This window comes from Pholcus phalangioides, unplaced genomic scaffold, assembly GCF_987345545.1.
Source record: "Pholcus phalangioides strain wild (caught in Gottingen) unplaced genomic scaffold, Ppha-v1.0 ptg000015l_1, whole genome shotgun sequence".
NCBI lineage: Eukaryota > Metazoa > Arthropoda > Arachnida > Araneae > Pholcidae > Pholcus > Pholcus phalangioides.
In genome coordinates, this window is record NW_028301608.1 from 52,066,926 (window position 1) to 52,130,735 (window position 63,810).

The 63,810-nt window shown below is 37.9% G+C and overlaps 1 protein-coding gene across 2 annotated transcripts; it reads right to left on the reverse strand.

Annotated features, from left to right (window-relative positions):
- Positions 1 to 2,963: 2,963 nt before the first annotated feature.
- Positions 2,964 to 60,101, reverse strand: LOC149076185 (neprilysin-1-like). Of its 2 annotated transcripts, none has more exons than XM_089243733.1 (21): positions 59,803 to 60,101; positions 51,091 to 51,184; positions 41,459 to 41,601; positions 41,273 to 41,344; positions 37,487 to 37,648; positions 35,779 to 35,862; positions 35,430 to 35,632; positions 34,691 to 34,864; positions 34,446 to 34,532; positions 30,890 to 31,014; positions 27,663 to 27,885; positions 25,487 to 25,585; positions 25,133 to 25,210; positions 23,275 to 23,378; positions 21,884 to 21,942; positions 20,821 to 20,872; positions 20,669 to 20,736; positions 19,156 to 19,286; positions 11,686 to 11,751; positions 5,910 to 6,082; positions 2,964 to 3,403 (listed from the first exon to the last, which is right to left on the reverse strand). In XM_089243733.1, the coding sequence occupies exons 2-21, from the start codon at positions 51,120 to 51,122 to the stop codon at positions 3,304 to 3,306; spliced, it is 2,235 nt and encodes a 744-aa protein (XP_089099859.1). In that variant the 5' UTR covers positions 51,123 to 51,184; positions 59,803 to 60,101; the 3' UTR covers positions 2,964 to 3,303. The 2 variants fall into 2 exon arrangements, with proteins under 2 accessions (XP_089099859.1, XP_089099858.1); XM_089243732.1 differs by having other exon boundaries at positions 34,446 to 34,535.
- Between the last annotated feature and the right edge of the window lie 3,709 nt (positions 60,102 to 63,810).

The window sequence follows — 63,810 nt, forward strand, 5'->3', positions numbered from 1 at the left end:
TCGGCACGGGAGGTCTCGGATCGACGCTCGTCGTATTCTTGAGGATCGACTTCAACTGGTTCTCCCGTTTGGTGGTGGCGGCGACGGCACTGGACGAGACGTCTTTGCCGTCCTTCCATTTGAACGAATTCGCGTACTCTCTCCACTCGTTCTCGCCGTCGCTGTCACTGAAGAAAGCCTGCGGCATCGACGAGAAGTCGAACGTCTTCGGCTGGTTCGCGGTCAGCTTTATAGAGATCGGAGCGACCTCCCGAACTGCCGTCGCGTTGCCGCCGTTTTCACGGGTGCTCGGGACGTTCGGAGATGCGAAACTCGGGTTCGATAGATAGTGCTGTTCGGGACTGCCGGTGTCGGTCGCCGCGGGTCCGGATCCTTCTGGAACACAGTCGTCTTGGGGAAGTTGAGCTCCGTCATCGTCGATGATTATGACCTCGTAAACTAAATCAGGAGGGTTCTCTTCTCTGACTCCTGGCGTGACGTCAGTGGTTCCAGATTCCGCCGATTTCTTTTTCGCCAAAGCCTCGCGGACCTTGGCTACCACGGATGACGGCAATGATAATTTCGGGTTCGGTGGGTTCTCGGTTGCGGTCTCCTGGCCCAACAAATTCGAACTTATAGAAGTTAAGAAACCGAAGTCATCGCAACCGTTATTACCTTTCACGCGCTCCTCAGTGATGATGACGTCAGGTTCACCATCTTGCTTCGAGGGGGCGTCATCCCCGTACAGAAAATCATCTTCGTCGTCCAAACTTTTAAAATCGGGGATGACCTTCGCCGGAACTTCGAACGGAGACGCCATCTTCCACGGGGAAACACTCCAGAAGAAAACAAACCGTCTGCGCTGCGCGAAAAAAAACCGATGTTGTCACCAAACGAAAATTATACAGGACGATCTGGCGAGCTAGGGCTTATTTTTTAAAGTGGTCTTTTAGCTTTCTTTTCTATTTGTTATTTGTTTCAGTGAAGTAGCTGGGGTGCGGGGAGGCGTGGAATGTTGAAACAAGCCCAATATGATCATGTTTATTTGCGAGATCAGTGCTTTTATTTTGCTCACTCTCCCCCCCCCCCCCTACACGTGTCAGTTTGTGTAAAATCTGGCAAGCTTCCAAGGTTATAAAGCCATATGGCGCTGGATTGAGTGAGGCGCAACCAAGGATGATATTGCATCGAACCGTCATCTATTAAAACGTTTAAAAAACTTTTCACGTTGAATAAGAATAGAAAAGTTAACCTAACTTTAGTACAGGGGTTCTTGGCCTACTGGTCACGACCCGAACTTGGGTCACGGGGGTGCTTAGATTGGGTCGTACACTAAGAACTAGGGATTCTTCAGCTTTTGTCCAAGTTAGAAACGTGACTCGTAGGCTTGCGTAATGGGTCGTACAAATCCATTTACAGCCAGGGATTCTTGAACTATGGGTCAGATTCAAGCTTCATTTGCTGGGGTTTCCGCGACGAGTCATACAAATCCACTCCCATCCAGGGATTCTTTAGAATTGGGTCTCAACCCCAACTTGATTCGCATGGGTTTCTGAGGTGGTTCGTACAGATCCACTTATAGCCGAGGACTCTGGTCATGACCCGAACTTGATTCGCAAGGACTAATGAAGGGACTTCTGTTGCGCCTCTAGAATTTTGTACAGCGAAGGCTGTGGCGCTGCAATCACAACTGGTTTGGGTGGGACGGGGGGAGGGGAGAGAGGAAAAGCAAAAGTCGTGCGTAATTATTCATTTCCCCACGGTAAAATCTAGTAAGCATAGAATAGAGAGATATTTCCACCCAACAGAGTCGCATCAGAAAGTATGAAAAGATGAGAAAGAATAAAGATAATGTACAAGTTTATCTCTCTTTTATTCCTGGGGAAGGAACATTACCCCATTATTATCTGAAATGCTACCAAAGGTACACAAATAAAATTGCCAATAGTTGTTAATATTCATGGAGCTATCTATGAATGTAGTTTTTTTAACCTAAATATCGTCGATAAATCGCCAATAAATGCAAAAAACGGTGTCAAAGGTAAGTAAAATTGCGAATTATCGTTTAAATCGCCAATGGCGAGAAATGAAAACTTGCGGGAAAAATCCCTCTTTATTGTTATGCTGAAATATGTAAAAAAATGCTCCAAAATATGAAAATATGCCTTAACCCACCCTCCCCCTTCTCCCTTTGCTTAGAAGCTATTGACAAGAAATTCGGATGATCTCTATTTGACGAATGGGTGATAAATAAAACAAATGGAAGGAAAACAGTACAATAGATAAGGTACCAGATAAGAGAGGATAGAGTAGGCATGCGAAGTAGATTCCTCTTTTCACCCTCACCTTACCTGTCTATTCTCTTTCACTCTTATACGTATATTGTCGAAATCATACATCATATGAGGGGGAAAAAATCACTACTAATTGCCCAGAAATAAAAGGAGGGGAAAAAAAGACCAACTTTGTGTAGGGTTTCAACAAAGTCTCGCGGTGATGGGGAGGGAGAGAGAGGAAAGAAAGCAGAAAGAACTTGTTCGAATTTTTATTCCACAGGCGTTTGGATATAATATTACGTCCTTGATCGTAAAGTGATTAAATTCTGAAGATCATGAAAATGTCCTAAAGTTAATGAAAATCATGACGAAAATGCTCTATTATTACTAAAAACCATGAAAAAATTCTTCCATTATTACCGAAAATCATGAAAGAATACTCTATCGCATAAAAATAGCGAAATATGGAAAATGCTTACAAAATATGCGAAGTCGTGGAATTCCTAGTCATTGGTCTTGACACGAATTGCTGACGTAAGTCGGGGTACCACTGTATGGAGAAACAATGGGCCCGTATCGCGAGTCTATAGTGTTCGATCATTGCCGTAACCACGGATCAGTCGTAACGTAATGACGTCACCGGTGTCGTACATAATGTGGTAATTATAATGGACTCCAACAAATTATAAACAAGAAAGAAAGCATTTATTAGCTTCATTAAATAAAACACAGGCTCCATTAAAATCAAAACATTTTTCTTTTGTTCTTCAAATGCAACATCAATTGCTAATCCACAGAAGGCGCCAAAATAAGAGCTACGCGTTTTACATTGAATGCATTTTTTTTTTTTTTTTTTGATATATTCCATTTGACACTTTTTTTTTTCATTCTGAAATATACATCAACTGAGAAAAATAATGCAAAAATACATTTTAGCAAATGTCCAGCTCCATGTGAGCTTTTTTTCTTTCTTTTTTGGAAGAAGAAGGAGGAGGAGGAGGTCCTTTCGAAATGTACCGGGAATTGCTTTGTTTTCCCCCCACATGTACTACCAGACGTCACATTTGTGTATTGGATTCATTGGCGAACCCAGAGGGCAGCTATACGCTTCACTGAAATCCTTGGAATTGGAGAGTGCTCCAATAACCCTATAGAGAAGGAAAAAAAAAAACCCATAAAATATATTACTCAACCTTTTAACGACCAGAAACGAGATATCTCGGCCTTCTGTGAATGAAAGAAATACAGTTAGTCCTCTCGTTAGTTGGTCGCTCGGGTACTGATTGCCCTCTATGGCGTTCTTATGTGATTAAACCTGATAATGCGAGATAAACAAAAGGAGCTCACTCACTTTTGTGAATATAAGCATTCACCAATTTCCCTAAAAATCTGAAACTCTTCATACAATGTGCTTGATTATTGATGGTTTTCCTGCCGTTCGACAGAGGGTCCCACATGGAGAGGCTGGTAGGCCTTCAGTCTGGCTCTAACATAAGAAGCAGCCCTACTCGACAGAAAAATCCAAATTTTTATGTCCACGCACTTCTACTAAACTAATAAGCCCCCTACTAAGACTAATTATTGATCATCGATAATTGAGAAAAAATTATTAAAATTTTTATACGAATCCTTATACGCACCTGGCCTCTAGGACATACCCAGGCAATAAGTCATTAAGGTACCAGGTATTAAGGCCGCATGCATTTACATCAAAAAAAAAAATTTCTTGGCATATTTTTCTTTCAATTTCGTGGCTTCTCATAATTTTGAAGATTCTACAATTGTTTTTTTTTTTTCGATGTGGAAGTCATTAAAATGATATTTTTCATATTATATTAAATGTTTCGGTGGGTATTGCAATTTATAATACATTTCATCATCGAAAAATGTATTAATTCGGAAAAATTTGAGAAATTAACGTAAATTAGTCTCTGAACTTACGTGTGTTTTTTAGTGAGCCTAGTCACTTGTTTCAATTGTAATTTAAATTAACAACTACTACTACTACTCCACCGAACATGCATCTCGTACACATTCCTCTGAGGAATTTCTAACGAATCGGAACATGTCGGTACGTGTTGTGTGAGTATATGCATGGCATCCCCTAACCTATTTATGTTGTTCGAGCTGTGCTTGTGTTTGGTGCCTTTGCTAGTGCTGCCATTTATGTTCCATATTTTGAAGTAAAAATGCTATATGCTTGGATTTTCATGTTATGTAGTATCATACTGGAGTCCAAGTATCTCTCATATTGGATGTCTGCCTGCTCTCTGCGGAGAGACTTTTACAAATGGGAGACCTGCTAGAGAGAGAGCATTCACGCCTTGAAGTTCGAAAACCGCAGAAAAGCAACTTAAGCCGACCACCACTGCGTGTCTACGGGGTTCGAACTTAGATCCTCAAGCTGAGAGTCCAGCGCGATGACCACACGATCGCACAGCGTCTGATTGATAAATTACGAATAAACGTAATTTTTATTCAATGCATTTTGATGGCCTTGAAATATTTTCTTTTCCATGGTTACTGGGCGTAGTTTTCAGCAAGTTCACGGCAGTCAAAAAATTGCCCCACCTCGGTCTTTTGCAAAATTTCCCGATCTTGGGATGAAAGAAAAAACTGAGGTAAATTAATATATAGTTAACTTAAATTAATTAATTTCCAAGACTGAACTCATTTCAATGATGAAAAGTTGATTTTATGTGGAGTGCTCCAATAGAAGGACGGCAAGTGTCGAGGCCATGGCTCACTTCATCTATCGGGTCACTCCGTTTACAGGGTCATATTTTCGCTCTCACAAGAGTGATCTCTTAACGAGGTTTCCCGGTATACAGGGTGTCTGTCCTGTAAGTGCTAATGCGGCTTTTACCTCATCAATCGTTTGTCCCAGAAGTGTGGTTTCGATTTAATAAATGATCAGATTGAACTCAGGAATAACTCTGTACTAGTTTTTCGAGAGTGAAAATGTGGTCTACGGTTGATGAGGAAAAGGCCGCATTAACATTTACAGGAAACCCTGTATATATTCCAGCTCTCTCTCCCGCTTCCTTCAGGACTCTTCGTTTAGTAAACCTGCAATAAAAAAACATTTTCTTTCTCTCCCCCCATTACCTCAGCGCACATTATCTTTCTTTTCTAGTTACTCTTTCTCTACCGCTTAAAGGTTTGATGATTACAAAAGATGTACTGTATTAAATACATATGGAAAGGATGCCTGTGTGAAACCTGCTCTCCCCTCATCTTTTTTCCTTTAATTTCCAAGTGTAAACAATGATACCAGCTTTTTTGAGATTTATCTTCGCTAGTTCAACTGCGCGTGATCCAAATTTGTTGCCGGAGTCTGTACGTAAGAGGGGTGGGGGTTCAAACCAGCTGTTATCACAGTAGCGCAGGGCGTTGTAGGGCTCGGAGCAGTCTCATTGAGCAAAAAATATTGGTATGCGTGTACTGCGATTGATAGTCGCGAGCATGATTAGTGCCCAGCAGCACCAGAATAAGAAGAGAGCTCCCGTAATAAAAATATATCTCTAACAATATTAATTCTTGAATTGGGATGTTTTGCCCTGGGGACGCCCTCTCAAGTCGATGTCGGGCATTGAGTATAATTTATATTCAAGTTTATATTTTTGGTGAGGTACGGTAGCTGAAAATACGTACCTGAATCTCCCAGGGCTGTGCGCTCCAGCTCTGATTATGTTGATGGCAGCTTCGGGTCTCATGACTCCACACCAAATCTGAGCGTAGTTGAGGAAGAACAGTTGGTGATGAGTGAGGTTCAGGCCCGGAAGTAGAGGCTCTTCACCATTCCTCCTTTCCCAGGTCTTAAAAGCCTGTGATTATGGGGCGAAAAACATAATGTTCGATTAAAACGTGCAATTTATACAGTGTGTCCGGGTATCCTGTAATTGCTAGCACGGCCTTTACCTCATCAACCGTCCGTCGTAGAGGTATAATTTAAGTTTTAAAAGTGCTCAAAAGGCATCTAAAAATTACCCTGTACCAATTTTGAGTGCGAAAATACAGTGTGTAACAAAATAAAAAAAAATCTAATTTTTTATACTGTCCCCTAACTTTCAAGTATAGAGTTGTTCACCTGTATATCGTGAGGCCGAACAAAAAATATTCCGAGTATTAAAGTGTAATATTCGCTAATGTATTCGAGTTCAGAAATGAGGGAAAGGGTCATTGTTTGTGTGTGTCCGTCAGTGTTTGATGTTATTTCATAACTTCTCTCCGATTTTTGAATTCGAATATCTTAGTGAGGACTGCACCCAGAGGACACATGGAAATTTTTTCGGTTGGCCTCAGGAGAGATAGGTCAACAACTTTCTAATTGGAAGTTAGAGTACAGAGTGACCGTATAATAATTTTGATATTTTTATTTTGTGACACACTGTAATTTACTCTCAAAACTGGTGAAGGATAATTTTCGAGAACGAATCTTGAGCATCTTTTAAACTGGAATCATACCTCTACGACGGACGGTTGATGAGATAAAGGTCGCATTAGCACTTACAGGACACCCTGTATTATTAGGGAGATCATTCCGACCATAATTTTCACATTTATAGATACAGCAATGATAGATGGCCGTTTAGTCAGAGCCGTCTCTGATACGGGCGCAGCTATGGAACCTCAGATGCATAGAGGAAAGCATGACAATGAGATCTGGTACGTAACTATATATATATATACTGTATATAGACTGGTAGAGGTATTTTAGGTAGAGTCATCCAAAAAATCACTCCGCCTGGTTGCCCATGATTCTGATGACGGTCGTATTAAGCCTAGAAATCTCGCTAAAAGAATCTGAAAGGTCCCCTCCCCCACCCCAAGAAATCACTTTTTCCCGTGTCCCATGATTCTGTTCAGACGGTCGCATTCAGCCTAGCGGGCCAACTAAAATAATCAGGGGAATCCTCTGAATAAGACAATCGTTTTCTTTGTGGCACATGATTCTGATGAAATGGTCGTATTCAGCCTAGGCACCCCCCCCCCCACTAAAAAAATTAAAGGGGTCCCTGAATGAACTTCATTTCATCCCCAAAAAATAACTTTGCCCGGTGGTCCACGATTTTGTTGAGGTGGTATTTGTACCCCCCGTTCTCTTAGTGAGTCTGTCGGTCTCGCATCTACTTTTCGAACTACAAATAAAGTGAAATGATTGAATATCTGTACCTGTGTATAGTCGACCTGTGGCGAGATTTTTTAACGGAAATTTTTGAGCTATATTATATGGGTTACGACTGAGACTCGATTCGCATGGGCTTCCGAGATGGGTCTTCCGAATCCAGTAACAGTCATGAACTCTTCAGCTATTGGTTACGACCCAAGCTTGACTCGCTGCGGATTCCGAGATGGGTCGTTAAAATCCACTCAGAGTCCTGTTATAAATGTACTTATTGAGTTACTGTTTTCACTAATTTCGAGTCTAAAAGGTCCCATGGGTGGTCTTGTTGTTGGTTTTGGACCGCTGCTTAAAAGTTTAAGAACCCCCTGCTCTAAAACATATACACAACAGTTAACGCCGCTTATTAAAAAATAACGAAGAATGTTATCATTCAGGTATTGTTATCACTTTTCCAAAGAACGGAACGGACCAATATCACAACATGGGAAAAAAATTCGTTCGTAGTTATTGGAACTTCGGACGTTTTTTTCCCCCCCTGTAAAGCCATCGTTATCAGGGCTGCAAGACTGTGTAAGCTGTTCTGTGTGAGGCTAGAAGCTGTTCTCTTCTCCCTTCCTTGTAGGCAAACATTTCCGTGCGTAGATGTCGCAATCAGTCCGTAGTATTCCCTGTGATCCATGTACGTGTGGAGAAAACTGCTTTTGCAATGGCCTTCCAAAGCACAAATGTATGACAAAAAAAAAATTCTTTCCTTCAGTTCTTGATCAGTTTTTTTCAGTTGAACAGATTAAAGAAAAAATCCCAAGAGGCTTTATCAAGGGATTTATGAAACGCACTATACATTAAAAAAGGTAATTCATAATGATATATATTTGACAGTTTTATTCCAACGCCTCAGAATGGCTGAATAAAAAAACGCAAGGATTTTACTTTAAAGGGGGGAGAGGAAAGAGGTTCCGTTTCAGAATGAAGAAAAACGGAACGATTGAACATTTTGAAAGCAATTATAAGGGATATAAGCAATTACAAGTTGTCACTTTCAAACAATACACGTTTGCCATACATCCCGTTTGATCAAACGGGATGTATGGTCACCAAACTTGTACAAACGGGACTTCTTTTTTTTTTTTCGAATATAGTTATCAGAGACCCCGATTCCCGATGTGATCACATTAAAGGTATCCGACTATCTTTCTTGTCACTTTTCTTTAAAATTGTGCTAGAGGGGAAACTTCAATAACACTTTTTATTATAAAGTGTCCCCTTTTTGACATAAAGTGTACCAAAATGATGGAAACAATAATAAATTTTGGACTACCTCTTATGTCATTTTCTATGAAAAAAAATCATTTTTATGTCAAATTTTAAGCAAAATTCATGTAATATTCGGAACGCGATTGCAAAACATTTTATGAATGGAATATTTTGTTATTTTCACAGTGCATTCAACTAGTGATGGTGCAGGTTTATGAGCCAAAAGTAAAAGGATTGTATATGATACACTCATTAAGTGCACTCAAATCTGTAAATGTACGTGTGAGTTTTTTAAAGCTTTCCTTTGATATATCGTGTATAAAACACTGTAATTAGACACATATATGTAATAAAACTTAGATTTTGGTCCATAACCTCAAGTATATATATCAAAATATCATATTAAAATTTCGTAACGATACAATGAATCGATTTTTTAGAAATCACGTTTCAAGTTCATGTAAAGTGTCAAAAAAATAGCATTCTTTCGTAAAACACGTTTAAAGTTTTTATTCACGTATTACTTGTATGTAAAAACGCAGCACACTAACGTGAACGCAACTTCGTTTCTAAGCAAACAAACAAGGCCTGTTTTGAAATCAAAACGAACAGGGCTTTCATAAAAACTAAATAAAAATCGATATTTTCTTCCAAAATTACTTTTTCAACGTAGTCGGATACCTTAAGCGGCGTGGACTGTATAAATGAAATTTTGTCGTAGAACTATGTGAACTATGGAATTTTACATTTTAATGGTGGGGAAGGGCAAAATCGAATTCGCCCCCTTCTGGCAAAAATCCCAGTTACTGCCCTTAAAATACCACGTCAATTTCTTTTCTTTTTCAAATTTTTATACAAGCCTAAATCCTCTTCATATTCATAGAATTTATTAAAATAAGAAAACGTCAGCAATACCCGGATGGGAATTAAATTTTAAATAAGAAGTTTCTTTTTGAAAAAGGGGCAAAATATATTTTTGAAAAAAAAATTCCCCGAATTTTTATCCCTCTTTGAAGACTTTCTCAGAGATTAAGAACCATCTTCCCTTTTTCCCCCTTCAAATATTAGAAAAATATTATTTGGCGTTTTCTTATTCACCTCCCATTCAAGATGTACTTCAAGAAAAATGTGAAGGAGAGAGGGGGGGGGAGAAGTATACACTGCCGTGTGTGCATATATTCATTCTAAAACTATCGAATATACTTCTTACAAGGAGGTGGTGGCGATAGGAATATTTGGAGTGTGTATGAGAGAAGAGGAAAAACGATATCACACAAGAAAGAGCAAAATTTCGTTCCTCCATTTTAGAAATTCATTGATCCGGAATTATGATTTCTTCGAATTGGAAATTCTATGACTTTCTTGGGATGGATCTGGGAACGTTTTTCCTTAAAAAAGAAATAAAAAGAATCTGATACTTTTATATACGATATGTGTGTGTATGTGTTTGAGAGCTTTTGTTCATGCTCTTAATGGCTTTATATAGCGTCGAATCCCTCTCGAAATAGGCGTCGTGCTTTCCAATTTTATTTCAAAACCGTAACTGGATATCTGAGTTTGAAACTTTGTGATTTGAATTTCAAAATTTATAGAAAAATGCCATAATAATAAATGTGTAATCAAAAATTTCTAGTTTCCCCATAATGCGAGTTTCATGGAAAAGGTCACTTTCTTGTCTATAGGCTTGATTTCCGAGTGGGAAAGGTCCTCATGGGCAAAATGAAGAGTTCCAAACCTATGGGACTCGACCAAAACTTGGGTTTCAGGGGCTACTGAGATGGGTCGCAAAAATTCGTTTAGTCTGGTTGTAAATCCATTTGTTTTTTTCAGGGACATCTTAACATTCCTTCAAGTTTTGGAAAAATATTATTTGGCGTTTTCTTATTCATCTCCCATTCGATATGTACCAAATGTAAAGGAGAAGGTGGAGTACATTGCATGTGTGCATATATTATTCATTCTAAAACTATCGAATGTACTTCTTACAAGTAGGTGGTGGTGATAGAAATATTTCTAGTGTGTATATATATGAGAGAGAAAACACGAGATATCACACAGGATAGGGCAAAGAATCGTGACAATCCATTTAAGAAATTCATTGATCCGGAATTATGATTTCTTCGGACTGGAAATTCTATGACTTTTTTTTCGGGATGAATCTGGGAACATTTTCTCTTGAAAAGTGAAAAAAAACCCAAAGAATCTGATAATTTTTGTACGATGGGGTGTGTGTGTTTGAGTGCTTTTGTTCATGCTCTTAATGACTTTATATATACATACTATATATTATATATAGCGTCGAATCCCTCTCGAAATATTTTTAAAATTTTAATTTATGTGTCAAGAATTAAATTATGATGGATTGAAGATACAATAGCAATAAATAATCGATTATTTCCAAGACAGGTTGTGGGAGAGAGCAAAGCTTCTGTATGTTTTGATAAAACCGCATGAGTAAAAACAGCAATACATTTTTTTTTATTTATCAGTTACTGAAATTATTACTTGCAAATACATTTTTGCGAAGCTTATGTAGTGACTTGCAGATAAAATAGCAGTTGATATAGTTACCCGTGACCAACCTCGTCCCATCGTAATTGGTCATACCGGGGTAATAACTTGTTATAATACCTTGTATATAGCATTATCCAATCGTAAATACTGTAGTTCATTCTCAATGTCACGCTAGTATAATTTATTGCTCAATAGTTGTTTTTTCCTCTTCGACCGCTCTTTCAATAAAAACCCACGCGTAACATTAACAGTGTCGTTGAGTCATCGAATGGAAATTGTTTCTGGTCTGCATCAAGACTGAATTTACTGCTTCGGTATAAATTTGTTTCTGACATGTAACAGTAAACAATAAAAATGTTGCTTGAACTCAGATAAAGCGCTTTGAAAATTGATCGTTGGACGGTAATAACATTGGAATAATTCCTGTAAGAAGCGGACAAGAGAAATCGGTATTATTCTGGAATTCATCGTTCATTAAAATTTGATAATTTTCCATTAACAGAGCAATTTGAAACGAATGAACGTCGTACTTACCTTAAAAGCTTGTTTAACACCTCCATTATCCGCTATATTTTCCCCTTGAGTGTTAATTCCATTTATCTTTGGATAAAAGAAAAATATTTTGTCCATTTATCTTTGTATAAGAAATTTATGTCAAATTATAAGAGGGGAAAAAAACTAATACCGCCATCCCTCTACTTACGAACAGGTTCCGTTTTCCGAGGGTATGTCCCGATTCCTCCTTTTCCATTTCATCCTCTTGCTGAAATAGTGCCATTTAGTCTTCAGGTGATAGATATCGTATGGGGCATTTAAAAATGGGGAAATGGAGTGGACTTCAATTTTGTTTGTCAAGAACACCGGTGTATGCCCACTATTAGAATGAGAGCACCTATGTCAAGGGTGCTCAACCCTTTGCAAAGGGGTTTAGGAGAGTGCGGGCTATTTAACTGGTTTGAAAACGTGCCGTGGGCGACTCAAACTGCGACTGAAACTGCGTCGCAGGTTTCTCGATTCTTGTGGAAATGGGGTGTTTGCCACTTGAATGATGTGGAACTGCATCGCGGAGCGCTGAAGTTCTCTGGAACTGCACCGCATGCTACTTAAACGATCTGCAAATGTGCTCCCTAGTTCATTTTTACAAAATCAGATTTTGAGGGCACGGGCTACATCAGATGACTCCTAGGGTGTCATTTTAAGCTTGTATGATCTATGTATTCATATGCTTAATCTACGACCAGCAAAAATGAATTCTTGAATGTTTACAACGGGTATCGATCTCGCCAGGATAGAATCAGGCATATTGAGGGCACTCTTAATACCTTTAGAGTCCAACGGTGCTCTTGAATTGTCATCAGCATGCAACTGTGGAGCAGACTCTGCCGCAGAAATATCTAAATTTCAAAGGCTGAAGTCCTTTTTCTTCGGCTTGAAGGATGGACGGGGAAAAAAAGGGCTGAAGAAAATAGAAGGAACAAAATCTAGAATGAATATTATGAAACTCGGGATGAAACAGTTCTATTTAGACAAGAGGATGAAACATTCATGGCCCGTTCCGAGCATCGCACGTATGAAATCGCGCTGATTCGGCGAGAATTCACCAATATTCCACTTTTTTTTCCAATATCTTCAATTCACTGGTCTTTGGAGAGCTTCCAAAATTGTTTATGGTTTCCTATTTTCTCTGCAATGTGGAGAGCATACATTACGCATGAAACGGGGTCTGCCAAAGATCTCTGTTTAAGAGCCCCATCTCACTTCGTCTCATCCAGATGATGTGTAACGAATGGCATGCCTAAACTCATAGGAATCGCAGCAAAAGCTCAGTCAACGTATATTCAGCATACATTTTTTTCCACCCGTGGATCTCCTGTTTTGACCATGTTTTATGTCTCTGTGGTCACCACATAAGAGCGAGCCCCATTTCAGACTAAATTGATTTCTTTCAGTGGCTTTCCTCAGAATTCCTACCCCCCACACGATTGAATATAGCACAGAATGAATACGAAACAGCGAATAGGACCACGAGATGCATGTAGAAGAGGGACCACGAGAACCACACTATCTATTGCGAAATGTACCTAGCAGAAGGACCACGGGAATCTCACTCTATATATCACGAGATCGACATACAGCAGGACCACGTGAACCACATTCTATCGCGAAATGTTTAAATCAAGACAACGGGAGCCTCACTTTATATATCGCGAGATCTACATACAGGAGCAACACGTGATCCACACTCTATCGCGAAATGTTTAAATCAGAAGGACCACGGGAACCAAACTTCATTTATCACGAATGTATAGAGTGGATCACGGGATATATAGATATACACATTTGAGAAGGATCACGAATAAAACCTATTTATCGCAAAATGTACATATCAAAAGGACCACGGGAACCTCACTCTATCGCGAGATGTGCATAGCAGAAGGACCAAGGGAACTACACTCTATCCATCGGAAGATGTACATACAGGAGGACCACGGAAACCACGCTCTATCTATCGCAGAATGTTTAAATTAGAAGGACCACGGAAACCACGCTCTATCTATCGCGAGATTTAATAGCAGGAGCACCACGGGAACCACACTCTATCGCGCAGAATGCTTAAATCAGAAGGACCACGGAAACCACGCTCTATCTATCGCGAGATTTACATAGCAGGAGCACCACGGGAACCACACTCTATCGCAAAATGTTCAAATCAGAAGGACCACGGGAACCACACTATCGCAGAATGTTTAAATCAGAAGGACCACGGAAATCACATTCTAACGCAGAATGTTTAAATCAGAAGGACCACGGAAACCACGGTCTACCTATCGCGAGATTTACATAGCAGGAGCACCACGGGAACCACACTCTATCGCAGAATGTTCAAATCAGAAGGACCACGGAAATCACATTCTATCGCAGAATGTTTAAATCAGAAGGACCACGGGAACCACATTTTATCACAATGTTTAAATCAGAAGGACCACGGAAACCACGCTCTATCTATCGCGAGATTTACATAGCAGGAGCACCACGGGAACCACACTATCGCAGAATGTTCAAATCAGAAGGACCACGGAAACCACACTATCGCAGAATGTTTAAATCAGAAGGACAACGGAAATCACATTCTAACGCAGAATGTTTAAAACAGAAGGACCACGGAAACCACGGTCTACCTATCGCGAGATTTACATAGCAGGAGCACCACGGGAACCACACTCTATCGCAGAATGTTCAAATCAGAAGGACCACGGAAATCACATTCTATCGCAGAATGTTTAAATCAGAAGGACCACGGGAACCACATTTTATCACAGAATGTTTAAATCAGAAGGACCACGGAAACCACGCTCTATCTATCGCGAGATTTACATAGCAGGAGCACCACGGGAACCACACTCTATCGCAAAATGTTCAAATCAGAAGGACCACGGGAACCACACTATCGCAGAATGTTCAAATCAGAAGGACCACGGGAACCACATTTTATCACAGAATGTTCAAATCAGAAGGACAACGGAAATCACATTCTAACGCAGAATGTTTAAATCAGAAGGACCACGGAAACCACGCTCTATCTATCGCGAGATTTACATAGCAGGAGCACCACGGGAACCACACTCTATCGCAAAATGTTCAAATCAGAAGGACCACGGGAACCACACTATCGCAGAATGTTTAAATCAGAAGGACAACGGAAATCACATTCTAACGCAGAATGTTTAAAACAGAAGGACCACGGAAACCACGGTCTACCTATCGCGAGATTTACATAGCAGGAGCACCACGGGAACCACACTCTATCGCAGAATGTTCAAATCAGAAGGACCACGGAAACCACGCTCTATCTATCGCGAGATTTACATAGCAGGAGCACCACGGGAACCACACTCTATCGCAAAATGTTCAAATCAGAAGGACCACGGGAACCACACTATCGCAGAATGTTCAAATCAGAAGGACCACGGAAACCACACTATCGCAGAATGTTTAAATCAGGACAACGGAAATCACATTCTAACGCAGAATGTTTAAAACAGAAGGACCACGGAAACCACGGTCTACCTATCGCGAGATTTACATAGCAGGAGCACCACGGGAACCACACTCTATCGCAGAATGTTTAAATCAGTAGGACCACGGGAACCACATTTTATCACAGAATGTTTAAATCAGAAGGACCACGGAAACCACGCTCTATCTATCGCGAGATTTACATAGCAGGAGCACCACGGGAACCACACTCTATCGCAAAATGTTCAAATCAGAAGGACCACGGGAACCACACTATCGCAGAATGTTCAAATCAGAAGGACCACGGGAACCACATTTTATCACAGAATGTTCAAATCAGAAGGACAACGGAAATCACATTCTAACGCAGAATGTTTAAATCAGAAGGACCACGGAAACCACGCTCTATCTATCGCGAGATTTACATAGCAGGAGCACCACGGGAACCACACTCTATCGCAAAATGTTCAAATCAGAAGGACCACGGGAACCACACTATCGCAGAATGTTTAAATCAGAAGGACAACGGAAATCACATTCTAACGCAGAATGTTTAAAACAGAAGGACCACGGAAACCACGGTCTACCTATCGCGAGATTTACATAGCAGGAGCACCACGGGAACCACACTCTATCGCAGAATGTTCAAATCAGAAGGACCACGGAAACCACGCTCTATCTATCGCGAGATTTACATAGCAGGAGCACCACGGGAACCACACTCTATCGCAAAATGTTCAAATCAGAAGGACCACGGGAACCACACTATCGCAGAATGTTCAAATCAGAAGGACCACGGAAACCACACTATCGCAGAATGTTTAAATCAGGACAACGGAAATCACATTCTAACGCAGAATGTTTAAAACAGAAGGACCACGGAAACCACGGTCTACCTATCGCGAGATTTACATAGCAGGAGCACCACGGGAACCACACTCTATCGCAGAATGTTTAAATCAGTAGGACCACGGGAACCACATTTTATCACAGAATGTTTAAATCAGAAGGACCACGGAAACCACGCTCTATCTATCGCGAGATTTACATAGCAGGAGCACCACGGGAACCACACTCTATCGCAGAATGTTTAAATCAGAAGGACCACGGGAACCACACTCTATCGCAGAATGTTCAAATCAGAAGGACCACGTGAACCACACTCTATCGCAGAATGTTCAAATCAGAAGGACCACGGAAACTACGCTCTATCTATCGCGAGATTTACATAGCAGGAGGACCACATGAACCACACTCTATCGCAGAATGTTTAAATCGGAAGGACTACGGGAACCACATTCTATCTATCGCGAGATTTACATAGGAGGACACAAGAACCACAATCTACCGCGAAATGTGCATATCAGAAGGACCATGGGAACCACAATCTGTCACGCAATGTTCATAGCAGGAGCACGGCACTCGCACTCTGTCACGAAATATACGTATCAGAAGGATCACGTGAACCCAACTCCATCTATCGCGAGATCATTGCAGAAGATCCACGGGAACCATACTCTACCACGAGATTTTTGCGCGATTGATATTTATGCAAAATGATCGCGTCATGAGAAAACCTCGTTAAGTAGGATCGCATAAAGCAAAGGATGCCCATAACACAAAAACGGACATCGGAACTAAATTTCACATAAGTGAAGGACCGGAGTCCGTATCAAAATGAAGAGCGATCTTCACGGTAACTAAAAGGGGGTTGGGAAAGGAAAGAGACAGAGAATCCGAATAGATTATGATGCGAACTTCGAAAGTAGTTATGGGGCGGAATGTGAACAGAAATGAATGTAGAAGAGCGCATGAAATAGTGCTAAGCGAGTCGAAGTTGTGATGTCAGAGTTGCGCTAACAAAGTGCGTACCCGTGAAGTGCATGCCCGTCACTTATAATATGGGTCGGATAGTGTCTGTCGCCTCCACAAACTAGAATCAGTGACGATCTTGCCCCGCAAACAAGAATGAAAGTCGCTCATGCACGCTTACGATCGTAAGTGGCAGCGCATGTAAGTGATCAGTAAAGAAAGTGGCTGTACTGTTCGTTCAAGCCAGAGCAAAAGCGGCTATCCAAGCCTTTCATATCGAAACTAAAGTGATGGTCGAAGACATTCCTAAGAGAACGAAAGTGAAAGAAAGAAAGCGGCTGTCCACGCTCTTCAATCTGGCAAACAATAGCGATATACCAAGATAGCTTCACTCTTGCTGGAACTCATTGGTTACCGTGGGGCTCTGTCACTTTGTCCAAATAGATAAATAACACGTTTCATTCAAATACAGGTTTCGAAAAATCTCATGAAAATTAGAGAAAATTTTTAAACTTTAATGGCAATTTTTTTTTCAAAGCCAAAAAAAATGCATTGAAAAAATAAGAGGTTACACATGAATGTTTTCAGTGTTTTTTCAATACATGTTAACACTTAAACGACCGCTCACGAGATTTCTCGTGTTTCAATACTGAGACGTAAAAGACCGACAACGAGATTTCTCGATTTTTAATTTCCTATTTATTTGCTTTTCATTTTCAAACGAGAAAATCGCCGGTCTTAGAGTAAGCCTACGGGAAATAATATGCGGTCATTTAAGTGTTAATATAAATCAACTTAATAGTTGTTAAGCTGTCTTTAACTGAGAGCTACTAAAACCTTTTAGAGTGGCCCTCGCACATGTATGAGGAGTTATAGGAAGATAAATATAGCCAATCACGAGCTTAAATTCAAGTGTGTTAGTTTCATCCTTAATATTTGAGAGAAATTCGAAAATTAAATTTTTACACATAAATTGCAATAAAAATTAGTAAAAATTTTTCCCTTTTTTTTCCGAAATTTTTGTCAAAATGCCAGCAGTTGGATTTTCGTTTTTTGCCGCTTTTCATTTAAAAATAAGTACTGAGTGGTAAGTTATGAGTTTTTATACATAACTTGTCATTTTAGCACGTGAAATGTGGGGGTGGGTGGGGGAACGAAAACTTCAATCACAGGTATCTGAATAAAATTTTCTTAAAATATGTATAGGCTACAGTATCACTGAATTCAAGCTGGTGATTATCCATATGGAACTTCAACTATTAAACGTAACAGAATTTTTTCACTTTCCAAAGCTATTCCGGGAACACCTTGTATATGTTACGTTACATGTAATAAATCGGTGGTTATGCATAATCACCAGATTCATCACATTTACCATAACATATACACCACCAACAAATGAGTGTTGTTGAAATTAGTGCTCCGTGATAAAGATTTTCTGAAAAATGCTCCGCTTGGTATAAAGTTTGGGAATCACTGTCTAGAATTTTATCGACCAGCATTTCAACTGTCGCAGTAGGCATCACTAAACTCTGTAAAATGCCACACTTTAATTAAAGCAGCCGATTTTGTGTACTTCAGAGCGCTCCCCCCCCCTTCCCCCCACCAACTCCAAGAATAATTTTTTAAAAAACCGAGGAAGAGAACTGGTCTGGCTTCTTCTATTATCTATCTCTACGCATATTCCTCTACTACCCGAGAAGAGAAATAAAAAAAAACACCTCTCTCTCTTCCTTTCCGTTATCACACTTTGATCAAAATGTAACTCCGCCCACTGGCAATTGATTTGACAAGTTGGTGGGAGGAGGGGGGATGAAATGGAAACATCTTGTTTAGTGGAACATCGTTACAAACTTGTTTGGCGAAACGAGAGGATTTTAAGGAATCGAGATACGTCGGCATTGTCGAAATACAAGGCATCAAGTTAGGCGCGATATCTCGCCTTGCCACTGCAATGGCTAAAAACACATAGGTCACTCTGGAGCCAATATGGGCAAAGTAGGAAGAGTCTGGTTAAAGCATTTTAGCCGAATGCTACCAAGGTCAAATTATGGTTCGCAAAGCGACAACAATTATTTCAGTTCGTAACTCGAGGATTCCGTCTCTGGATCGTTCGTAAGTCAGGAAATGGCTGTGATTGCAAAAGTTTTAATGCGAAATTAAAGTATGGGTTACCGTCATGTTGACATCTTCCATGACGTAATCTCCGTACTGATTGACCATACACTCAGCTTTGGCTTGGAATCTAGCAAGTGAAACTGGGTTCCACCACTGCTTCAAATTACCGAACTGATCGAACTGTCGACCTGAAAATTAAAAAGAAGATAATAACAATCAGAAGAAGCTCGGAGATTACTCTCGAGTTGCACTCTTTTTATGGAATATTATGAAATTAATAAATCAATGCCCCCGTGTGTTTATACATGTGCAATATTGCGGTAGCATTGGGAGTTCTAGCACCCGCTTGACGACTTTTTTTCTTTCGTAAGGAAAGAAATGGAGAGCAGTCATTGGTGAAAATTCTTGAAGAGGACTTTTAGCCCGCTTTTTCTATTTCCCATGTAAACGGGCTACATCCCGCTGTTAAAAAACTCTAAATAGAGGAAATCGGTACAGCACCGATGTCGAGGGATACGATCGAGGTGTTTAAAATTTTCAACGGGATCCATAAGATGGATCGTGAATTGTTAATACAGTAAAACCTCTCTTTTGCAGGTGGAGGCAAAAAAAATTCGTCCGTACAAGAGGGGTGAGCATTAATCAGGGATTTGAAATACATACTTTTGTTATACAAGGGGGGATTATTATTTGACCACAGAGGAGTGATCGCATCTGAGGGGGTATCATCCGTTAAGAGGGAGCAACTGCTTCGACAAGGGAGAACACTAGTATCGATTGGTAAGGGAGAATTCTAGGTTGTGGTGTCATAGGGACTTTTTCTCTAATAGGGTTGTGAATGAATGGAAAGCTTACCTCCGGGAGTCGCGAATTCTAAAGCGATTAGCACGTTTAAAAAGGTATACGATAAACATATTGGGATAAATCAAGAAGCTATCCATGCTTAGATGCGACAACCATAATTTTTTATGGGCAGTATGTATAGTTACATTTTATCATAATTATTGGTCTTTTATTGCTTTTATTGGGTTGCTGTATTTTTGGATCAGGGGTTCTTAACCTACGGATCGTTACCCAAACTTGGGTCGCAGGGGCTTTGAGATAGGTCGCACAAATCCATTTGCATGGGTTCTTGATCTATGTGTTACGACCCAAACTTGATTAGTCGAATGTTATTAAGCTATGGGTCACAAACCAAACTGGAATCACACGGGCTTCCTAAATGAGTCATGAAAAAATCCGCTAACTCCTGTTATAAGTGTACTTATTGCGTCACTGGTTTCACTAATATCGAAAAACAAACAGTCCCATGGGTCACAAAGCTGATCTTGTTGTCGATTTTGGGTCGCGTCTGTTAAATGTTAAGAATACCTGGTTTATATATATATATATTCGACATCCATATTTTTTATGGGCATCTTTCATCAGCCGCCTCGCTGGGCATTTTGTCTGTTGGGGCCTTTGTATTTGTGTTTGTATTCGGAAAAACTAAGTATTTCCATAGATTTTCCCCTCAGATTTTTTTGAACGAGTATCGAAACTCACTGAACAAACAGAATCCCATAATTACCTTTGTCATCGAATCCATGAGTGATTTCATGTCCAATGACTACACCGATTCCACCATAGTTCAAAGATCTGAAATTAAAAATATTTATATACATCGATAACAATCTAAAAATGTACAGCTAAAGTGCGAATTTTATTGTGAGAAATAATTACCTAATATAGTTTTGATGGTACAGTGGTGGTTGCAGGATTCCCGCAGGAAAACCTGTGAAGGATTTTTATAATGAATTGTGTTATAAAGTATAATGAATATATTGTGTTATACAATGTTTTATAATGAATGTGTTACGGTAAATGTTATATAAATCGGTTACTATGCATACTTACCTATCGTCTGGGTAAGTTTAATAAATTATTACTTTTACCGGCAAATATGCATCATATACCCTAGTGTCGTTGGTAAATTTGATAAATAATAAAAAAAATTATCACTTTTTTACCGGTGATTATATATATAGTACACACGCATACCTGGTTAATTTGATAAATACAGTAGAACCTCTCACCGATGGGACAAAAAAATTCGTCCGTGAAAGAGGGTTGATCACATCTGAGGGGTGTCCGTTAAGAGGGGCTTTACTGTAGCCCACTTGAAATTTATCACTTTTACCGGTTATCTTATTTGCCATATTACACTAGTGTAATTGGGGAATTTAAATCAAAGAATTTGTTAAATGAGAGTCCATTATATCGGAGTAAGATTGCACTATTGTAAGATTGTAAGCTCACTATTATCGTCAATAGGAGTTACTTTGAGGATATTCGGAAAAATTCGTTAAATCAGAAGTTCATTATATCCGGTTCAGTCTGACTCATTAGCAGCTCTTTACCATGGCAATGGGATCGATTTACCAATACGAAATGGCGATTATGTGTAATAACCGGCAAAAGTGATAAATTTAGTATGATTTATCATGCTTACCATTATGCATTACATTAATGCTTAGCATTATTCACAAGTGGTAAAAGTGTGGTAGCTCTTTTAGTATTTATTAAATTTACCAACGACGCGCTTGGATACTATGCATAATCGCTGGCAACAGTGATAAATTTAGGGAAATTGATCAAACTTAACAAAATGCTTGGCGATTATGCTTAATAACCAGTTATTATGTATAATAACTGCATTTATTACATTTACCGTAATATGTTTAGCGACTGATCTGAGTTATCATTTACTTATCATCATACAATAAGATGTTCAATTTTGACTCACTGATGAAGTTCTTAGATCTGGTGTAAAAGGCGTTGATGACAGCAGGAGACGTGACCCATCTGTAAAAATTACCAAGAAATTATCACCACCACTATTGTTAACTTATGAAACGATATCGAAGTTCGAATTCAATGATCAAGTAAATGTCCAATAGTTCTTAATAACTTTTTAATGTGTATACTTTACGGCCTGTGCGCGTCCGAAGAATGGACACTTCTCGGAGTGACAGGCCATTCCACAAAGTAACCAGACTTCGGATGTTGGCAGTGACATATACAGGATGGCGCGTATTGTATCTACCAATTTGAATTAACGACTACAGGGTAAGTCATAAAAACATCGCCAAACTGAAAGGGCAATTCAGGCATTCGAAAACAATCCAAAACCACATCCGGAACATAGGTCCGCAGACGCCATCCGGAGCCGCTACAGGGAGTTGTAGCTTCACACACTTTTCAAGCATTCTCAAACTCAGTAAGCATGAAGTCGCAGTTCTGATTTTTAACGAATTTTTAACGGAATGAGTGTTCTGAGTGTATGTGCGGCCCCTAACGTATTTATGTTGTCAGAATTGCGACTTCATGCTTACTTAGTTTGGGAATGCTTGAAAAGTGTGTGAAGCTACAACTCTCTGTAGCGACTCCGGATGGCGTCTGCGCACCTACGTTCCAATGTGATTTTGGATTGTTATCGTATACCTGAATTGTCCTTTCAGTTTGGCGGTTTTTCTGATTTACCCTGTGTATCAGGATGTAGTGGCATATACCATGAACCGTTTACGCTATCGCATATGTGGATGCCATGAATAACTTCTTTCAATGCCATTCATGCAGAATGGCATTGAAAATGGCAATTAGAGAAACTTCTACATGAATGACTTCTTACAAAGGGGTATTTGGAGAAGTTTGAGGAAAAGCCTTCTTGGCAAAAAATGATGTTGAATATTGAGCACTTTGCACGAGTTCGATTTTATTCAGCTCTACTTTTTTTTCCAACAGTTCTAGAGATGCAGTAACTATAAATCCGTGGTTAAGATACAGAATACAACTAATGCACGTCAAGCAGTTGCCCCACACGCAAATTGCCCTCCGTTCCACAACCTTTGCCATCTTAAGAGGCTCATTCGTTTGCAGGTCGAGAACTTCCGCGATAATTGCATCTGCCCAGAAAACGATCCATGATACTACCGTGCCTAACTCTTAGTTAAAGTACTCCATGTAGATACAAGCCCACATGAAGTCTTAAAACCCGCCAATCGAAATCGATAAATACAATACGCTCGGTAATACACTGAACTTATCAATATATATATATAATCTGAATTTAAATAATTTCTCAATATGAATTTACTTTAAATTTAGGAATTTAACGATATGCTTCACGATGCTTACTGAGTCCTGTCAACTGGTGTGCGAAGTTTCAGCTGTTCTTTAACGGCATAGTGCTTCAAATTCATCAAGATGTTCTCGAAATATGTCTCCGGTCGGAATTCCAGCTACAATGGGAAGACAAAAATTGTTTTTTTTTTACTTGAAAAGTTTCATTTCCTCTTTTTTTAAAGGTAATTTCGCTGAATAATTGACATCGGGGCCGTGAAAGACAGCATTCCTTCACGACCGTACTTTCATGCTTATAATCATTTAATGTAAATTTTAGACCGGTGTGTATTACAGTAGTTTTAATTAGTTTCATTTTAGTGAGCATCAATTTTACATAAATAATTGCTCTTGTTTTGGGTTGCTGTATCGCAGATATATTTGACATTAATATTTTTATGGACTTCTTCTATCTACCTCATTGGGAATTTTATCTATTGTGCTACCCCCCCCCCCCCCCACCTGTATTTGTATTTGTATAGATGCAAGCAGGGACGTACGAAGGATCGACCTTTAATGAGGCACACAGAGTTTTTAGGGGGGTACTGGGAATCTCTTCTAGAGAAATTCTGAGTTACTAATCTTTTAAAAAACATTTAAACCAACAGAAATTTATTAAAATTGCATATAAGAGTGTTTACTTTCGACAAAATTTGATTTTTTTTTATTGAAAAATTTAATTTTTTGACATTTTATTTGAAAGTATTTTTGACTGTTTTTAGGGAAGCACGGGGCCCATAATGCCCTTTCTTGTGTCCCTCTCCTCAAGTTAATGCTTGTTATGTGCAGTGCTGTCATCTGCCATCAACTTATCTAACCATGATATTGCTAATTATAGTATGATAGATCTTTATTGCAGATTATAGGATGATTAGATTTTTTTGCCTCACCGTATCCAAATTCACATGCGCAGGTTACATGCAGAAAATTTGGGAAATATTATCTATTTGTGGGTGGCTATGAGATTTTAAAAGAAATAAAAATGTGGCCGTGTGGTCACACGGCAGTCGAGGATCAGCATAAAAAGTCGAGCTACATTGGTACTCAGGTTTAGAATATGGCTGATCAGATCTCTCTGGGGATCTCTATATATAAGAGAATTCAACTTAATTCATTCTTTTCGAATGAAACACTTTTATCTTTTCGATCTCCCAAAAGTATATAATCAGCGTTCGAGGGAGAAATCATTGGTGGTCCGTTAGAGTCGGAGACCATTGGTTCGTTAAACAATCAGACCACCGAGAAGAAAATTATGGTGGTCCGCGAGATCAGCGGCGGAACCCCTCCAACCTTCCGCGGTGATACATTGATCGGGGAAGAATCTCTTATGGGAGAATCACCGATCCTCAGTTGTTTTATGGCGTCTTGGCCGTTTAAATGTTGAATGATGATTTATATTATACAGGGTGCCCTGTAAGTGCTAATGTGACCTTTATTTTATCAACTGTACGTCGTAGAGGTATAGTTTGGATTTAAAAAAATGCTCAAAAAGCGTTCAAAAATTACGTTGGACCAGTTTTGACAGTGAAAATACAGTGTGCCACAAAAATAATAAATCTACATTTTTATACGGTCCCCATGTCTTTTAACTTTCAATTAGGAAGTTGTTGCCCTGTTTCTCCTGGGGATAACAGAAAAAATCCGTTTCTAAGTGCGCCTAATATTCGCCAAGATATTTTAATTCAAAAATCGGAGAAATGTTGGAAAATGACAGCAAGAAGTAAGGGGTATACAACGCTCCTTTCCCTCATTTTTATGCTGTACTTTCCCCTCTCCTCCGGTTTTTGAATTCAGATATATCAGCTAATATTTCACTTAGGAACTTTTGCCCAACCCAGTAAACGGAAAAGTGTAAAGAGATGATTAGTGTTACCCCAACATAGTCTTCATCCAATTTTTCCGGATCCAGGATGTATTCAGGAAACCCTATCTTCTCGGTCATAATTTCTGCCTAAAGAAGAAATTATTAATTTACATTGAAACTGTTGTTTTCGACATTTTCAATGAAGCATTGCAAGGGTGTAGATTTATTCGAATATTTGAATATATATATATATATATATATACGAATATAAAATATATTTCACCTTGCATATTAGATAGACAAGAAATATTCAACTTTTTGTATCATAATTTGGGAAACTTGTTATTCGTTGATAACGAGCACGCATTATGATTTTTGTCCATTCGTAATAATTTCAAATAACATGAAAGTTACGGTAATTACCTTCTCGCGGGCCGCCACGCGAGTCGAGTTATCCATCCAATCGACTTCGTCTAGTAGTTCCAGGAAAGCTTTCTTTATGTCACTTATCATTTCTTCAGCCTGGAAATAGGAATAGAAATATTTCTCTTTATCAATAATAAAAATAACTCTTGCGTATAATATGCGTATAACATGAATATCATTCATGCATAATGAATGAATATCATTCATGTTAGTCATAATTATGACATGATTATCACACGGAAGACTGGCAGTGCTCCATCCTGGAAGTTCCGCTACGAATCCGATTTTTTGTTGCACTAAATTGTAAGAAATTCAGTCCTATTGTCCCTTCAAAGATTTTGTGGGGAAGCAACCTAGGGAATTAGCTGCAAAATAAGATGTGTGTCCCAAAATGATCGAGCCACCTGTATTTTTCGGTTTTTCCCTAAATATAAATTTTTCCTGGTAAGAGCTGCAATATAACACCTATACCCCTAGCTTGTATTGAATCATTTTCTCTGGAATTTGTTTTTGTTGAAATTTCAAAGAATAGAAAAACTACCGCATCTTCTCTCTTGAAGAGTGTCTCAAAATGATAGAGCCACCTATAGGTTTATCACGCCGTCGTGCAAATTTCGCCGCCGCGTTTGCGCAGTGAGTCTAGACTAGAAGGGAAGAAAAAAAACGGTTTTATTGTATCGGCTAGTGTTTTCTGTCTCGAATTGAATTTTGTGGGGTTTTTTTTTTTTCATAATGGGTAGTGGAAAATCTTTAACGGCTCGAGAACGAAATAAAATTGATGAATTGCATTGAAATAACCTATCATTTCGAGCGATTGCAAAGTCAATTTACCGATCCCGAGCAGTAGTTTCTAATGATTTGAAAATTAAAGAGACTTGTATGACACCAGAAAGACAAGAAGTCGTCCTCCTGTGCTGACGAAACGCCAGAAAAGTGTGATTCTTCTACTCAAAGTAGAAATAGTTCTTCCATAAGTTGAAGGAAATTAGCATCTTTTATCCTGACGTGAATGTATATGTACATATATATGTTCATCGCATTCCTCAGCGTTGTAAATACATCTGTAATTGCAAAATGCTTACTCGTCCGAAACTTAGAGAGCATCATAAACAGTAAAGACTTCGTTGGGCGAAATGTTATATGTGATGGACTTCCAAGTGGCATAGTATCATTTGGAGTGATGAAGAAAAGTTTAATTTGGACGGTCCAGACGGCTGGAAATATTATTGAAATGAGATATTAGAAAGAAAGAATTAAGCTGTCTTAAGCGTCAATGAGAATGTGGAGGTGTAACCGCCTGGGGTGCGTTCAATGCTAGTGGAAAAGTGCAGTTAGCTGTTATATCTGAAAGTCTGAATGCTCAGACATATCAAGAACTGTTGAAACAGTATCTAATTCCACTTTTTGAATCCGAAAATCACTTTACAGCTGAATTTCAACAGGACAATGCACCTCTCACAATGCAAATTCGACCTGGGAATGGTTCCTTGCGATTGTGATTCCAGTGATGGATTTTCCCGCATGTTCTCCAGACCTCAATCCGATTGAAAACATGTGGTCTATAATGGCACGTAAAGTGTGGGAGCGTGGCAAGCAATACAACTTATGCAGATATATGTCAAGTTATTGTCACAGCTTTAATCCTGCACAATCAGAGATTTCTAGTTAAAAAATAATTTTGACTTCGAAAAAATAAATTGCTATTTATAGAACATTGTAAGTGGCTTTTTATCATTGTGGGACACCTTATATGGGCATTTAATATGGTGATGAACACGATGAGAACGAATTCTTCAATGATGTTTTGATCCGAAAAGTGGACAGAGATCATAATAACACATCTTTTTACATTACTATAAATATTTCCAACAGCTACTAGAACAGTCATCTTAATGTTGTCACTCGTGAGCACTGCGGTGCTCAATCTGGCTATCAAGTACTCGATGCTTGCGATATCTTGATTGACATCCCAAATGAACCATCTCCTTTTAATTATGTAGTTACATTCAAGAAATCTGACTTTATCGATCTTATTCTAAGCATGTGTCGGAGTCACGATATAGGGGGTGTACAATTTATTCTTTATGAATGGCAATCCGAGTGCTTAATCATAACTTCCATAAATTCTACGAATAGGAGCTTGTTTTATTTGAGATCCTATCCATGAACTCACCGTCTCCTTGCTCTTCTCGTTGAAATGTTTTCTCACGAACAGAGAACCAACGGCCATTCCCATGTTCTTGTTAACGTACGTGGTGCATGTCTTCCATCTCGGCGATATGGACTGAGTTCCGTAGAGGGCACTGTAGTAGTCTTGTTGCTTGGACAAGAATCTCTTGTCCAGACTACTCACTCTGTTGTAGACGAACCTCCAGAGCAGGTAATTCGCCACTATCCTGTAAGTGTGGAGGAAAAGAAAGCAACTAATCCATTGAATATTTAAAACCGAATGGAAGACTAAAAATGAGTGTGACACATCTATATTAAAATTATTATTATTATCATCGTTAAAGTTATTATTATTATTCCTCTGTTCTCTCACAGGTTTTTGTTGTACTGCCTGGGATGAGTACAAGTGAGATGGTGTAGTGGTAAAATGTCTACTACCAATTGTTAGTGCGTCGGTGACAGTAGATTCGAACCCAGTTTTTGTGTTAGAACAAAAAGACTATAGATGAGATGTGCAGTGGTATATAATCCGCACTAAGCAATTCAGTTGTTTTGTTTATTTTATTTATTTATTTTTTACATTATAATCCGCGGATTATAAGCAGGAAAATTACGGTAGTTCTTTAACAACCACATTGGTCTTCCGAAAGAAGAAATGTTATTGTAGAGAGAAGCGAAGAATTCTCCTAGGTTGCCAAAAAATTGGTTTTTGTCGCCAAACAGTTAACGCAGTGGTTCCCAGTTTCATTCTACCTTGGTAGTAGCAATCTATCAAAAAATATACGCGCGTCACTCAAGCGATCTGCAAATATGCCGCGGGTCACTTAAGTGATTTGGGAATATGCCGCAGGCACTCTAGTGATTTGGGAATATGCCGCAGGTACTCTAGTGATTTGGGAATATGCCGCAGGCACTCCAGTAATCTGGAAATGGGCCGCGTAGTTCAATATTAAAAAAATTAGATTTGAGGGTGCGTGCTACATCAGATGACTCAGAGGGACAGCTTTGGCCCACGCGGCCCATTTGTTGAGCATGTAAGATCTAGATTTTCTGAAAATTTACAAAAAGTTGTTAATATTGTATGTACAATCCGTAAACACTCATCCATGTTAAGTTATGCCAGAGAGACTGAAAAGGATCGAGATTCACGGACGAGTATGTTACAAGTGTTCCTGAGCTTTATTCAATCCAATATCTTTTTCGGCTTTGCTTATATTGACTTTTTCAAAGAAAAAAGAAACTTCATTGGGGTTATATAGTGTGGGACTTGAAATTTTGTTGTCGATGGCTTTGAATTCCTTTAGGTCGAGGAAAAAATAGAATCGCTTTTTTTTTCCTTTCCATATTCTTTATTTTCTAGAGCTCGGTGTTCCGATAAACTAAAATCGAATACGGGAATCTCTTTGTTATTTCCAGGGATTTTCCACTCACTGTTCCTCTCGCTTCAAACCGGAGTAAAACTCAAAATAAGACTTAAATCATTCGGATACCGGAGGATTTTATATCAAACGTATTGCGAAGGATGAAAGGAAAAAGGTCTTTTTCAACTCTCGGAACTGCAAATTCAGCAGTTTCACGAGTGACCCCGAGAAGACTTTCGTCATTTATATATATATATTCTGAGCGTGCAAAAAGGCCAAAAATCTCAAGATTTAACTATACAGATATGAATAATAGTGAATTCAAATATTCATAATAAATGTATCAACTGAGATCTAAACTACAGGATTAGCCATACTAGCCCACTTTAGAGAGATCTGGCGTGCGTTCCACTGCTACAAATGAGACGAAATTTGTACAACATAAAACTCAAATGTTTCCTTAGTCATTTATTAAGTAAAAAAGTACAAAAATCTGACGATAGGGGCTCTGGAGTACACATATAAATCTTTAATGTATATGTAGCACTAAAACTGCTCAATCTGTTCCCTCTTCATTTTGAACAAGGTGCTATAATCGTAAAACTATATTTTCCATAGCTGAACGTACAGCCATAGCGTTATATAGCTGAACGTTCCTTAGCCCTCTACCTCGACTCTACCTTGAGCCACCACCGAAATATGCAGAGCACGAAGCCGAATGCTGCCCTGGGTGATTAGAGCACATATCATATTGGAACACATTGAGCGGTTTTAGTGCTACATATTAAACACTTATATGTGTGTAAGAATACAGTATTTATGTGTGTGCTCCAGCGGTACTTATCGATGTATATCTGTACTATACTGCACTTTTTTTCTTTTAACCTTTTGCACTCGAGGCCTTTTTCGCTTAACCAGCAACTCAAGACAATTTTCCGCATATTTGGCGAATTTCTTACAGCTAACTTAAAATGATTTAACACACAATTTAACGTTTAAAACTTTTATATTTTAACATTTTATATATCTTTACACTTCAAATAAAAATAACCTAAAGAAATCTAATGGTTCTTTTATGTGTGAAGATACTTGTCCTACAGCTCTTTCGCCGGATACAAACGGTATTTTTTGCGGTATTTCTTCGGATTCTGTGCACGTTACCCATTCTGAATTTTCGGTCTCTTCTGCGAAATCACTGTCATTTTCACTATCTATTACCCTGATTTTTCGCCTCTTACACGTCTTATTTCATCGCTATCTTCATCATTGCTTTCCTCCTTTCTATCGTCAAGTAGTCTATGCGTAGACGTAATTTCGTTCTTCATCAACGAAAAATCGAACTGATTCCTTCACTTGAACTGATTCCTTCATCGTATTCCATTTTTATTGGGCTCCGTAACTTTGAAAATAATATTCCTATTGCCCCGACTGTCGAGTTAGAACTAACGCGAAGGCGCATATATAACAACAAATCTAAAAAAATGTATTTAAGATTAAAGATTAACAGTTGTTTTATACGCATGTATTGTTGAATACACTCATGAAGCGATATTGCTTATACCGAATCTAAATAAACATCGTTGCCGCTCGAATTATCACGTCAAACCGTGTGGTGGCCGGGAGTCACCGCTTGAGTGCAAAGGGTTAATAAATAGCAAGTGAATCATTTGATTTATCTTGTAGTGCTAATTTTGTCTCATTTCCAGTAGTACGAGGTAGAACACACTCCAGAGCTCTCTGAAGTGAGGAACTAATTTCTCATAAACTTTGTTCATATTTTATTACTACTGAGTTTGAATATAGTTATACAGCTTTGTTTTATTTATTTATCTGTATAAATCAATTTGCAAAATTCTGCTAATGAACGGACCTCTTTGGCGTCATTTGGATGAGTTCACTCAAGAGTTTGAAATAAGGAATGGCGTAGACGACGACTTCTTCATCATCTCCGATTTCCATGGGCATTGTGATGTTAAAATACAATTTCCAGTCAATCTAAAGATACGGTTAAAAACAATCACAGTCATTGTTTTTTAGATATAAAGAAAAAACAAAACAATTCTTTCAGGAATATAATGGTACGGGAGAGTATGATGATCACCAGGTTTTTCTCCATTAAAAGTAAGAATAAAAAATAAAAATATCAATATGCAAACGTTACTGCATAAAAAACGTGCCTCCAATACTATTACAGAGTAAAAAGAGAGAAGAAGTGTTTTCTTTCTCCCCCCCAACGGCTACAGCATGAGCCTAAGAACATAGATAGTTCAAATGGAAGTATGCACCTACTGTAGTTGAAATAGTCAGCATAAAGCGCAGACTTATCACCCACTGATTTCCATCTCTTCAATATGAATAAGCAGCAAAATATCGAGTAGTGATCGTGCCTGGCTTATGTACATTTTTTTTCAATGTCTTAATATAAGATATTCATACAGCACAGTATGCTTTTCATTAGCTATATGCCTTTTTATGACCTGAGGTTGTTGAAGTTTTTTGTTTATCTTGCTTAGATTTCAAGAGAACACAAAAAGTTCCTAAATTTTCCATTAGGTGGCGTTCTAACCTTTCTTATAATTTGGCGCGTACTCGTATTGTTATACTGCTACGCTACTTTCATGATTCTATATATATGTACATATTTCAGGAGTTATTAGGTTAGCCGTATTTCAGGAGTTATTAAAGATTATGTGAAATTCCGATGTCCTTTATTTCTCTCAAATATTTATCCTTTTTTGCTCCCAAGCATCCCAAAATGATTCTTAGAGGTTGAAAATGAATATAAGTGGCTGCAATACGTCATTGTATAAAAAACTCTTCGAGTTGTCACAGATTTTGAATGGATAAAGATACAGAGATGGAAGTAGCGTCAAAATGTACTAAATCAGACATGCGCTATCCGATAATAACAATAAAAATGCCACCTAGTGGATGGTTCTTGAACTTTTTTACCTTGTCTTGACAAATCAACGTATTTTGAACAAAATTACAGCTAAAATTTATGAAATTATATTTAACGAGATGAAAATGTATAAAGTATCATGTGTCAATCATATATTGCTGTCCCGCCCCTAGAGGCGTACAGCGGAAATGTATAAAGTATACTCGGAATGAGTACATTGACCGTAAATTTCTTTAAAAAAATTCACTGCCATCTATATACCATTACTTTCAACCATGGATGTTTCGGAAAATTTTCTGGAAAAGTTAGCGGGTGAATATTTCTTTCGGTATTAAATTGGGAGTTGCAAATTTAGCCAATTTGAAATTTTTTTTACAAATCACATAAAATCTTTGTTTTTTCACGTTTCTTCTAATTATAATTTTGAAAAGGTAAGACGACCATATTTCCTCGAGCAAAATACGGGATATTAGTAGACTGACCATATTTCCTGGAGAGAAATACGGGACATCGGGATTACAATTACGGGAAAATACGGGACGCTGCCAAGTATCGCCAAAAACGACGCCAAAACCAAACAAAGTTGCCAAATATTGTTGAAACAACGGAAAAATCACAATGGCGGGAAATGATGCATTACTGCAAATTGCAGTGGATTAAAATGTATTGCACGAAAAAAAAACAGTTTACCAAGGCAAATGTGGGAGATTAATATTCCCATATATAGTTGTAATTATCACAAAATAATTTATGAGTTGAAAAATAATTTCAATCTTTGACTTCAATAAAGAATAAAAATTCAAGTAGGCTTCGTGTGAAATACGGGAAAAATCGGGACACTTTTGCCAAAAAGTCGGGACGGCGAAAAAAACAGAAAATACCGGGACTGTCCCGGGAAATACGGGACGTATGGTCACCCTAGATATTAGGATTCCAAATAAGGGGAAATACGGGACATTGCAAATTATTGCTGAAAATGATGCCAAAAAACAAAAAGAAGTTGCCAACTATTGTTAAAATCACTGAAAATCGATATAATAGCGGGAAATGAAGCACTACTACGAATTTCAATGGTACGAAATAAAACGTTCAACCTTTTAACTGCCGCGAATTCAGACTTAAATTTATTTCCATTATTTTTTCCCTTTTATTTCCCCTTCTGATCATATCAGTTTAAGCAAATCAATCAAAAAAAATTTTCCTGTATGTTTTCTGGACTTGCCCATGTCCATAGAGATAACATTAAAAACCAAGCAAAAAAAAAATTAAATTTTATTCTTTTTGAAAAATGGGTGATTTTAAAAAATTGAATTTTTATATGGCATAAGTGCTGAAATGTACGAAATTTTTGTTTTCTAAATTACGTTCGAATCTCACACCTTCGGGGGGGGGGGCATCAAGTTGTTTTAATGTAAGGAAAAATATTTGTTTTCTAATTATTTAAACTGATGTTTCCATTTGTGAACATTGGCCGTTAAAAGGTTAGAAACATGACGAATATGTGAAATGAATATTTGTCTTTGTAGTTATAATTGAGAAAAAAAATTATGAGTTTGAAAGGTTTCAATCTTTGATATTTCAATAAAGAATAAAAATCCAAGTTGACTTCATTAGAAATCTGTGAAAAAACGGAACATTTTTACGAAAAAGTCGGGACGGCCAAAATTATGTGAAAATACGGGAGTCTCGACGAATATGGGGCATATGGCCACGCCTAGGTAAGACTTACAACTAAATTAAAGCTGATAGTTTTCCATATACAACTTTTTAACTCCAAGACTCTCCTACTCTCTGTTGTGGGAGGCAATGGGAAACCTGCTTTTCCTATCTTTTTCTTTCTTGATTTCCTAAATGTTAACTAACGATACTGGTTTCAGAGATTTAACTCTGGTACTCTAATTATATATACGTTCAATTAAAAAAAAAAACCTGTATGTAAAGGGGTTGACATATTTACAGATGAAGGTGAGTAGTGCTACAATATATGCATATTGTTATCCATTCTTAATACTGTGGCACTTTGGTGCATCTAATTCATTGAAGTGTTTTCAAAATTTTCTTTCCGTGATGAAATTCTCTCCAAAAAGTGCTCCGTGATTTACAAAATTTGGGAACTATTGTCGTAGGAGCATCGAATAGATCAGTGTTTCTCACCCTATGGCCCGCGTACGATGATCCGCGAAAGATTTTGCGTGGGGTTCGCTGACAGATTTGAAAGTTGGCCTAATTAAATGAAAATTATATATTTGATTGTATGTCGATGCATTGAGAATATTATTTACATTCACTATGGTTCAGAACGAATAATACATATTATAAGAGAGTTACTGGTGCCTCAAAATTTTTAAATATGTTTTGCTGGCTCTTGGGTTCAGAAAGGTTGAAGAATGCTGGTGTACGTCCTTACGCTGACAACTGAAGATCAAACCATACCTTTTTTTTAAATTAAATGTCAGTTATCATACAGTATATGTTTAAGAACCAAGATGACTAAGCAAATGGTTTTACTGTTACGTGGATTTACCTGAGGTATTTCTGCCTGTAGATCTGCTAATGATGTTTTGTAGTAAATTGCGGAATAATTTCTCCTGTCTTCATTTGGTATTGTTATCTGCTGAAGGAAATACTGCATTTTAAATAACATATGCAAAAATGCCAAAGTATAAGCATTCGAAGTTAAGAATCATGTTTTGCTATAAAATCAAAATTAATCGACTAAATGAAATTAATACGTGTAAAAATATTCTAACAGCACGTTTTTAAACTAACGTTTGCGAGTATGATTTCGAATTCGAGGACGTCTTCCATGTCTTCCTCTGCTTTTTCTGGTGATGCCCCGAGTAGCTCAGCTATTCCGATCATGAACCTACCGTAGGCTTCAAGCTGTTGAGTTCCCTTGACGTAGTATTCTTTACTCGGCAAACCCAAGTCAGCCTGGTCTAACTATTGATAAATAAACGACAAAAAAAAAAGAAGAAAACTTGTTCAATCGGAATGAAAACGAAATAACGATAATGCGGAAAAAATGAATTTGATTTTTACGTGAGAAAATTTATTTTCGTCAGATAATGACACAATTGGATTGTGTCGCTGAACAAATCTTACTTCCAAATATCAAATTACAATTTGCTAAAGAAATTCTTCATTTTCTATTTGAGTGAAGAAAATATTTAATATATAATTCTCATTACTCCTTCCGAGATATTTTGTTGTATTCATATGATGATTATATTAGAAATGAAGCAATTCATATTGAAAGAGATGCGTTAGAAATGAAGCAATTCATTTATTCAGATACTATGGATTACCTTGGACACGTGACACAGACGGGAACACTGATTGATTAAGAAAAAATACTGCAAATTTAAATGATTAAGATTATGGTTATTGACCGTCTACTGGCTTCAAATCAAACTGGTAGCTGTCATCTCTCTCTCACCAGAATAAAATAAACTGAAGTGTGTACCTACGTAGTACCGATTCATAGAGTAAACCTATTTGATTTCACCTGTATAATGTGAACCGAAGAATTCTTGCCGTCCGGTGCCACCCACTGTCCGAACAGAATGTCGTTGCTGAACGTCCTGAGCTTAGCTATAAGAGCGACCCAATCGAAGTTATCCTCTGTCCAGTTTGAAGCTATCACCGGCCAACCGCCAAGCTCCTGGAGAAGGTCTAACAACGGCTCTTCCCTCAGTCTTTCGATTACGTCTGTATGAGACCAAAGAAAAAAACTAAATGCATAAGATAAAAAATAAATGAAATGCCCCCAAATAAAAATATTACATTGATGTTTCGGTGTAAATTAATATGAGAAGCAAAAGCAATGTGAAATAAATTAGGACGAATGTTCATACCGACATTCATGCAAGATGCGTAGAGGTTCTTGGCCATTATGGTAGCATTGCTGTCGTGTTCCATTATAGGTTCTTCTAGTAATTCTGTGTATGGCAGAAAAATCACATAATTTATCAACTTAAATTCTATTCCATCACACTTAAAAAATAATAACCCCATAATTTGTTTTCTAGACCTATGATTTACGAACTTTTTATGTTTGCAGCACTACTGAAAATTTTAAATATGTCGTGGCGCCACCACAACCCGATTTTAAGGTATTTTGGCATCACTTATAAATTTTCTTCGACTTCGAAAACCGAACACAACCTCGACGTAGCAACCTAAATAGGCGTGACACACCGAAAATCGCAACCGTTTCAGTACGTTAATTATGGTGTTACCCAAAAAATATTTCGTGGCACCCTTGGCTAGCTCACGGCCTCTAAATTACGTTTTGAGTCACTGCTGCAGATAATATTTGAAAAAATTTAAATTTTTATATTAATGAGTTTTACAGCTAATCGGTTATTCGATTGAATTTTTTAAGGAATTCCTTCCACGCGTATTCAATTGGTTAAAAGCACAAAAACTCAAATAACGATGGTTTATGACATTAAAGCTTCTCATAAGAAATTGAATTTGTCAGGAAAGCTCCTCGTGAAAAATGATTAGTATCAGTAAAGCTTCTCATAAAAAAAATAGCGTTTGCACCCAGAAAGAAGCTCCTTGCAAAAAAAAATTGTTGTATCAAAAAATAAGCTTCTCAAAAAAAATTATATCAAAAAATAAGCTTCTCAAAAAAAATTATATCAAAAAAGCTCCTAGTAAAATAATTTGTATCGAAAAAGAAGCTCCTCAGATAAAGTTTTTTGTACTAAAAAAGGCTCCTCGTAAAATAGTTGGCATCAAAAAGGGGAGTCATCAAGAAAAAAAATTTTTGTATCAAAAAGCTCTTCGCAAAAAACGGTTTTCTATCAAAAACCTCTTTGGAAAAGCATTTGGATCAAAACAGGTTTTTTCAAAATGTTTTTATCCTCAAAAATATTTTTTTGTATTAAAAAAATCAAAAAAGCTCCTCGCAAAAAGAGTTGTATCAAAAAATTCCTCCAAAAAAATTGTTGCATCAAAAAATAAGCTCCTGAAAAAGAACTGTTTGTATCAAAAAGCTCTTTGTAAAAAATGGTTTTGCATCAAAAAGCTTTTTGTGAAAGAGTTTACATCAAAAAAAAAAAAATCTCTTAAAAAAAATGTTTGTATCAGCAAAGAAGCTCCTCATAAAAAAAATGGGAAGCTCCTCGTAAAACAATGATTTGTATCAAAAAGGAGTTTCCAACACGATCATTTCGAAAATTCCATCTGGTAAACTCAAGAAATCTAGTTGCCATTTAAGAAATTCGATCCACACGGATTTGCACTAAAAGTTTAGCGTGTTATCAAGAAGAAGCAGTTTTACCCAGTGAATCTTTCCATAGAAATAAAATATCATCGCTGGGGGGGACTGAAGGAAAGGAAGAGTGTTCAGGTTAAAAAAATACGTGGAAACATTCGAGTGAGAAAAGAAAAAAGGCGAACATGATAACCCACAAGAGGAAAAATACTGTAAAAAAAGAACACTACACACAATAATGTTCGTGACGAGAGAACAAAACACGAGAATACACCCCCCGGAGTACAGTAGCCCTCGCGTATACTATATCACATGAAAAAGAACGAGACCATACATACCTCGTAACTTGGCTTTCACTTGATCCTTCATCAGGGAAAACGTGTCGTAATGGGATCTATCACTCGGCAGTTCGTGGTGTTGATGCCATTTCCCACAAGCGAACTGGTAGAAATCTTCGCAGGGTGAAGCTGAAAAATCCATGTTCTGAAGAAGGGCTGCCGCTACATATTTGAAGAAAATATCAAAAAGAGAAGAAAAAAAATCTGAAATTTTTCTGACATTAGAACTCGATTTCTCGCAACACACACACACATACACAAATCCTTTTCTTTGTCATTTTCCAAAATAACGCTTCCGCGGTTCGAGGGAAAGAATCGCAATTATTCCTGGTGGTGTCAACATTTTCGGGATTTTTGTCACGTTCTTTGACTTGTAATACTCCTCCGTTCCTCCAAAAAAAAAAAATAATAATAAAATGTTGAATAACTTTCTCGTCTGTTTCTCTTCTTAAACTTCTACTATATACAACGGTATTCATGCTTTTTTTTTTACGTATCTCACGTTTGTGGGGGGTTTTTTTCCCCCACAATGGCATACGATACACAGGACATCGATCTGTCGCTGTGCGGTCTTGTAGACGGCGTGCTAGACTCTTTCGTCGTAAGGATCCCAGATTCGCACTCCGTTGATGGCACAGCGGTAGCCGGCTGAAGTTTGTTTTCTGCAGTTTTCCAATTTGAGGCGTGAATGCGTTGTTAGGCCGGATCATGGCATATTTTAAATTAAAGACATATAACGCATTGAAAAACACAGAAACATTACGTTTGTGCCTGTCATATTAACTTTTAATAATACAGTAAAACCTCTCTTTTGCGGACACCGACGGGACAAAAAAATTCGTCCGTAAAAGAGGGGGGGGGGGTGACCGTGAATCATGGGTTTGAAATACATACTTTTGTTATACAACTGTAAATTATTATTTTGCCGTAAAAGAGGGGTGACCGTATCTGAGGGGTGTCAGTTATAAGAGGGTTTTCAACTGTACTTTTTAAGTTTCAAACATTTTCATAAAATAATTAAGCAGCGATAGAAAATTAACCTCTAAACTAACATAATGAACAGACATTTATGTGATGATCATATATATATATATATGATCATCACGTATTCCCAGGAGATCTTTACGATCCGTCCAGGGAATTTGTTAGTGTGTTAGAAGACATCCATGCCCTGCACAGTCAGAAGTTACGACTGGACTGCCCCGGCAGTTCAGTGGTATATTTTAATAGTAGTTTCAATAGCTCAGAATAGTTTCAATATTTTAAGGGAGGGGTCCTCTGCTCAAGAATCGTGAGCACCCAAGAGATACAAGCAAAACAGCAGCAAAAGAGGTGAGTGTAACTAAGAGATACCTCTACGCGTTATTAAAAAAAGCTCTAATTTGATTGGTTAATTGAACCGTGGGAATGGAATCATATCTATATTTATGTTTTAATGTCTGGGTGCTAATTCAGTGTACACCAAGTCGTGGAAGTGAAGTGCAATGATATCTACTTTAGACCAGCAACTCTCACCGGCTTCCCAGTCAGAACGTTTTATTATGCCTCTACATTGATTTACCATATTCCTCCGTACTAGCCGGCATGCCGCCATACGCCATACACAAGGGAGACCAGACTGGTCCGTTCGCGGCATGTCGGGAAAAGCAAGGTTTAATAAGGGTCACAGTATTCAACCAATTCAATGGATTTTTACAATAAATATATCTGAGAACTTTCTACAATCTGTAATTCGAATTTCTCAGCGTGCTGGTCTCCCTCACTGCTTACCGTCATGCCGGACGATGCGGTAGATTACGGTAAGTAAACTTTCGATCGCAAGAAAATAAAAAAAAAAACATATCTTAAATTAATCCCAGGAATCTCTAGAGTCTCCCTATCATCTTGTTTGTGGGGACGGGGGTGTGCATAGATAATAGTAGAGCTCAAAAGCCTTTTGACAACAATAAATTTGTCTAAAAATTTCATATTTGAATTTTTAAATTAAATCTGTCCTATGAAACAAACACTGATCCTCAACACAAACTTACGACCAAAAAAAACTGCTTATCTACACTTCGTAAAATCAGAAAAAAAATTTATCACTTTTATGGTGGATCAAAAGTCTTTTGACACAAACAAACAAGAAAGCAAACAACCAATAAATAGTCAAATCCGGTCATGCCACGGGTATTATAATAAATGACAATAAGTCAACTCTTCATTGAAAAATCTATAGATTGTGAAACTGCTTGGCGTGTCTTTGACACTGACTCAATGCGTTTGTCTCCAAAGTCAATGGATATTTATTCCCACTCTTTTTTCACACAATTGAAAAAACCATCGAATTCAGATAATTCCTGACTCTGACTCATCTATTAAACTCAATCCATAAATGCTTCCTGGTATTGAAGTTATGCCTCTGACTTCACCACCCATAAAACTCTCAAACTGTGAGCTATATTTACGGTTATTGTCTTGATGGAATATCAATAATAGTTGCATGTTTTATATCGTTGAGAGGATGACACGGGGTTATGAAATAAATTTTTGTAACGGAACCTATCCCTTGTGTTTTTTTTCAGAAGGTTAAGGGGGACCGACACCTTTAACTGAAAAGCCTCCCCACTTTCGTGTTCGTGTTTAACACAAAGAACCTATAATATCTTAATGATATTGGCTTATAATTTACCTTATAACTACCTATAAGAACTTGTAATACCTCATTTGTACATTACATATTACCAGTTCCAGTTGGTATCTTGGATTGTTTCTCTTGTCAATAGAAAAGTTGGTATAATTCTCCCTCTTCTCTTTGCCCTTCTGTAATTAAGTAATAACGATATTTTTTGTTCACTTGGAAGACAGCCAAACAAGCCCATAATGCCCAGCCAACGTTTTACAAGTGATACACTCACACTCAGTCCGTGTTTTGAATTAAATTCATTAGGTTTTTCGGGGATCTCTCCTTTCTTGCATTTTGGTCGTTTTATCTACCCTATCTGCTGTCTACTGGTCGTATTGAAAGAAAATTACTTTTACTGGTTCCCGAGATTATTAAGCACGGTTCCATAAACTTATGAATTCTCTTGAAATACCAAAATCACTTGTCACTTGAGCTAGACTTCGCTCCATGCTTAACGTTTTTCCGAAAAAACTCACCGAATATTCTTTACGTTTTAGAGTGTTCATTATGTACTCTGGCATAATCCTACCATGAATTCATATTAAATAAGAATTAATTACTTCCATATTTGATTAAACTATATTTGTCAAAACGATGATGCTTTCGATCCACCAAAAAACAAAAATTAGACAGTATATATAAATGCTCACTAACCCCCAGACAAACAAATTTCAGCTGCAAGTGTCGATAAGCATCTTCTTCCTGCTTCACATATGCCAAAGTCAGGGCAGGTCATGCAAATAAACTGGTGCCACAATCATTATTGCATTTGTCAAAAGACTTTGCGAACTGCACCCACTAAAATACAGAGCGCTACTGTAGTTCAGTGGGCAAAAAGTTCAGAATCCCAGACCTTCATCTACCCGTGTGGTATACAGAGATTTTTGTGTAGAAAGCTGGTTTTGATATATCGCTGGATTTATTGGACATGTGAATTTATCTACAAAACATCTATCAGTAGACAACGTTAACTTATATATCTGACTGTATAATGTCTGATAATTTATTTACTGTTCACGACGATCACAGTTTCGCCCAAGTACGCCCTGAATCTAGATTTCAGGTAGAAAGTCAATAACGACTTGACAATTCAAAAACCAAACCTGCCAGCGAAACATTACCTGCACTCACACATTCTTCTGTCAGACATACTGGTAGACAGGAACCACTTGTACAGTTTTCGAGATGGCAAACTGAAATTTAAGACAAAAAAAAGACAATTAGAGAAACACATCGAGTCAATGGGAAGCGCAATTCATTACATAATTGAACTCGAAAAATGTGTATACTATTATATATATCCTTACCGTTTCTTCTACCTCTTATAAGCATCGTATTAGGTTGCCGGCTCAACAGTAAGATGAGTACAGCGCACAGACATGATACTACCAAGAGAAGAAGGAACAGTATCCTCTCGAAGGTTGTGAAGGGTCTACAGCAGGGTCGTGACCTGAAAAATATATAGTAAATATACAATTTGAAAAGTATTCGCTCAGAAGAAATGGTTTTTAGTGGGAAAATATGTATGATTGAGGAGATGAGTTAAAAGGAAATCAGAAAAAAATAATTTGTGAAGAAATAAGTCAAATAAGTAAAATCCAGGAAACAAATGCAAAATGAGGAATAATCATTCTGTGGATCGCTCCGAATGGAAAAGTTGTCGGAATGTTGGGAAATCGGAAATGGTGAAAAATTATAAGAACGCAAACGGAATCTTTTTCATGGAAAGTATTCAAATAGGAATTGTTTCTATGTGTCATTAGATATTCCCAATAAGGGGGGGGGGGGCCTCCGGTGGAAATAACCTGACCTAGGACCTGTCAGGGATTCTAACTTATGAACCAGACTCCAGGACCACACACACGTACAAACACCTCGATTTTCTCTTTTTCAGTAATTTGACGTAAAAAAAATTTGACGGTAAAATGCCGTAAAGAACATTCATCACCCAAGAACAAAACCCCAGCTCCTGGTTTCAAGGCAAGTAACTTACCATGTTGTTTTGCGCAAATGCACATGATAAAGCCAAAGCCTCCTAGAAGTACTAGGAGTACCTAGGAGGCTTTGATAAAGCCCACCGTTATTTTCCAATCTGCGAATCCGCGAGGATTGAAGGGAAAGGATAAGTCAAAACTCTTAGTATTTTGGATGAGCAATAAAAGGGCTTGGACAACGAAAACACTTTTCCTGGATTGGTTCAAACGGTGTTTTGTTCCGGAAGTCAGGAGGTACCTCGAGATTGAAGACATGGCATTCAAAGTTCTTTTGATATTGAATAATGTTCCTGGACACCCAGATGTCAACGAGTTCAAAGCTGATGGTGTAGAAGTCCTTTATATGCCTCCTATTACAACATCTATCATTCAGCCCCTTGATCAGGGAGTAATGGGAGCATTCAAGGCTCACTATACACGTCACGCAATGGAGATGAATGTGCACGCAATAGAAGATGCAAATGCAGAAAATGTCTTGAAAATATGGAAGAATTGCATTATCGCTAATGCCATTACTGTCATCAATAGAGCCGCGGAAGCTCTTAAGAGAGAAATAGTCAACTCGGGTTGTATTCATGGGTGGAGATACACGGAGGGGGGGTGGGCAGAGTCACAAAGGTGGAGTCGACTGATCTAATTTATATATGTACATATGAATTGACATCATTATCTTCGTGCTCCCCTCCCCCCAGCAGTAATGACCGTGCCCCCCCCCCCTCCAGACCTCCAAGTCTAAATCCGCCTATGGCTGTGTTAACCTTTGGCCACAGCGTGCGCTCCAGGGCACCAGCATTTTTACAAAGCGAACTGAAGAAATTTTAAAAGACATTGTCACGTTAGCGAAACAGGTGGGGGAGAAGGGTTCAGTCAGTGATATTGATATAGAAGAAGTTGAACAGCTAAAATGAATAGCAATTCAGAGGCACTGACGGAAGAGGAATTAATGCAGCTGAGTGAGTATTCCTGAAACCGAAGCTGTACCAGATGAAGAAGATCAAGATAAAGAGAAGACAAGTTCACCATGTGTAACATAGTTGAAGTTCAAATCAGCAATAGATTATTGTCATGACATAGATCCATGGTACGATCTATGGTACATTCTTCACATGAAGAAAAATTAGTAGAGTAAGCATTGTCATCATATTCCAACATACTTGATGATGTGAAGAAGGAACGGCAAACAAAAGTCACAATGTTCTTTCAGAAAACATCGCCACCCTCTTTTACATATCCCTCTACCCCTGGTCCCCTGCGTCACCCTGCTGTTCTCCTGATGTTCAATAAACGAGATATACAAAAAAAACCTATGGTTTTGGTTATTCACGATCCCCCCCCCCCGGAACGTAGCCCCCGTCGGGGGGTCGACTGTACCTCCTTGCACCCCCTCCCCCCCACCTTCCTGGGCTTTGATGTCCAAATAAAAATTACTGAACAAAAAATTATTCATAGAACAAAAATATTATTAAAAAATAGAATGTAGTCGCTATCCTATTCGTTAGATGGCGCTACCAAACTTGCAATCAAATCATTAAATTTGGATCTCGAGAGACAATATCATGATACAAACAAAAAAATATACGTCAACAACATTATCGAAAGCACCGCAGGCGAAAAAAACTTTGGAAAAATGTAATAAAAACCTGGTATAGGGTACCGTTACTCTCTGATACCAAAACTTAACTTTCATATATGTCACGCGGTAGATGTGATAATTCAGATCATCATGCATACTAAACCGGTTATTGTGCATAATCACCAAGCGTTTTGGTAAGTTTGATAAATTTCCCTAAATGAATCGCTTTTACCGGTGATTATGCATAGTAGGCTTACCCAAGCGTCGCGTCGTTGGTAAACATGATAAATTGTAGTAGCCTATATGATATACTATACATGATAATTTATACATGTATTTTATCATATTACCCAGGCGGTATCACCAATACCTACCTTACAATATGCAGATGACGTAAATCTGTTTGCCGCAGATGAAAATACAATGGGCTTACAAAATGCATGCCATCAGATTCGTCAGTGGAACTCTCGAAACAATCTGCCTATCTCTACTTCAAAGTGTGGATCACTGCATCTGGGCAGACAAGCTGACCGTGACCACTATTGGATAGGCAATGAACCTTTACAGCAATTTAATATTTGCTCAGATTTGGGTATATTAATGAACGGTTCTGTGGATTTTGCCGATCATTATTGGGAAATAGTTTGCAGGGCTATAATAGAACTGCATACTTGCTACGTACGCCTACCGTATATAGAATTCAATCACCTTTAGTATATGCTTTCTGTGTGTATGTTCGGCCTCACCTTAAGTTTTGCTCACAGGTCTGGAGCCCATATAAGATCAAAGACATAATGCTGTTAAAAAAAGCCTCAAAAATCTTTTACAAAACGATTCCAGGTCTGGGCGAAGAGAGAGGCAGAGATAGACTTGGAAGTCTGGGGGGGGGCACGGTCATTACTGCTGGGGGGGGGGGGCATGATGATGATGTCAATTCATATATACAAGTTGTACATATATACATTAGATCAGTTGACTCCGCCTTTAGAGCATAGTTAGAGTGGTCAGAGCGCTCACTCGTCCGGACCCGGGTTCGACTCCCGGTAGAGACACATATGAGTTTTTCCTTCCTTAAAAAAAATCAACATCTCGAATAATAAATATCTTCACAACATTCAGTTTTCTGTATATCTTGCATTAACAAGTTGAGAGCGACATCGTGCCATATGTTATCAATTTGTGTGATCATTTATCAAAATTTATTTTACTGTTCATTAACAATAAAATAAATTTGAATAATTTTAATAAGATCAAGTCTGCATTAATATTTTGTTCATTTTAAAAGTTTACGTATTCATAATGCACAGTTTACATGATTTTATATTCCCTGCAATCAAGTTAGACATTATCAAATTTATCTTAAAATGTGTGCAATATCATTACTCTTGGGCTTCCTTTTTGTCTAATAAATTTTTAAGACGTATAATACCATAGGCGTACCCGAGGGGAAGGGGGGGGGTGTAGTTAGAGCCGCGATTATGGTGTATTTTGGCAGTAAAAAACACTGGGAAACAATTAAACTGAATCCCCCCCAAGAAAGTCCTGCTTACGCTACTACTACTGCTACTATGTAGCTATACATGCAACTCGTTCACATTCCTCTTCGGAATATCTAACGAATTGGTGCATGTTAGAATGTGCGTGTACGTGTTGTGAACCTCACGGGAAGTTTGTTTTACTAACTTTGTCGCAAATCTTTGTCAGAGACGTCTCGATGAGCTGGAGATATTCATGTGTGTGTCTGTTCGTGCTTTGAAATCGGTTTTTTCATACGCGCAATAATATTTATCAGTTATTCCGGGGAAGCCTCAGGTAAACTATGACAGGGGCAAGGGAGCCACAGGTGAAAAAAAAAAAACGCTAGAGAATCCCTGCCGTATATTCGGTTGTCTACCGCACAATATCCTATTGCTCGTTTGCTTCAACTGTACTCATAATGGGCGCACCAGGAATAATTTCTGAAACAATCAATTCCAGAAATCAAGGCAGTTATTTTCAATAATTTCTGAAGATAACTGCCAGCGGCAAACATAAAATCATGACTGATATTGTGTCGTTTGTACTTCATATCGGTTTAAAAAAGCTGGTATATACCAAATATTATTTATTTTTATACGGAAAATCGGTTTGAAACCACCAATTAGTTTAATTCAAAGAATTATAACGAATGATTTTGTTTCTATTTGACAGCGAGTGGTAACTAAAAGGGCGGAGATACGGGGAGGGGGAGCGTGGGGAGGCATTGCCCCCCCCCCCCAGTGTCAAAGGTGAAGTTGACTGATCTAATGTATATATGCATATATGAATTGACATCATCATCATCGTGCCGCCCCCCCCCCCAGACTTCCAAGTCTATCTCCGCCTATGGGTAACTACCATCACAACTTCACCGGTCCTGAAGTAGGAAAAAAGTTAAAGACCACTGAGCTAAAATGGATGCGTGTGATCAATTCGGGCATCTTGGACCATTGTCGTGGATTCTCCCAAATGTCCACTTTCCGCAGGGTCCTCGCAAGTCAGAATCGAGACCTGACTCTTAATAATTTCTTGTTTTCTTGTCGGCCATACGATCCCCCATGATCATCAATCCACCGATAAATAAGCACGTAATTTACTAATTGAATATACCTGCGATTTGTACGGATAGATTTGTAAAACTAGGAATAAGAGCTATACCAGGAATGTTCAATAAGAATTTCGTCATGTCCTTAATATCATTTGATACGAATGGTTGTGGTACTGCAACGTTTAATTCAATTTAAGCAAAGATGCATTATTTATTGACACTGATTCTCGTTTGTATGGCCCGGTGACCAATGCATCACCGGATGCATTTCGTGTCTTGCTCCTAAATAAATTAATATTTACAGTAGTGTGATTGAGTTCCTCTTGGGCTAGTAAGCGCTTCTGACATTTTTGTTTTCTCATTCGTGGAATGAAATATCCTCGCGATGTTTCAAATACAAATACAACGCCACAACAGGCAAAATGCCCAACGAGTTGGCTGAGAAAAAGATGCCCATAAAAATATGGATGTCATATACTTCAAAAATATAGCAACCCAATTAAAAACACAATCACAAAAATTATAAACAATATATATACACATGATAAAATGAACAATACAATGTCCATAATGTATTTATTGTTGTCTTATTCTCTAAGTATGGATAGCTTCTCGATTTACCCCAACATGTTTGTCATATCTCTTTTTAAAGGTGTCAATTGCGTTAGAATTCACGACCCCCCTCCCCTTGGGTAAGCTATTCCTTATTCCATTTATTAACAACCCTATTAGAGAAAAATTCCCTGCGAAACCATAACCTCGCATTGTCCTTTACCAATCGATACTGGTGTCCCCTTGAAAAGTCTGCAGTTGGGTTTGAACCAGCGCCTCCTAGAGATAGAAGGCCTCTGCACGCTGCTTGTGACGTCAGTAAGTAGTCCATTTTCCCTAAGAATATTCAGGGAAAAAATTCCCTGTTCGTGCCAGTATCATCGTTGTGAGGAAAAGAAATTATCGGGCTCAGAATTGTCGATTTCTATGCCCCACATCCAATCACTATGCGGTATTTGTGAGCCAATCAGGAAGATTCTACGCCAAAATAAGAAGAAACGAAATAGGATGCTGTGTTTCAAAATGTGGCGAACTTGCTAGGTAGTCTGAATGACGTTTATGGCAAACAGTGCAGAGGCCTTCTATCTCCAGGAGGTGCTGTTTGAACCCACGTATCCTGAACTCTTCCCGTCTCTGACACTGTATCTTACCAACCCACCACTACAAATGATTATTATTTCATTATCATAACCGAATGCAAATTCGAACCCCTGACTTTAGTAAACACTAGGCTCAGGATTCGTGTCCGTCGTCTTAACCATTACGCCACTGGACGACGTAATTTAACTGCATAATGCTGCTCCTACTACTAATACTACTGAGCCATACGTGCACCTCGTCCATAAACCTCTGCGGAAATTCTAACGAATTGGTATTTGTTGGAATGCGTGTGTATGTGTGGCGAACCTGAAGTGAAGTTTGTTAGTGTGTAACGCGTCCATCTGCCATCAATTTTTCTAACTATAGTGGAGTGTGATGATTGGATAATTGTCTAGTTGTAGGCCTGTTGCTCTCTCTCTGTTGCGAGACTTTTTCAAGGGGAGATCGGCTCGCATTCGTGCCTCGAAGTTGGGAACCGCTTAAGTGATCTAGACATGTGCCGCAGGCTTCTTAAGTGATCTGGAAATGAGCAACACGTAGTTCAATTCCCACTTAATTGAAGTTAGAATTTGCCGTGGAACACAATTTGGTGTGGAACTGCACCGTGGGTCACTTAATGATGTGGAACTGCACCGTGGGTCACTTAATGATGTGGAACTGCACCGTGGGTCACTTAATGATGTGGAATTGCACCGCGAGTCACGTGACCTGGTAATGTGCGACTTGGTTCATTTTTACGAAATTAAGTTTGAGTTCGCGGGCCACATCATACGATGCCGGGGGGGGGGGGGCATTTAGCCTGCAGTCCATGGGTTCATCATGTATAGTCTAGTCCAGGGGTTTCCAACTTAAAAGCTTTCGTGGAATCCTTGATGGGTATGAGGTTATTCCGTGGAACCCTTAATGTCAGTGTTTCTCAAAGTGTGCCTCGCGGCTCCTAGGGGCGTCGCAGTAAACTGAGAATATTATTTGTGTGCCTATTCATGTTTTGAAGTGGTTCTTTTATATGGGAAAAAAATCTATCAAACTTGCTCTACCCTAGTTACGGCCCTGTCCGTGCCAACAACTGGGCTAGAGTTAGTTCAATGAGCTTTCTTCTTGTGGGGGGTTTTGCAAGGCCGTCTTAACGTTATGGGTGGCCCATGATGGATTCCCTAGGCAAAGTGATGTTCTGTGGCCCCCCCGTACTTAATTGGAAGTAACAGCTTACACACTCACATTCGAAAATTTGCTCGGGTCGGGAGAAAAAACTACTGCAATTACCGTTCTCAGTTCTATTTCGTCTGAATTTATTAAAATATGTACCACTTTTTCGTCGAAATTGCAAAAAAAAGAACAGCATCTGTAACAAGAATTTATTTATTTTTTGCAAGCTCTCGGGATTCCAAAATTTTTTTAGAAATACGTGACGCATGATTCCGCGGAACCCAAAACAAAAAACTCTCACGGAACCCCAGTGTTCCTCGGAACACCGGTTGAAAATCTATGGTCTAGGCCCATAACAAGCAATCTCCGTGCCACTAAATACAAGAATAAAATCCCTCTCCGCCACTCCCTCACTTCAATAATTACTTCAATAAACCAAATCTAAGGTTTGGTTATTTATCGAACTCGCGAACGGACAAAGGAAAAAAAAGGAATAATCCGGACGGAATTGAAAACATCGGCACTTTCATAAGATAGATTTATTTATTGGTTTGTTTGTCGAAGAGAAGGAACATTCCTTTTTATCCGTCTTGCCAATATTTCCTACTGATTTTCATCTCCTTTTCCCGAGAGTTAATAGAAGTCTCTAGACCTTGAAGGAGAAAAAATTGATCGTTTTCCCTCTTTTTTTGGTGAAGGAACAAAAAAAAAAAGACTCCCTTAAATCACACGTTATTGGGTCATTTATTCGTCCACCTGGAAAGCAGAGAAAAGATCTTCTTCCCAGCGGTAAGACCTCGTTTAAAAAGAATGTTCTGGTCCCTCGTACAAAGGGCTACCCGAGACTACTACTTTTTTTTCTTTTGTGTACGGGCATTCAAGGTGATGTAATAAGGAGTCGGAGAAAGAGGTATGTGTGTGTAGAGAGAATGAGAGCAAAGAAACAACTTCCATCTCATCTGGGTTGACGAGCGGGTCCTGGTAATGAAAGAATTTACGCGAAGTTAATTGCCGGCGGGATTCCGCTAATTAAATTCCGGTTGTCAGTTTGAGGAAATGAAACAGCCCATAAAGGACTATGTGTATAAAAAATAAAAGAAAATTGGTTGAATTTCTGTAATAAAAAAAAAAAATGGAAATTACCAAATCGAAATTTCTTAACAGCTATTCGTTAATTAAATGCCGAAAAATTCTGTTTCAGGATACTAATAATTTTGTTTTGTTTTTTTGTCACTAGTTTTCTTTTATAATACTGTTTCGTGTGTGTGTGAAGTTCTCCTATAAGCGTAATTACGATAACCTTCTATATAGAGCTACGTCTTGGCGGAAAAATGAGAGATAAATCGCCAATATTGAAGTCATGGCAGAATTTTCCGCAATTGTAGCGTTTTCCTGCTTGACGGCAAATGATCTGACTGCCTCTGAACAACTACACACCAAGGGCACTTGAACTTTGGTGCGGGCCACTGCATTGGTTTAAAAACGTGTCGCGGGCCACATACCGTCACTGAGATGATCTCTAAATATACCGCGGGTCAAAAGCCATCTGTAAATATGACTCTTGTTTACTTTAAAAAAAATTAGGTTTGAGGTTACATCCTACTAATGAAAATTCATAATCCATGAATTGAAAATAAGAAAAATAATTGTGACAAGAGATAATTCCAGAATTCAAGAAAATTCAGAGAATAAATGAAAGAAATAATTCCAGAATTCATGAAAATTCAGAATTCCAGAATTCATGAAAATTCAGAATTCCAGAATTCATGAAAATTCAGAATTCCAGAATTAATGAAAATTCAGAATTCCAGAATTAATGAAAATTCAGAATTCCAGAATTAATGAAAGAAATAATTCCAGAATTCATGAAAATTCAGAATTCCAGAATTCATGAAAATTCAGAACTCCAGAATTCATGAAAATTCAGAATTCCAGAATTGGTAGAAATTCAGAATTTATAAAAGAAATAATTCTGGATTTCCCTTTTTTTCTATATAAAAATGCAGAAAATTCCAGAATTATTTTTTTCTAGATGAAAATGCAGATTTATAAAATTGATGAAAATTCAGAATTTACGAAAATAATAATAATTCCAGAATCGATGAAAATTCAGAATTCATGAAATAAATTATTACTATCGTAAGTGCGTCCCCCCCCCCCGCACCAAAAAAAAAAGCACGGGGCCTGATGCGACCACACCTGTCGCACACCCCTAAGGGCGACTCTGCTTAAGTGACCCCAGCACGTTTATAGATAATTTATACGACCTGCAGTACAGTTCCAGATCACTTAAGCGGCTAGCGGCACATTTACAGATCACTTCAGTGAACCACGACACGTTTTCAAACCAATGAAGTGGGCCGAACTGCCTGATGGTTGAGTACCCTTGCTGTATATTGAACGATTACCAGGTTGGCAGTATTTATTTGAATTAGTTTTAATATAATTACCGGTAATTATTGATTAAATTATTATCACCTACTGTGTGTTAAAAAGAAAAACACGTACCTGAGGTTTTTAACTTCTCTTCTGATCGGCATAATGTCAAACTCAGGCTTAGGACTGCGCTGACTTTACACACACACCTTGATGCCTACATAAACTGAAATACAACATCGCTGTCACGAAATTTACAAATTTTGTTTTATAAATGACTCAATAACTACAAAACTAAAACTAAGCCGCACATGCAATCTCTTAAACATCACTCTGAGGAACTGCCAACAAATTGGTGCACCTCGGAATGTGCCGTGTGTGTGTGTTGCGTATCTAACGTAAAGTTTATTTTTTGCGGAATGCCCGAATAATGTGTCTATCTAAAAAAAAGAGTGCTGCCATCTGTCTTCCGAATTTTGACGTAAACAACTGGTTGTTTTGCCTCTTTTATTATGAGTGAATTTTAAATGTTGTCGGCTTGACAACCACCTCTTTTCTGAAAATCTGGATCGCTTGTTTAAATTGAAACTGTAACGACTGATACGTTTTCAGAATGCTTAATCTCCTCAGTGGCATTTACGAAGTATTTCACCTACATTTATGCTTTGTATTTCGGCAATTACGAGATATCTCGTTTTCTCAACCTTTCAAGGGGTTTTGAAAATTTCCCTGATCCGCATTACAACTGTTACAGTTGAAATCACTGAACTACTCCCTGTAAAGTGCTACACCTATTTTCAAGAAGAATTTCTTTTCCCGATCTTGTGCAGCTGGTAAGTGCCTTTCCTCCAACACCGTGAATAATGATAATAATAATAAAACCTCTCCCATTAATTGTAGTAAGCATATTCCTATTACAGATCGAAGAAAAGGAAAAAAAAAAAGAGTCTTTCTCTCTCTCTCTCTCTCTCTCTCTCTCTCTCTCCTCCTGTTATCAGACTTTGAACAAGAGCTGACTCCGCCCAATAGCAGTTGATTTGACAGACTGGAGGGGTGGAAAACATGCTTGACTGTAAAAAGAATAAAAACGGGTTATCAGGGTTTGTCATTGAAGAAATGAGAGGGTCTTAAGGAAGCAGATATTTTTTTTTTCCGTGATTACCGAAATAAAAAGCATCAAGAGTTAGGCGAGATATCTCGTCATTGCCTCTGTAAGCATTAAAATCCCCTTATTTTGACAATGACGAAACCTGATACTTTTCACCTTTGTTTCTCTTGAGTACGTGTTTTTCATCCCCCCCCCCTTCCCTACATAACAGATCAACTACCATTTGGCAGTCTTCTTTGCCCCACACTTTGGTAACAGAAGAGGAGGTAAATACAATACCCCCCTTTCCCTTTGCGGTAGTATAGGAATATGCACACAGCAGAGTATTTCTCTCCCTCCGTTTGTTGTTCTCGGACTTCGTGGGGAAGTACTATCACCTGCACAAAATCGGGAAATGGTATTCTTTTTGAAAAAGAGTGTGTCATTTTACTGAAGGTGATTTCCACTGAGCCAGTTATAATGAGGATCAGTGAAATTGGTAAAGCCACGGGAAGGGTTAAATCTCTTCTTATATTCACATCGAGCGAACACGTGACATCTGCATGTATTTTATTAACTACGCATAAGTCGAAAATGGTGGTCTGAAAATAATATGACTCAATTGTGTATTGGTTGTAATGTGTAAATAACTTTTGGAAAAGACAGAGTGAGGATATTGCCTCACATTCTGAGCATTCTACGGTTTCAACTAATAATTGGATCGACACCGAAATTTGAGCACAAAAAAATTGAAAGGATAGGCTCGACAATTCTGGAATTTAAAAAACGTTAAGAAAATAGACTGATATAGGGCGGGCGCTCTTTGGCCGGATCTCCAGCCGCAGCACTACGCAGCTTCAACCCGACGAAAAAATCGGTTTTGAGGTGTGGCTAGCACAGCGTGGGCTATTTAAATGGTCGATTTTGCGCAGCCATTCCTCCAAAACCGGTTTTGCGCATCTCAGAATAGCGTAGCGCTGCTGGTGCGGACCCGCCTTTACAGGCACACACATACAGAAAAAAGGAAGCAATGTTAAAAATCATGTTCATATTCCCTCTTCTGGTATCGGACGTTTCACCGAGTGTCCCGAGATATTGCTTAATATTTCCTCATTACTCATTTGTGTTATTTGAAGCCAATGAACTCTTTGAACTGTATGTTCATCCGCTTAACGGTGAGTAATCCGACGTGATGTTTCACACGTATCAGGATTTAGCTGATGTAATTGTTCCACGATACGCTTCATTTCCACAACCAAAACCAGCATGGGTTCAGCAGTGGATAATGTGAATGGGAAGCGAACTCCCTCTGGTATAAATGCCCTCTATCGGATGATTCTATAACTTTTTTTTATTGCAAAAAAATTAAGAACAACTTTTAAATAGTAGGGGCAGAATGTTACGCCTTGGCACATTATTTTTCACATTTTTGTTTCTCAGTTAATTTTTACCGTAAAATTTCATTAAATTCATTTTTAGTAATTGTATAGTATATGAAACATCATATAAATTACCTTCATTTCTTACTGTAATCAAGAAATATGAAATTTTTGAAAAGACAAAAATTCCCAAAATATAAAAGGGGTTTTATACTTTGAAACATGGTAAAATTACAAAGGAAAGAAAATTCAAATGTTACAAGTATTTTTTTCACAATATAAATCACATATTGAAGTATAAAATATGAAAATAATCACACGCACACAAATATGATTATTAATGTATATAAACAAAAGTAACAATAATTGGAGGTAGGAACGTATTCATATGGATGAAATGCATAATTATTCTTTATTATACGTACTTGTAGAAAGGAAAATTATGTTTCTAGGGCCGGGATTACACTATGAAAGTTTTAGAAAAGATCTTTTACAAAACTTTAAAAAACAGCCAATGAACCTGTTGGTTTCATTCACTCAAATGTAACCGATGCGCTTATTGGTTGGCTTTTTCAACTTTTATAAATGAACTTTCATAGTGTAATCCAGGCCTTAGTTCTGTGAGTTTCTTTGATGCTAGGTGATTGCATTAGAGATAAAATATCCGTGATGTCAACGTTTGCTACACCTGGCACTGTGGCACTGATAAACAATAAAATATTTTCTCACCTCTCCTACTGAGGAATTTCACTCGGTAAAAGTTTTTGTTAGACACATCCCACACTGTTTTTCAAACAAAATTTGACTAGGAAATAACCGAAGGTGAATGGAAGAGAAGAAATAGATATATATGGCTGAAGTTTTTATATATAGAAAAAAGTATAGAACTGAAATTTAAAATATAAATTTTATTTAAACGAAGAAGAAAAAATATTAAAAATGAGTGTAAGTTGAGTGTATTCCAAGGTAAACTAGGAAAATTTCGAGTTTTATACTGTTCCACGATACACGATCAAATACACTGTTTCAAAGTACACGATGCTCTATTATTTGTGAAAAATATTTATAACTTTTTTCATGACGCTTGATAAAATTGAGCATTTGGTACGATTTATCAGAATGTACAGACTATAATTACTATGTATAGTTTACTAAGCTTGAAACGTTGAGAAGAAACACAGCAAAAGCAAGAACACATTTTTTTTTTTACTTTATGTGCCTAATTGCAAAATCTCTGACAAAGTCGTAGACAAAGTGCTGAAACCACGTTCAGTTGTATAAAGTTATATATTTATAATCTCTTACACTCCAAAAACATCAGCTAGTATGCAATACTGTCAAAACAGTTTCAAGTGTTTCAAGGTTTACTATGGTCGAGGTACAACAGTTTCCCTTACGGGTAAAAATTTCAGTACCGATCTACAATTGGTTAATGCTACTACTTGAGCGTACATGTACCTCGTAAACATTTCTCTGCGGAATTTCTAAAGAATCAGTTTACATGCATGTGTGGAGCTATTGTACTTATTTTATTAGAGTTATACGTGTTTAGTGTCCTAGGCGTGCTGCCATCTACCTTCCGTATTTCGAAGTGAAAAAAGGCAGATGCCTGAATTTTCGTGTTATTTAAGTACCATCGTAAAGTTCTACCTGCTCTCTGTGAAGGATTGGTTAATGCTGCAGAATGTAAAAACCGAATTTATTTTATTCATAAGGTTGGCTTTCATTCATTGAGTGGCTCCCGTCTGATGTTCCCATGTACACTCCCGTGAACGTGCCAGTCGGATGGTTTGGCGATCCGACTGGCTAAGTATGTAGTCCGTCAGCCACGAGGCAATAGAAAACGGCATCAGTTAATGAACACTAAGATTCCATCGTTATTGAAATATGTTATGTCCCATGAGAGAGAAAATTCTCAGGAAATGACTCAAAAGCAAGTCAAATATTGCAAATGCAATATGGAGATGCATATTGCATCTAAATATTGCAATGCATGAGATATGAGATATTTAGTACAAAATAATAATATTAAGATGTTAAAACTAATTCATCTTTTCCCTAAATCGGGGAAAAATAAATTTGAAACTTCGGTAAAAAAAACTCTTCTACAGGAAATTTTGAGAATAACCCCTTTCCCATTATACATACGAAGAAACTTCGAATCTGTGTTTCCCGTACACAAATCTTATTTCTTTTTCCTTCGCAAATCTTTTATTAAAAACCGTTTGAAACTTTGATTCTTAGAAAATTTAATATATATATTTTGTTTTTGAATAAAAATATAAATTCCCGAACGTTGGTGGTGGTTGTTGTTTTTTTTTTTTTCTTGGAAAGAACAAATACATCTGAGGTATTTTATACTATGTAAAAATTCTATTTCCATTCCCCTGAAAGTGCTCAAACTGAAGTTTTTCCTGATAGAAAAAAAAGTGATTTCGGGGAATTTTCCGAGATCCGTCTGCCGAGTCCATATTCCTTTTTTATTCATGTTTTATTCATTTTATTCCCTTTTTTTTCCTCTCCCCATTTCTTCTGATTTAAAATCCGTGGAGTTCTTTGTTGAAAACTGCTTGTCTGCGGTGAAAATTTTGTGAGAAAGTATTAGTGTGTGGAGGAGAGGAAAAAAAAGCCATCAAGCGTATATTTCAAATTTATTTTCGCATATACAGGGTGGATGAGAAGTCCTGTACACATTTTAAAAATGAATAACAGATCACCTAATTGACATAAAGAGGTGTGCGGTTTGCATTAAAGTCTGTGGACCAGTGATTAAAAACTGAAGAAAAAAAACACAAACAGTGTATGATTTGAGGAGCTTATTTTCAAAAGGGAACATTTACAGGGTTTTTTTTTTTTAAATGCACTTTTAAGGGTTTATGAATCTTCGGGATAAGCTCTGTGTGATTATGCAACCAGGATTATTCAAAGGGGAATATTTTTGATAGAAATTACAATGTATAAAGTTAGTCATATCTACCAAAAGGGGACATATCCACCTTATTCATTCACTTCGGTATTTTTCATCTCCCGATAACGGACACCCACGGGACCGAAAACTTTGTCCGCTGACGAAAAAAAATAAAGAAAGAAGTTAACTTTTTTTTATACAATCCCCATGGGCTAAAACTTTCAATTTTGTGAAATGTAGAACCTGATCCGAAAAATCCTTCGCAAAAAATCCAATTGCTTTCAATACAATATTTATCGAGATAACGAAGATGGAGAAAATTACTTTCTTTCTTTCAAACCGAGAACAACTCCAGTCTATGGAGTCCAGTCTCCAGGGGCAATTTATTACCGATTGAGTTGTGCCGGAAGTGCGAGTGCCTAAAAGTCTGAGTGCTTATATGGTGTTGTCTGTGGATTAGTGCTGCCATCTATATTTCAAACTGGGAGAGAAATGTAATGATTGAGCATTTGTACCATTGTAAGCCTGTTGCTCTCTGCGGCGAGACTTTTCAACTGGGAGATCAGCTCGCATCTGGCCTCCAAATTGGAAACCACAGAAAACCAACTGCAGCCGATCATCATTGTGCTGTCGGGTTTGATTATATATAGTTATTCGTGAGCCCTTTTCGAAGCCTGCTGGCGATGTGCGTATCTCTGTAACCACCTGCCCACTGTAACCTGAATTTTGTGTCTGCTTGCCTTGCAAGTGGTGGTCTTTCGGTGCTTGGTGCTCTGGACATCGCATCGCTCTTCCACCATGACCTAAGGGTGACCTCTGGGTGACCAGCTTATATCCCCTATAGGATACAGAGCGGGGGTCATGGTCGGTTTCGGGTCCTCGCGACGCGAGTCCGTCACTATGACCGTTCGACCACCGACAATGAAAAATTACCATGTTTTGACGGCTGCGTTGGCGTATTTGTATTATCCGAAGATGACGTCACTCTCCGGATAGCGTACCAAGGTTACACTACTACTACACTAATGTACGGTTCCGCTCAACGCACACGAGCTCTAAGGAAAGATTGAGATTCGTTGCCTTTGGTCTCACCCGACGAGAGAAAGGGCGTGGGTTCGATTCCCCGCAAGGGAGTTGACAGTTGAATTTTCTTTATTTCCCGAGTTCATCTTCGCCTCATCAGCAGCTATTGAAAACCTTCACATGTTTATATTAGCTTGAAAATCTCTATTTTCGGGACGTACACATATGGAATGAAGTCAAATTTTTTTGGCTTTCATTTTATTTAGATTATTTTACTGTGTATTTAAAAGATATATGTTTTTCAACGTTCACTGTGTCAGATATACTAAGTGCGAACCACGCTCTCGAATATTTGCAATAGATGCTGAAAACTTCAAACTCAAATATCTCTGTAAGTACAGTCGAATCCCGTTATAACGAACTCCAAGAGACCGGAGAAATCACTTCGCTATAACGAAATATCGTTATAAAGGAATTCCAACTTTATGCATTGTTCCTGTGTTAGCTTATTTGAGGGATTAATAAAGTGTTCGTTAAAACGAGATTTTCGCTATACCGGTATTCGTTAAAACGGGATCCGACTGTATAACATTAAGAGAATATGAAATTTTTTCCTATTTACTTTTCAGGGAAAGTTCTATGTTTTAAGATGCTGCATGTCGTTTAAAAACTAATTGTAGTAGCTACTTCTAATGTCAACGGTTGCAAAAAAATGGTCCTGTGAACAAACCGTTTGAATTTCTGTATTTAGTTCATTATTATTCCTATCAATCTGAATAAACAAAGTACAATAAAAAGCATCTCGAAAAACCTTAATTTGTAAATTATATTTGCAATAACATTTATTTTTTATGTCAATGAAAAATCATTGTTATCATTATATATATAATGTTAAAGAAAATATCATTGTTATGGCATTTGACATGATATTTACCACATGCAATATGACATTCTATACGAGTTTCCGCGAAATGTATTTCGTATAATAATTGCTCATCATCATATTGAAAACATACAGAATATGATAACTATATAGAAATCGAAGAATTTCTTCAAAACTATATAATCAAATAATTCATGATTTATGTATATCTTAAATTTAATTTAAATTTGCATAAAGTACAGTGAATTTCTTATGTTATATCATTTTGTTATCAAATTATACATTGTTTATTATGTATTATTTATATGTACTTATTATTTTCTTTTCTACTAATATCAAAAATATTTCGATATATTACAATAAAAATCTTTATAAAAACTTTTGCACCAGTTTTTACTTATTTCCAAGTACCAAATACTTCAATTACATATAACTTCACTTATTAATTAATAAAATATTACAATATAATTTCTAGAGAAATATTTCATCATAAAAAAATCTTTTTTTATTTTGACATTTTTCTCTTCATTAATTTCGACATTAATCGTTAATCCAAGATTTTCATTTATTTTGACAGTTTTCTTTCATTAATGATGAATTTTCATTAATTTTGAAATTTTCCATTCCTGCATTTTCATTTTCAAACTTTTCTTTCGTTAATTCTCGATTTTTATGTAATCACAGATTTTTATTAATTCCTATTTCTCAATAATTCTAAATTCCCATTAATCTGGCATTCACATTAATTTTTTTTTTTAATTAATCAGTTCTGGATTTTCATTAACACACACGCGCGCGTTAAAATTTTTATTTCATCATTTCTGGATTTTCATTAATTTTGGAATTTTTCTTTCATCAATTTTGGATTTTCATTATTTTGGAATTTTTCTTTCATCAATTTTGGATTTTCATTATTTTGGAATTTTTCTTTCATTAATTTTGGATTTTTTTTTCATTAATTTCAGAATTTTTTTTCATTAATTTCAGAATTTTTCTTTAATTTCAGAATTTTTCTTTCATTAATTTTAGAATTTTCTTTCATTAATTTTAGAATTTTCTTTCATTAATTTTGGAATTTTTCTTTCATCAATTCTAGATTTCCATTAATTTTGGAATTTTCCTTTCATCAGTTCTAGATTTTCATTAATATTTTTTTTGGAATTCTATTATGAGTTCTAGATTTTCATTAATATTTTTTTGGAATTCTTTCATCAGTTCTAGATTTTCATTAATTTTGGAATTTTTCTTTCATCAATTGTAGATTTTCAAAAATTTTCTTTCATCAATTCTGGATTTTCAAAATTTTTCGCTAATTCTGTGAATTTCCATTAATCCTAGACTACATTATCATTTATTCTGAATCATCATAAACTACGACAACAAAACAAATTGAAACCTAACGCGAACACTTTCTCGACGAATGTAAACGGGAGCGTTCATATTTGACAATTAATAAATATTTGAAATTAATAATTAATAATAGAACCTGTTGCATGCATGCTATGGTAGTCATTTTTTTCCCGCGTCTCGTAGATGGAATAAAAAAAATAATGTTTGAGCCAACCTGTTGATTGTTAGTTGAGCGTTCGTCGCCCTGCTGCTGCTACTGGACGTTGTAGTAGTAGTGGTGGTAGTATGCAACGGTAGGGAGCTGCAACCTCAAAAATAATACGCCGTCGACGACTGGATAAAAAAAAGGGATGCCCGAGAGCAAATCCTGCATCCCTTATCATGATTCCCAACATCAACCGCCGCACATTTAGCAGGCCTGGTAAAGGTATACCGGCAAGAGATGACCACCACGTACTCACACACTCTTCTACCTACCTACCTACCTGGATTAGATATTTACGGGGAGCGAGAGGTATAGTGGAAAACAAAACAAAAAAAAAAATGCTGTACGGTGTTTCGTCTCTCGGCCGTAAGATGGCGCTCAGAATATTCAATAATTCTCCCACGAGGCCCTAAATCTCTTATCTAATATTTTCAGTTCGCACTTACCTGAGGGAAAACTCCAAAAAAAAAATTCCTGACTACGACTGTGTGAGGAACCCTTGATTACACGTTGAGGGGAATTAATGACCACCCCTTCCCCATTTGCCATGTAATATTGTGACTTGGAAAAAAAATAATCGAAACGGAATGTTTGCCCGTGATTTTAGAGACGAATATTGCCGCATGTGTGTGCAGGGTTCCAAAATTGAACAATATTATTGACTGACTAAGTGAAAATCTTTGACCCTTGTGTCAGGTGCTTTGCTGAGGGAGCCCCCGTCTGCGTTGGGTCCGTGTGAGTCGGGACCACCATTTCCCAGATGCGGGTTCCGGTGCGAAAATAATAGCACGGCCAAAGGCGTCTTGATAACTTCGAGGCTCCTTATATCCGATTAAATATACTGTGAGAAAGGGGACTCGGCATCCAAAGATTCATTGTTCCAAAATGAATTAAAATCCAGAAATTGTATTGATGAAAATTAGATTATGAATTATTAATGAAAATTAGAGAATTTTTGAAAAAATTCAGAATTCCAAAATCGATGAAATTCAAGAATTTAGTTCCAGAATTAGTGAAAATTAAGAATTCAATTTCAGAATTAGTGAAAATTAAGAATTCAATTTCAGAATCGATGAAAATTAAGAATTTTAAAATTGATAAAAATTCAGAATTTCTGAAAAAATATTCTAGAATCCCATAGATTTTTGAAGCTCAGGCACCTTGTTTACTAAAAAAAACGGAATTGTGTGGTATACCTGTGTGGTAGTGGGTGTGGGCGGGGTGCATGTGTGGTGTAGCAGTAGTAGGTAGGGCCTCCAAAAAAATGGCTCGGGGATCCATGATGTTCTTAAGTCAGCCACCTCGTTGGGCAATTTGCCTGTTGTGGCGTTGTATTTGTATTGTATTGTATTATACCTGTGATATATATATATATTTTTTTTTTTCAATAACCGAAAATACGGGGCCCCAAAAACCGGTGGGCGACCGGGACACCCCCAAGGGTTTCTCTGGGTTTAAATTATAAGGTTTTCTCACTGAATTTAACGAAAACGGAAAATCTATTGCTCTAGCCAGTGCCGTCTTAGCACGTGGGCCGGCTCACTCCCGGAATCATAGAAGGGCCTCATGATGGGCATACCATGATTATGGCATCTGGTACTATATGATTTTCGAGTACATCAGATCTCGGTTAGTTCTAATATTGGACATTTCGAACTTATACGAACTTTTCTCGAATTTTCTATCTAATTAAATGCTAAAATGCCTTATTTAATTCGATTTTTTTTGGATCATTCATTGGAGAGAAAAAATAAATCTGATTTTTTTTGGTACGAGAAAATTTAGTTTGGAAAAATTCTACAAGAAGCCAGACTTTTCTCGATCGATTTGATAAACAACAAATTTCTAAAAAGACTATCAAAAGTTTTAAAGTTCTGTTTTTTCCTCTACTCTCACAGCAATGTTTTTGACGACGATTGGCGTTGTCTTTATGTCCTCTTGCCCTATTCGAGACCCTAATTTCCATATTTTAATCAATGGAATGTGATCTCGAGCTTTTGAAGTTTTTTTCGGCAGATACATTTTTTTAAATTCGGTTTTCAATAGCCCTTGATTCCATTAATTTCAGCAATAATTAGAAAGAGGAAAAAGATTAGATTGAGAATCGCATGTTTTTGCAATTTTCTACATATTTCTTGATGAAAAGTGGTCACTCGAAGTATGGGGGGTCTAGTTTTTCAATCGAACCGAAGAGGATATTATTTAAACATTAGTTTTTCGCAATTCTTATTCAATGAGAATTGAAGTCTGCTCTTGCAGACCATCTGTAACATCCTAATGGACCACCTCTGGTTCGCTGACCATAGGTTGAGAAACGCTGTACTATAGTAGTATACTGTTCATACAGGATGGCTAACAAAATTCTGCAGGTGATAAATGAGCAGTGGTGATTATATGGTAAGGGGCCGTTCAAGTATTACGTGAGCAGATTTTTAGACATTTTTGACCCCTCCCCCTAGTCAGCAAAAATTTCGTCAACTCTGTTCCCTACCTCCTAACGCATATTGGGATCAGAGACGTACGCGGGGAGGGGGGGGCACGAGCCACTTATGCATTCCCCCCCCCCCACAGATATTATCTATTTTTTTATGCATAAAATATGTATTTTTCCATTGAAATTTCGGAAGAAAATGCTTTTATATGTTGTTATAATTAATTTCTGTTAATTTCAATGCTATGTTTAGGCTAAGAACTCAAAATTCCCCTTTAAGAAATTCATTGTGACCCACCCTCGAAGCCATATATGCTAAACCCATGCTCCGCATGCCAAATGTGGCCTTCGGAGTAATCCGACGTGGCCCGCCACAATAAACCTAATTTTGTAAAAGTGAACTAAGCGGCACATTTACAGATCAGTTAAGTGACCCGTGGCACATTTTATTATCACTCAAGTATGCCCGTAGCACATCCTCAGATCACTTAAGTGACCCGCGTTGCAGTTCCAGAACACTTAAGCGGCTCGTGGAACACTCAGAGATTTCTTAAGTGGCACGTGACATAGTTTTAGGGCACAGAAGTGGCGCGCAGTGCAATTCTACATCACTCAAGTTACCCTTGACATATTTACGGATCACTTGAGTGACGCGCGGCACAGTTACAGAGAACTTAATCGGCCCGCTGCACATTTCTAGATAACTTGAAGGATCCGTGGAACATTTAGAGATTACTAAAGTGGCTCTAAAGAAGACTTATCAATAGGGAGAAAGTTCAGGTGCCCACAAACACTAAAGGTTTTTCCCGTTTTTGGCGCATCGAGTAAGATGCCATTAAGACTATTTCATATTTTTATAAAGGGGGGTTGATGACGTAAGCATCATTCAACACCCCCTCCCCTGTCATCAAACGTCAGCAAATCCGAAACCCCTTCCTCCTATCGATGCTGACGTAATACTTGAATGACCCCCCCCCCCCACCTAGAGCAGTGGTGGCTATGATCAGAGTAGTGGTAGTTATGATAAGACTAGCGGTGATTATTGCCGCTGTGGTGGTCGAGTCACATTGTCATAGTGACGGACTCGCATCGCGAGGATCCGGGTTCGAACCCCACCCGTCACCGCAGTGGTGATCGGCTGAAGTTGGTTTTCTGCTGTTCCCAACTTCGAGGCGCAAATGCGAGCCGATCTCACCGCAGAGAGCAACAGGCCTACAACGTTATAACTATTCATTCATTACTTTTCGCGCTCTATGAGTTGATACAATATGATGAGCACTACACATAACAAACATTACATGGAAACAAACTTCACGGAAAGGTTCACTATACATACACACACATTCCAACATGTACCAATTCGTTAGAGGTTCCGATGAGGAATATGGACGAGGTGGTTATCTGGTTTAGTAGTAGTGGTGGTGATTATGATAAAAGCAGCTATTCTCAACCATATGGCCCCTTGTGGTCCTGGACGTATCCGAAGTGTGGGCACGGTTGAACATCAAGTGGAAGATGAGCCATGTTGGAAGTTGTTTGGGGCGGATCACAGAGAGCTGTGAAAAAAAAAAAGAGCAAGGGGAGAA

Bases quoted from the DNA above. Each gene is read 5' to 3' on its own strand.
- LOC149076185 (XM_089243732.1), bottom strand. From the start codon at position 51,122: ATGCCGATCAGAAGAGAAGTTAAAAACCTCAG. The intron at 35,863-37,486 runs GTATGTATGGTC...TGCCATACACAG, and splicing joins AGTGAAAGCCAAGTTACGAG to AATTACTAGAAGAACCTATA. The intron at 3,404-5,909 runs GTACGTATTTTC...CCTTCTCTATAG, and splicing joins CACAGCCCTGGGAGATTCAG to GGTTATTGGAGCACTCTCCA.